Source organism: Xenopus tropicalis, chromosome 7 (assembly GCF_000004195.4).
Source record: "Xenopus tropicalis strain Nigerian chromosome 7, UCB_Xtro_10.0, whole genome shotgun sequence".
Taxonomy (NCBI): domain Eukaryota; kingdom Metazoa; phylum Chordata; class Amphibia; order Anura; family Pipidae; genus Xenopus; species Xenopus tropicalis.
Window position 1 is genome coordinate 89,744,640 of NC_030683.2, and position 72,089 is coordinate 89,816,728.

Below are 72,089 nucleotides of genomic sequence, written 5' to 3' on the forward strand. Positions count from 1 at the left end.
GAAAATTATCTCATGGTTTATCACGTAAAAACACATGGACGTGATTCAATTTAAGGAGAGAAAACTTTTCTCCTAATTCAGTTCCACTTTTTTCCTATAGACCTTAATAGAGTGCATGAGCGATGCATTCTGGGAACCTTCTTTACACAACTCAGCGTTTTTTCTTCCTGTTTGGCTTCTGATCATCTGAACGATTGAAATATGGGGAGACTTAAAGGCACTATTGAGACAACTGAAGGTATGCCTGCAGCTTGAGATTAACTCTTTCTAGCCTTTCCTTCTCCTTTAAGTACTTTTAAATACAAGGCAATGAAACAATTAGTCTGAATAGTAGGGGTGGATTCATTAAAAAGATACAAAAATGAGTTTTTTGGATCGTCCCTGTGAACACAAGAATACCTACAGGAATAAACTCTAAATTTGATGTTTTATGTTACTGTTAACTTGATGTGTGGTTTTAGACCCAAGGGGGAATTAATTGAATACTATTCATTTCTGCTCTTAAGTTGGTGAACATTTGCAGATACTTGTTTATATTTACTGTATATTTACAACTCAGATACATTATCTACATGCTCGTGTCTTCACATATGAGCTTTGAATTTTTTTTGTTTTTCATTTGTTATAATATCATTTGGACATGTTTATATATATAGTTAGTTACAAAGGGTTGAAAAAAGACCATCAAGTTCAATCCCTTCCAAGTAAACCCAGCACACACAAACCGATACTGACTTATCTATACACTCACATACATAAACCATATATACCAATATCAATACTAACTGCAGATTTTAGTGTCACAATAGACCTGGATAGACTCTGTACTTGTACAGAGTAATCATGACCCCTTGCAAGCCCCTTTTTTTCCAGAGAAACCCCCAACCATGACAGTCTAACCTCATAGTTAAAATCTTCCATCCCCTTTACCAGTTTAGTTGCACATTTCTGCACTCTCTCTATCTCATAAATATCCTTCTTAAGAACTGGAGCCCAAAATTGCACTGCATACTCAAGGTGAGGCCTTACCAGAGACCTATAAAGAGGCAAAATTATGTCTTCATCCCTTGAGTCAATGCCCTTTTTTATACAAGACAGCACTTTATTTGCTTTAGTAGCCACAGAATGACACTGCCTGGAATTAGACAACTTGTTAGCTACAAAAATCCCCAGATCCTTCTCAAATAATTATACCCCCAGCACACTACCATTTATTGTATAACTCGCATTTATGTTATTTCTACCAAAGTGCATAACTTTGTACTTTTCAACATTGGATCTCATTTTCCATTTTGCTGCTCAGTTTTCCAATTTTGTTAAATTGTTCTTCAAAGTGGCAGCATCCTATCGAATTTATAATTCATATTATGTGTGAGGGACACTGTCTCTTTAAGACCTGGTCCCACATATTTTTCTGAAGTTGTTTTCTATTGGCTGTGCAATACCAACCTCTTGTTGTATAGGGTTAGATCCATAATTTAGGGTCTGTAGGGCACGAAACATAAAGGGACAATGGAGATGCTGACTATTTTAAAATATTTTATAAAAGCTTTTTTATATTTTACTTTTGTGACCCTTTCTGGAATCCTTTAAGTGCCTGAATGTCCATGTTGTTACTGCCTACAGTTTGCCGCTCCCTGTGCTGAGGGTCTGGGGCTCGTGCACCTGGAACACTTTTTCTGCTTGGTGAGTATATTTACAATTTGGTCCTTAAGTGTCCCTATTTTATTTGGTTATCATTACAAAAGTGCCCAAGCATGTCATTTCAATTCTTCAGGTTATGATTTACTTGTCAGAATGTATAATTGGTGTTCAGTTGGTAGGGTCTGGGTCTTGCAAAGTATTCATGCCACACCCTGTTTGTGGTGTTGAGGAGAGAACATATAAGAACTCTTGTCTTTATTCAAACAGAAAAATATAATCATTATATGCTTTAATGAATAAGCTATTGATGAAGCAGAACGAGATAATCCAAACCACACAGATCACAAATGTTTGTCATCATACAGTATAAGCCACACATTCTTCAGTTACCAAATTATCCATGACATATATCAAGAAGTATTTAGAATTATATTACATAGCTAATTTGGCAACTATAAATAGAGAATAAAGCTTTGGGATACCAAATTGCTTAGTCATTTTAATGTAATTGACCAAGTACCATTTATAGAACATCACAACATCTTAAAGGGATATTGAGAGCTTCTAATAAACTTTTATTGTAATGAATATTTCCTTGCAAGCATAAAAAGTGACAATAACTCAGAAGTAGATTAAATATTTTGATCATAACTACTTTACGAAATGTTATACATTTTCAGTCAAAAACAATTTTTCGGGGGGCAAAGTTCATAGGGAGTAAATGCCTCTTTGATCATTGAGCCTGTTTATCCGTTAGGGCTCTGGCACACGGGGAGATTAGTCCCCCGCGACAAATCTCCCTTGTCACGGGCGACTAATCTCAACGAACTACCATCCCACCGGCGAAAATGTAAGTCGCCGGTGGGATGGCACACGCTGCACAGACGATTTCGGCAAACTTGGAGATTTGGAGACTATGGGAGATAGTGGGAGATGGAGACTATGGGAGATAGTTATCCAAACCACTCTTACAGGCAATAACAATATCTGCCATCACAACATCACCTGGCATTGCATTTCACAACCTCATTGCCCTCTCACTGTGAAGAACCATTTTTGCTATTTAAAGTGAAAGTTCAGATTCTCAAAGTCTAAGGGGTTTTGATTTGTTATTTGTTGCTGTTCTTCTGTTCTTCCAATACAGGAGTACATTAGATTGTACAGTCAAATGTTTGTGAGCTGCCCAGCTTTATGCAACATCACTGCCTGAGTCTGCATGGCAGCTTTGTTGGGGGAAGGGGGGTCACTGTTTTGACTCCTTCAGTCCATCGCTCCAAACTGGATGGCACTGAATGGAACAGCAATATCCAGTTTTTGTACCTATGGCCAGATCAGCAGTTAACTGCTGTCACGTAAAAAAGTTGCACAGGATTCATTGTGGCCTTGCAATGGAGATTCTTTAGGTCACTTAAATATAACATTACATGGCTTCTAACTTGGCCTTAAATAATGATTTGCATCTGTTTATTGGTATGGAAGTGTAGGGATCCCAAGATTTGGGCCCCTTTAGTTTGGGTTCCCCTTTAGACAGGCACCAGAGGGTGGCCTTTTGGGATATGGACGCCTAAGGGTAGTTCTAGCTGTTTGTGTGTGAAAAGGGAGTTTCCCTGTTAATCAGCAGCAACCACTAGGTGGCAGTTCATTAGTTACTAGGTCATTAATTAATGTTGAAAAAGAGGTGAGCTGTACCTTTTAAATTATTTAAAGTAATATCTTTTTCTTTAAAGTGCCTAAGAAGCACTGTAAGTTGGGTTGCTGCTTGCTGTTTCATGTGGGAGTGTACAGCAACCCGATTGACCGAAGTTCTCCTTCAGTCGTGTCTGTATTTTTGGTTTGCTGTGGCACTGCAACAAATAGCTTTTTGTCCTATCATTTAAGTCCTATCTCAAAAGTATTGGTTCTTGACAATTGCACTGCTGAATTATTTAACAGTTGCACTTTCAAGCTTTCCATTTAGGATCCTACTTACCTTAGCAACTAGATGCTGGTTTGTATGCCACAGTAGAAGACATAAAGAGTGTGGATTCGGCATAATACTATTGCCTTCATTTTAGTAATGATTATTTCAGAATGAATATCCCCTTTAATTAAATATATTATTTAAACACTGTTCTATTTCAACCCCACACAACTAAGTTTTCACAAAATAATTACCCCAGAATGTTCCTGCCATATACAGTACAGTAGATGTACAAATACTTAATAAAAGGACTAGTTTTAGCTTCCATCTGTCTTGTCAGTAACATGAAGACTTAATTTAGTCACAGAATACTTGTGACTTTTTTAATATCTAAGGGTTGTGGTTGAGTTTCAGTGCCACACCCACACTGTCTAGCTTCTGGATTGAGTACATGACATACACAACACTACCTTTAAGCTAATGCCACACTGGGTGGATCTCAACCTGAGGCTCAGAATTAGCCCCAATGCTGACATGAGCCTTCTTCCTTGACTTCACCCAGAACTATTGAGTCAGCCCGGATGCAGACCCACAGCAAATATCAACTGCTGACGCAATGGTTCCGGGTGCAGGCAAGGAATAAGGCTGATGCTCATGGCTTACTCATCAGGCTATAGGGTTACTGTTTAAATTAGCTTTATAGATTCCTGTGGTAGTCGCCTTGACCCTGTCAGTGCATATGTAGGTCAGGTGATTACAGCTCAGAAATTTGTCAGTAAGCATTTCCAAGTGGTAATCACCAGTGCGCTGCCAGGTTCAGGGACTACTACCTACAGTATTGTCTATGAAGAGCCACATTCAAATCACCTCTAGGCTGGTTAAATAGGATGTCACTTTTAGTGACCTATTTATCATGCTGTGTAAAACAATGCCAATTAAATACACAAGACATCATCAGTTGATCGCCAGATATCAAAGTTGAAAGAATGGTGTATTTATCACACTTGTGTATACAGGGCCGCCATCAGGGGGACACGGGGTACAGTTGTCTCGGGCCCAGACGATTTTAACTTTAAAAGGGGGCCTGGCTGTGCTACAGTTTTCTTAGTAGCTCGGGCCCCCTTAAATCAATTCCGGGCCCTGTCATTGGTGGTCAGCGGGTGATCCTATTGGTTGCGCCCCGTGCGTACATGCACGTCAGTACGCACGGGGCGCAACCTTATAAAAGGGCCTGGCTTCTTTCGGCACTCAGAAGTGCAGAGGTGTCGTCAAGGAAGTACCTCGCCGGAGGAGCGCGAAGCCGCCGCTGAAGACGCCAAGACGCGGGGGGCTGTGCTGTGCTGTGCTGGCTACCAATGTACTGGGGGGGGGGGGCCCTGCTGGCTACCAATGTACTAGGTGGAGCACTGCTGGCTACCAATGTGCTGGGGGGGGGGGCCTGCTGGCTACCAATGTACTAGGGGGGCACAGCTGGCTACCAATGTACTAGGGGGGCACACCTGGCTACCAATGTACTAGGTGGAGCACTGCTGGCTACCAATGTACTGGGGGGGGGGGCCTGCTGGCTACCAATTTACTAGGGGGGCACTGCTGGCTACCAATGTACTAGGGGGGGCCCTGCTGGCTACCAATTTACTAGGGGGGCACTGCTGGCTACCAATGTACTAGGGGGGGCACTGCTGGCTACCAATGTACTAGGGGGGGCACAGCTGGCTACCAATGTACTAGGGGGGGCACTGCTGGCTACCAATGTACAAGGGGGGGGCACTTCTGGCTACCAATGTACTAGGGGGGCCCTGCTGGCTACCAATACTAGGGGGGCCCTGCTGGCTACCAGTGTACAAGGGGGGGCCCTGCTGGCTACCAATTTACTAGGGGGGCCCTGCTGGCTACCAGTGTACAAGGGGGGCCCTGCTGGCTACCAATGTACAAGGGGGCCCTGCTGGCTACCAATGTACTAGGGGGGACACTGCTGGCTACCAATGTACTGGGGGGGAGCTGCTGGCTACCAATGTACTAGGGGGGGCACTGCTGGCTACCAATGTACAAGGGGGGACCTTGCTGTCTACCAATGTACTAGGGGGGCCCTGCTGGCTACCAATGTACTAGGGGGGCCCTGCTGGCTACCAGTGTACAAGGGGGGCACTGCTGGCTACCAGTGTACAAGGGGGGCCCTGCTGGCTACCAATGTACTAGGGGGGCCCTGCTGGCTACCAATGTACTAGGGGGGCCCTGCTGGCTACCAATGTACTAGGGGGGACACTGCTGGCTACCAATGTACTGGGGGGGGCTGCTGGCTACCAATGTACTAGGGGGGGCACTGCTGGCTACCAATGTACAAGGGGGGACCTTGCTGTCTACCAATGTACTAGGGGGCCCTGCTGGCTACCAATGTACTAGGGGGGCCCTGCTGGCTACCAGTGTACAAGGGGGGCACTGCTGGCTACCAGTGTACAAGGGGGGCCCTGCTGGCTACCAATGTACTAGGGGGGCCCTGCTGGCTACCAATGTACTAGGGGGGCCCTGCTGGCTACCAATGTCCTGCTGGCTACTAGTGTTTAAACTCTGAAAGCAAGTAACTGACTGGCTGTAATGGATACTACATAGTAAGAGCAAATGATTGATCATATTGTTACTGCTCTGTACAACTATCGCCCCATAGGGCATAATGGTGTTTAACTGTTCGGTGCAGTTAAACAACTTCTGATGAATTTGGTAAATATGTCATTATATCAAAAAAAATATTCTGACTGTCAGGAAAATGTTTCTTACAGACATGAAAATTTAATTTAAAAAAATTCAACTGCTGGAAATCCTTCATGGTTTCCCAGTTCAGTATTTGATAAATTTGCCCCTAAACCTGCTAAGAGCAATTGCAGCTCTTAAAATAATGCCAGTGCTTTTGCTTTAATTGACGAATAAGTCAAAAGGGTTGAGGAGACCGCTTCATCTGTATGCAAATAAGTCAAAGGGATTCTGGGAACAAATTCCTTAAAGTGAACCTGTCACCCAGACATAAAAAGCTGTATAATAAAAGTCCTTTTCAAATTAAACATGAAATCCAAATTCATTTTTATATTAACACATCCAAACCCATTATAAAGGCATTTAAAAATCCCAGCTGTCAATCATATATTGCTTGCCCCACCTCAATGCCTTAGGCATAGAGGCTGGGCAGACAATAACTTTAGCTTTCCCGTTCAGCACTACCTAGATATCACTGCACATCTCACTTTCCCCCTCCCTCCTCCTTATCTAATTGTGTAGCCAGTGCATGGGCATCAGGTCCCCCATTCTGGCACATACGCAAGATTTTGGGGTGATACAAAGTTTGCCTTCATAACAATGACCACAAAATGGTGCCTGCCTGCTTACTTTGATTGAGTAATTCCAAGACGGAAGGAAACAAGATTTATATTATTTATATAGCGTAAGTAAAGTTTATTTTGCTTAACTAACAATATAGAAAATAATTCAGAGTTATGTCTTAGCATGACAGGTCTCTTTTAAGGCTCCTAGAAAAATCGAATTTACATGGGTTTATCCTATAGGTTAAAGCTCACCCACTGGGTTTTCAAGCAGAAGCCAGGATAATAGCTGATCAGATTCCCAACTACAGACCGGTTTCGCCCTTCTTGGGGCCCATCAGTGTAGTGCAGGGTTTTCTGACCAGCTTAGGTAGAGCCAGGAGTGAGGATTCATGGATAAGTTAAAATTTCCTGGTAGTCATGTGTGGCTTATTGTAATGTTGTTTCATCCATTTCTGTAAAAATGCAAAATTTTTATTTTAATATGCATTATCTGCTTAACAACTGGCAAATGGAAGTAAGAAGGAGGAGCAGGGACAGAGAGAACAGCAAATAATAGTGTCCAGTTATACCTTGCAGTTTGGTATCCATGGGTCAATTTCTCTAATTCTGCTACACCCTGCACTAGGTCATCCCACCTATCTGGCAAATAATATAATTACTATCATGTAATTCTCTAATTCTGCTACACCCTGCACTAGGTGCAGGGTACTATCATGTATCATGGCAGGGATTCTAAATATACACTAAGAGGCAGATTCGTCAAATTACAAGTTCGAATCCCGAAATGGGTAAAATTCGGATTAGATACGATAATTTCTGATGATCGGAAATGTCACGAAAAAATGTACAAAATAATCATAATAGTCACAATAATATTCGTATTCGTACGATCGTAAAGGCGGGAAAACCTTTCTGACTTTGATCCTTCTGTTCATGATTTTGGAAGCCTCCCATAGGACTCAATGGCACTCTGCAGCTCTAACCTGGCCCAAGGAAAGACACTCTAACGAAGCTTTAATTAATCCAAAACTTGCGTACTCGACGCAACAAATACGATTTTGTTGCGTAAATTTTTTTCACAAAGTGTGAAAAAGTTGCACAAATTAAGGGAAAAAACGCAGAAATTACGCACAGTACAAGAACTTGAAAAAATACAAATTTTTTGTATTCGGAAACAATCGTACTTTGTCAGAGGGTAGATGGCAAAGGGCTAACCACTTTTTATTCCCCGGTCTGGCTGTGGTGCAGACCACAGAGTGTCAGGGGGTGCATGCTAGCTCTGTCCTAGCCACCTGCCATACAGCAGGCAGTTGGGACCTGCGGCCTGAGCTGTTCTCTAACTTGTGTGTCTGTTAGGGGGTGGGAGTATCAAATCACCTTGTGTCTAGCACCACTTGTGGTTCTTTAATTACCTAGAGCAAAATTTTGTATGAGTTGTTGGAGGTTGCAGTTAGGTTGGAATCTGGAAAACATTTGCTTTGTGGGAAAACTACATGATGGACTGAGCATTTATTTTGAACATTTCCTCTAGTATTGATAAGTCTATAGCAGTGGTTCCCAAACCATGGGGCAACTGTATGTCTCTTCAGGGATAGGGTTTACACCAAGGCAGGGAAGGTTCCCCCTTATTGCCAGTTAGGGTCAGGGTAAAATTTGAGGTGAATGGCTAATATCTATGGTAAAATCTTGCTGCCCTATCAAGTAAAGTAGCAGTGATTGTCAATTGCTTCTCAAAAATGTGAAAACATAGTGGATTTATTAGGTATGTTACACACAGTAAGATTAAATTGTGATTACACGTCAACATTGTTTGTATTACTGTTGCTTTTTATTGTGCTTTTGGTGTAAAAATTGATTATTATTGTTCTAGATTTTATGTTTAGTGTATATTTTTTTACAGATTTTTTTTTACAGAATGTACTGATGTCCATCATCATAGACATTTAGTCATGGACTTGAACAGAAGCTTTGTTAGAGTCAGATATTATAATGCTACTAAAATGACAGAATTTCCATACATAAATATAGCACACAGGCACTGTATTATTAGCATTTTGGACTTTTTGCATTAATTATTGAAGACACTTATGCAGATACATAGCTACAAGGATGTTTTGGGGGCTGTATTCTATCGGAAACATATGATTTTACAGATGGGAATCTTCTCCCTTCCACACAAAAGATTTTTTTATTAAAGTTTGTCTGTACAAAAAAGCAATAGAAAATTTTAACTTAATTACAGTCAAAGGAAAACTCTCCAACATACTTCTGGACAAGATTTGGGAACCATAGTATACCTATTCATTTCTGAGCATGGGAGATCTGTCTATGCTGTTATCCTAATTTTAATTTTACAGATGGTGAGTTTCTCTCAGTGAAAGTCAGTTTTTTTTATTTGGCTTCTATAATATGGTCTTATGGAGCCTAGTGACTCAACTACAATATAGCAGAACCAGCAGCTGCCAGCTGAGAGTGTGTGCCAGGCCCCCCCAAGATTTTTTTACAGGGGGTCCGGTCATCTGTAGTTATACCACTGCTCAACCTTGCCCACTTATTGCATGTACTATCTTCGTGTTTCCTTCGGACTACTTTGGGATGGGATAACTTCTGGGATGTTGTCTGGATCTGTGCCCCCTTTCCCATTTTAATTCTCTATGCTCACTGAATCAATGCTTTTCTTTGTTATGATGGCATTATTGTAGCCCTTGGGTTGCCATTTACTTACTGCCAACTTACTGTTTCTTGATTTTCACACTTTTTTTCCCGTTTTCTTCCTTCAAGTGGATTGCTAAAAATGTTAATATTTATACTCTTCTCAATATCCATTCTGTACTATTGAAAATGTTAATAAAAACTATTAAAAAGAAAAAAGCTATAGAAAAATCTGTGTTGGTTACTTACAGAGTCCCAAGGAAAGCAATATATGTATAATAAAAAAAAAGTAAAAAATGAAAAAATATGGAGGCAGGCTGTCTTGCATGTGCACAGTTTGGTAAGGGGGCGACACAAGATCTAAATACAGCCCTGTACCACATGGAATATCAACACTGCCACACTGCCCTCAGGCCCTCTCCTGCCCAAAAGCTTCACAGAGGCTGTTGTATGATGTTTGTTTTTATAATAAGCAAACTATATTAAAAAATGACATACACTACATAGTTTCATAGGGTTGAAAAAAGACCATAAAGTTCAACCCTTCCAAGTAAACCCAGCACACACAAACCTATACTGACCTATCTATACTAGGGATTTTAGTGTCAGGCAAATTAGTTTTTTTCAAATATTCAGTGCATTTTTGTCACATATTTTGCATATTCTTTACTAAGCAAACGAGGCATATGTTCCAGCCTGAACTCTAAAGCTGGTTGTTCCCTTTTCAATCCCATACTTCCCTGTACAGAACAAAAAATCACTCTACATTTTTTAATGTTTAGGCTTATGGCACATAAGACAGAGTCTGGGTGTTTTATCCACTTTGTTGTTAGTGTGGTGTCAAAGTACCTGAACTAGCACCTTGTGCATTGATTATCTAGTATAAATAAATTTAAAGCAACTGGACTTGTTTGGTAATCATTGAAGACTTTTTACTACTCATCCGAGCAGCTTCTTCAGTTCAACTGAAGCTGCTCGGATGAGTAGTAAAAAGTCTTCAATGATTACCAAACAAGTCCAGTTGCTTTAAATTTATTTATACTAGATATACCATGACCTGGATGAATGAAATCTTCATAGACATACTTGTGCATTGATTCTGTCACATTTGATTGCTCCTCTATACAAACTCTTCATCTTGACATTAGCCCTTGAGAAGCTGATTAAAGGACATGGAAAGGCTAAGTCACTTGGGGTGCCAAAATGTTAGGCACCCCCAAGTGACTTAAATCTCTTACCTTCTACCCCGGGCTGGTGCCCCTGTACAGAGAGAACAGCACCAGCCCGGGGTAGCTGCAGCGCTTCCTCCTTCTGTCTTTGCGCACGCATGCGCAGTAGAGTGAAAAGCCGAACTTTAACAGAGAAGTCAGCTTTTCACTCTACTGTGCATGCGATTGTCCGGGACATTCGGCAGCAGCGCGAGTAGGAAGGAGGAAGCGCTCTCTACAGGTACCCCGGGCTGGTGCTGTTTTCTCCTAACAGGGGCACCAGCCCGGGGTACAAGGTAGGCGATTTAAGTCACTTGGGGGTGCCTAACATTTTGGCGCCCTCAAGTGACTTAGCCTTTCCTTCTCCTTTAACAGACCAGTTGAAAGCTGGCATCAATAAGAAGTTCTGTCGCCAGTTTCCACTAGTAGATCAACAGGCTCACCAGCTCTGAAGCGCAGAAGACCACTGTATAGTGACCTTTTAAAAGATTTAACTGTGAAAACATAATGTCACATAGCAGTGCTCCTATATTACAGGGCTGTCCAACTGGTGGCCCCCGAGTACTGCTGAGAGTTGGACTGCCTGCCCTACCCTGCCTGTGTGTGCCATAATCTGCCTTCCCTATGCTGCCTGTGTCTGCCATACTCTACCTTCACTATGCTGCCTGTGTGTGCCATACTCTGCCTGACCTATGCTGCCTGTAGTAGGTTAACCTGGCAGGGGTTTGTTCTGGAAGTTTTCTAGCATTTGGAAATAGTCATTATATGGTCCCTAATGTGTGTAATTACAGTATATGCTGGGGTTGCTGTGCTATCCACAGAGGAGGAGGCATATGAATTTAAGGGTTTGTCTTAATATGACATAATTCTTTCACATATGAATGAAGATGGATATCCCTACAGTTAGCACCAACCATTGGGTTTTTGTTGTGTTGCCACCATTAATGTGGATGTGGTCTTAAAAGCTCTTGTTATAACATGGGTGTAGTTTGAAGTGGGTACAGTTTAAAAAAGGGGAGTGGTCAAAACTGGCTTCCATTATCGGCCCTCCACCATGTAGGCCAGAAAAAATCCGGCCCTCAGTACCACAGAAGTTGGACAGCACTACTATATTAAATAGAAACAATGGTTATGAAGAGGTGCAATTAGCAACTATTGCTAATATTTAGTTGTCTTTGTTTTTGCAAATAGAACACCAAAATAGACACAAAAAGAAAACACCAAATATAAAAATACACAGAGGTTGAAGATTTTATTGACTTCTAGCCAACTTTAATTTACAGACCAAAATGAACATAAAGCTGTGCACATTAGCATAACATTTCCTGTGTAGATAAGTCTTTAGCTGGTATGTTTTGTTTGTCTTGAAGTCCACATCTGGCATATCCCGGGCCACACAATGTGCAGAACTTCTAGGGCAGTATATTTGCTGATTGCTACTTCTATAACGTGCCACAACAACCAGCTAAGACACTGCCAAAGAAACACTCACAGACAGCACACATCATCTACTTCTTCCTTCCTTGTGTCTCCTCTTCCGCTGAATCTAAAACAGAGAAATGACCAATGCCCTCTCCTTCTATCTGGCAGCCAGAAAGTGAGTCATATCCATTCGTGGTTAACCAGGGTTGACTCTAATAACAGATCATTGTTCAATTTTGTACAAAGGGGAAACAAATACAATGAGTATGCAACAAAATATGCCCTATAAAATCCGAAAGGTATCTTAAAGCCAAAGAAAAACTAAATGAGTAGATAAGGGTGATGAAACTGGATTCGCTCTGCCTATTCAACGTGCCATTTAACTGTATTATTGTAGCCATAAAACTTACAGAGACATTGGATTTCCAATTCTAAGTTCTTAGGCATGAGGCTAAAATGGTCAATTCTCTTATTATTATTATTATTATAACTGATTATAATGACAGATGCAGCACCTTAGTAAATTACTAAGTGCAATTCACTCATTTGGCAAGGTCACCAAACAACAATCTTCTCCTGAGATACCCACCTAAGATGAGCAATATTGGCTAATTTGATCATTTGGCCCTATAGCCAAAAGACTGAATTAAAACGGCAGGCATAGGCGCCGTCAGGCCGAGGGCCAAGTTACCGAGCGTATGCAATCCCCGATCCAACGACAAAACAAACCTGCCTGATTGAGATCTGCCCTATTTTAGGTCAGATGTTGGTCGGGTTTGGCCTGTCAGGGGGCCCTATACATGGGCAGGAAAGGTCCCAAATCAGTCTGATGGACCCAAATCGGCAGCTGAAATATGCCCATGTTTGGCCACCTAAAGTGCTCCCAGAGATACTTACCTGCTGAACTACTATTCCTAGTGTCCTTAACTGTAGTTAAAATGACAGCAGGCCTTACAATTAGCCAGTGTGTGGTCCATTTAAGCATTTATAGGTGAATATTTCCGTACCATCTTGCAAACTCAAACACTCTTGGAGTGCTAGCATAACATCAGTCTCAACCTGCTGAGAGTATCTCAACGACTGCTAATAGCAGCATTTCTTAACATCCTTTTTGTGTCTGTAAGTTGCCCACCAATTAGACTATAAGCTATACATGGCAGGAAACTCCTTTCTCTCAGTACTTAACCTTAAATGGAATTGCATATACTATACTGTATGTTTATATTATTATATTATTTGTGTTCTATTAATGTATTGATTTAACAAACAATGTTGCATATAAAAGTAGTCCTATATAAAAATATGCATAATATATTTCAAAATGTAAATATTTCTTCATGTCTTTATAAATTCACTAAAAACAAAATATATTATCAGACAAATCAACAAAGTGCATGTCACATAATTACACTACTGTATGCTGCCATTTTCTGACCAAGTGTCAGGGACCAACAGAAATAAAGTCTTTTCGGGCTGCACGGTTTGGCTCCCAGGTTGTGGAACATATTGGAGGTTTGCTTCACCAATCAGCCTTCACCATTTCCTAAAAGGAGAGCAACAGAATACAATGTCAGCTTAGATTTAACAAGACAGATAAGCAGGAAAATAAAGGCTTTTATTTTAAGTTCATTTTGTTGTGGCTAGCTATTGCCAGCTTACTAAAAGAGACTACTTTTGCTAGTGTCCCTCCATGACCAATTAAAAGTATTTGAAAAGTATTTTAATTCATAAGGGATCATTTACAATGCTAAATGCATTCAGGTTGCAGGCCTCTGCGCTACATTTCAAACGTGCGATCTTGCCATTTTCAATGTGGCATTGTGTATTGTCCTCTTGAAAAAAAATCCCACATTATTGAATGTTATTGCCACTCTGATATTGTGGACCATTTTCACATATTAGTACACAGTCCTCCAATGGACAGACCTATGATAAAGGGAAAGTTGAATTTACCAACACAAAGCAAATTGGAGCGGACTGTAGGAAAACAGTGTTTGTAACAGTATCAGTCCTTAGTTCTGTTCTATAGGTTAATAATCACAGTGATACACCAGCTTTATAGCTGGCATAAAGAGCAATTTTTGCTCTGTATTTAGCTAAGACAAATTGAAGCTTCAATTCTCCCATAAGCCATAAACCGCTGGAACAATAGCCCCATTAGTATAGTGATGATGTTCCTTTAAAAGACCTTTAAACTTCATTTTTTCTTTGTTTATACAGTATGTATAAACAAGTAAAGTTAGTAAAGTAAGTGTAACATACAACCTCCCAGGCAGCCAAATGGGCCACTTGGAAGTGACTGAAGGTGGTCGTGTGGGGCTGTTACAAGTCTAACCTGTTGCATTTTTCAGCAAAGAGGAATACTTGAGGTTCCTGGAAAACAAGTAGCTCCCAGTGATTTTCACTTGTCTTTTCCTTTAAAGGAACAGTAACACCAAAAATTAAACAATATCAAAGTAATTCATATATTATGTACTACTGCCCTATACTGGTAAAAGTTGTGTGTTACTATGTGCTACTATAGTTTATATAAACAAAGCTGCTGTGTAGCCATAGGGGCAGCATAAAGTATTTTAAAGGAACAGTAACACCAAAAAATTAAAGTGTATAAAAGTAACTAAAATATAATGTGCTGCTGCCCTGCACTGGTAAAAGTTGTGTGTTTACTTCAGAAACCGTACAATAATTTATATAAATAAGCTGCTATGTAGCCATGGAGGCAGCCATTCAAAGGAGAAAAGGCACAGGCACATAGCAGATAACAGATAAAACACTATTGTATTCTACAGAACTTGTCTGTTATCTGCTATGTAACCTGTGCCTTTTCTCCTTTTTTCCAGCTTGAATGGCTGCCCCCATGGCTACACAGCAGCTTATTATATAAATTAAAGTAGTGTTACTGTAGCAAACACACCAGTTTTACCAGTGCAGGGCAACAGTGCATTATATTTTTATTAATTTAAAGCTCTTTCATTTTTTGGTGTTACTGTTCCTTTAATAGTTGGTGTTACTGTTCCTTAATGTAGAGTGAGTTCAAACTAGGGTAAGAGTAAGATTAATTCTGGTTAAAAAAGGCCTCACTGACTTTGTGAACAATTTATTTTGTATGTTTTGGCATTCTATTGTGACTATAAATGCCACATTAATTGATTTGGCGTACCATTTAAGAATCACAAAAGCCTTTCTGAAAAACATGCAACTATCTATAGTTTGTATTGGGTTATATTTGGTGTTATTTGTTTTATTTTACTTGCATTAATAAAGTCACATTCAGAAGGGGGTCAGGCTTTAGCATGTGTTCCCCACATGGTACAGGTATAGGACCTGTTATCCAGAATTCTCAGGGCCAAGGGTATTCCGGATAAGGGGTCTTTCTGTAATTTGTATCTCCTAAAAAAATAATAAAACATTGAATAAACCCAATAGGATAGTTTTGCATCCAATAAGGATGAATTATATCTTAGTTGGGATCAATTACAAGGGACTGTTTTATTATTACAGAGAAAAAGGAAATCAGTTTTAAAATTCTGAATTATTTGATTAAAATGGAGTCTATGGGAGACGGAATTTCTGTAATTCAGAGCTTTCTGGATAATGGGTTTCCGGATAAGGGATCCCATACCTGTATTACCACATCATTACTGTTTTCTGGCAGACTTTGTGGCAGACACGGACTTATGGCTTTGGTACACAGACATTTGACCTCTAATGCCCTCCAGCAGCACTGTAAAAGTCCCTGACCACCTGTCACTACTCCTGGTAGAAATGAATAAAAATCAATTTACATAACACACACACTGAGTAGTGACAGGCAGATCTTTATGAACAAAATACTTGCTTGAGGTCTGCCACACATGTGCATCCAATATGGAACTTTTCATTCATTTCTATTAGGAGTGGTGACAGGACAGGGATGTTTTGTCTGCCACTGTTTTCCTCAACAATACAACTCATATGCCATAGACCTTACTTACACAGAAAAGGAAAGTAGAAACAAGGACCTGATATTGTTTAACCCAGCTTGTGGATGTGCATATGAAGCTAAAGGGGAAGGTCTGCTGTTAAGGCTGAGAATCAGCAAACAACACTCCGATTAGCTTTTCGGATGTGCTACAGAGCGGATTTTAGCACCAAAACACATTGCTCTGGGTCCAGACATAAAGAAAGTCTTTTTGAAGTGTAAGGGCTGATTCCTGGCCTTTCTAGGCCCGCATTTATCCGCAGCCTTACGTGTACGGCATGCAGGCTATTAAAAGTAACAGTAAGACATATGCTTTTATTATGTGGGCTAAGGTAAATGTGAATTTAAATTCTGAGCTGTAACACTCAAGAAGAATGAGGCTGCAAAAAGGTGTTTTTGCTTTGGGAGCACAAAGAAAAATATTTCAGAAAAATGTTGAAAAGTTTGTTTTAAACAGAGTTCAAGCTGGTTTTCTGGTACAAACGGGTTGGTGTGTCCTAAAACTGGTACAAATGGTGTGCTGTGGTAACAGTTAGCCTTACAGATTCCATTACTGCAGATTATAGGGTTTATTTACTAAAATGTGAAATATCATCCATGACATTACAAAATACAATTACAAAGATACCACAGGTACTTTAGCATCTCATTATGTATAACATATCCTCCATGCTAATATCCCACACGTCGTTGCCTTATGGTGTTGTCACCAGTGACATTACCCATTACAATGCAGAAATTTTTTGCATCTATATGCTTCACTAGTTACTCTGAATTATATTGCTCCCTGGCTGATACAGCAGTTTCCTATTGCTCAAACTATTTTAGCTACTGAAAGTATTTTTGCAGCAATAGGTCAGCACATTACACTTGCAAAGGCATAATATTTAGTAAATACAAGATATGGCCCCAAAAATATGCCTTACATGTTGACACAAACTCTAGCATAGTTAGACAACGTGAACATTTTGTCCATAACTGTGTGTGTGCCTGGAAATAAAAAAAAACATTGCCAGTGGCAAGCAGCTGCCTACCCCTTTTACTGGTCAGAAATAAAAATGACTTATTTTTTATTGTTTGAGACCAGACAAGACTTTAGTGTTCTATACATGGTCTTATGCCTTTAACTGGGCCACTGAGTAGGAACTGAGGAATTCAGATATAACCAGTTTGTGTGCTACTGAGAGCTTGGAAGAGTAAAGGTGGTTATACACAATCTAATCCATAAGGTCGACAAACGAGCACATGATCACCTGATATGCCCACCTCCAGTGTGTGATATCTTTTCCCTGCAGTGAGTAACGCCTAAAACCACTTTCATTAAAGGTACTTGTGTCAAACTGCACTCCTTGCACTTCTGTATAGTTGCACTCTGCGCCACTAAGTCCTTCTTGCCTTTTGTTCTGAATTGAACTTTGCTGCGCTTATTAATGAAGGGAAACCCTGGACCCCAGCTACTGTTACCTTCTGACCAGACGGTAGCTCCAGTACCCATGCTCAGTGCCCTGTTTCAATAACAGTTCATTAGTGCCAAAAGGCACATGAATTATACTTCCACATAGAAAAACATGTTGATGATTGTTCTCAAAATTGCACTTTGCTCACTGCGCCTTGGTAAGTTAATGTGCCCTAATTTGTTCACCCTTTAGTTAAAGGAACAGAACATAGGCCAGTGTTATCACAGATGAAAATTCAGGTTTACAGAATGTAAGAAAGTATTTGCTACAAGGTGCTCTAAGGCTGAGGCCACAAGGGAAAAATTTCAGCCAGAAGAGTAGCACCTGAAACAGACACTCTCACCTCTCATTTACTTAAATAGGAAACACATCACTGGTGCAGGTACTGGCGCTTTTCAATTCAATTTCAGGCTGAAATATCCCACTACCAATGTTATTATGTATTTCCTATTTAAATGAATGGAAGGTGACAGTAACCATTTCCTGCTGACTGGAATAAACTGGCAGAAAGAACAGTTGTGGATTTAGTTGCTTCTGCTCTGGTGTTTTTTAGCATACCATAGCCTTTAATGGCACCTATGGCGTCTATCAAAGTAAATTTTTTCCCACACCAGAGGTGTGATCTAAAAAAAGCTGCAGTTAGAGCCGCTGCAGGGGTCCTTGAGGCAGCCAAGTTTGTATCACTAGTGCAGAGAACACAATGGAGCTCTCTGCACTAGAAGAGCCAAAATTCTGATTGAAAAATTGAAATTTCGGCTTATAAAGTTCTCAGGAGCAGCTTTTTTCCAGTTTCTCAACTTGCCTCATGGCAGCAGTGCCCCTGCCCGCACTTTGGGGAAACAATACTAATTTGCTTACAAAGCATTTTCTTGCAAAACTATTATTGTTTACTCAACTGGAATGAGGGCTCTATCAGCCCGCATCTCTGGTGGGGGAAACATTTTTGCAATGATAGGTGCCCATTAAGAGTAAATGAAAGTCTGTGGCACGTGTGCAATATAAGTTTAACTAATGTCAGCAGATAATGTGGCCAACTTGTACTTAGACCTCCATACAAGGGAGAAGCACAGCAACATACCAGGAAATGCCTTTAACACATATATTGCAGAAGATGCGGCTCGAGCTTTTTGGCAATACACACATGTGAACACATTACTCATTAAATACCAACTAAAAGCCAACTTGTACTTAAGCATTGCTGGAGAAATTCCTTTTTGCAATTCACATTTTGAGGTCAAGCCCCCCTTTAACCTGGGACCCCAGATAATAAAGACTATTGTATTGGCCATTCAGTCACAGTTCCAAAAATATGTATAAAATAAGTGTTCACCCCTAAATCTCACTCTACTTGACCTTCAAGCTGGGCTTTAAGGAGAATATAAAAGGCAAAATGCACAATTTTTCTAAATCTTTACTAACTGGACTCTACTCTGCCGGCCCAACCATGACACTGGGCCTTCCAAGCAGGCCAACCCCACAGTTTGGGAAACATCGCTGTAAGTAAAAGATTCTATTTCATGTGAGCTACAACATGTCCCTTGCAGGGCTGGTTTAATAAATGATCAAAAAAAGGCATTTGTCCATGGCCTATCACCACCAGACCTTTCATCTGCTATAACTTTTGACTGAGGCATCCCACTGAAATGCCAGACCCCTCATTTTAGCCCACTGGAAGTGCATTACAACACAGAAGGTAAAATTGTAATTGGGTTTCATTAGCTACCATGACTGTTGGTCAAGGAGGTGCATACTTCTACTTTGATAAACACATCATTACTTTATTGCTTGTGTTATACTCAAATTTATCTGCCAGAGGGTAGTCTTGTTACAAATTTATTGTGGAGGTGACTGGGGGCCCACAAATGAGATCTTTGCCCTGGGCTCACTGGCTCATTAAATTAGCCTTGGCCCCATGTGCCAGTACCTTAGACCAAAGTAAGCCAGAATTAAATTGTCTTCAAAGTCTGTAAAAGGATTCTGATGATGGCAAGTGAAGTACAGACATATTGAAAATGTATATTGCATGTAGTAGCTTTGGGTTGTAAAGGTTTTGCCCCTTGGGTGGAAACGAAATGATGGGGGAAGAAATGATATGTGATGGTGAAAACGGAAAATCAATTGCAGTTACATTTTCTTGGCAGTGAAAGGGTGGCCTTTGATTCTGAGCCAGCTGCTTAGGCTGCAGTGCAGTGCCCTGAAAAGAGCTGTGATTGCAAACCTAGCCAGGTAGTTAATTCAGGGGGTCCACCATGAGGCATAGATAGGGTTAACTAATGTTATTGTAGGAAAAAGGTGACATCCCTAGGCTTTGTTTGATTCCTGCCCAACCTAACGTTTGCTCTTGTGACTGAAGAAGGGCAAATCCCAAAAGCAAGTTCTTAACATCTATTAGAGCAGTGCTGTCCAACTTGAGGGCCGATAATGGAAGCCAGTTTTGACCACTCCCCTTTTTGAAACCACACCCGTGTTATCACATGACCATACCCATATTAATGGTGGTAGTACAGCAAAAAACCTGCCATACTCTGCCTTCCCTACCCTGCCTGCGTGTGCCATACTTTGACTGTGTGTGCCATTCTTGGCTGGTTTGTGCCATACTTGGCCTGTGTGTGCCATACTCTGCCTGCCTTACCCTGCCTGTGTGTACCATACTCTGCCTGCCCTACAATGCCTGTGTGTACCATACTCTGCCTGCCCTACCCTGCCTGTGTGTGCCATACTCTGCCTGCCCTACCCTGCCTGTGTGTGCTATACTCTGCCTGCCCTACCCTGCCTGTTGTGCTATACTCTGCTTGCCCTATGCTGTATGGCACACACAGGCAGCATACAGTGACACAATGCTGGCACTGCTCCTACAGTCTGCACAATAACTATATATTAAAAAAATTTTAACTGCAGTACCACCTCAGTATATGTTTTTGTAGTGTGCAGGGATTATTTGTGGGTTTCTACTGCTCCTACAGTCTGTCTGAGGTGTGAACAGGGAAACAATGTGGGTGCCTGAGCCTGAGGTGTGAACACTTCAGGGGGTGAACAATGCAGAGATTAAAAGGTGTGAACAACACAGGGGATTACATATTTAAACAATACAGAGGGTTTACAGTCTGAATCTGAGGTGTGAGCAATGCAGGGGGCCAGTTAATCTCAGTACTGATACCATTTAAAGCTTACACAAGAGTAAGCCATCAAAGCAGCCAGACAGGTGAGGGACCACACAGAGGGGGGTCGTGGGCCGCCAGTTGGACAGCACTGTATTAGAGTAAAGGCTGGTATAGCAATAACAGAGAACCATATAACACCCTATATTTCAGAATAAGATGCTGGACAGGCAGGTGCCACTTACAGTGGATATAAAAAGTCTACACACCCCTGGTAAAATGTCAGGTTCCTGTCCTGTACAAAAATGAGACAAAGAAATCATTTCAGAACTTTTTCCACCTTTAATGTGACCTATAAACTGTACCACTCAATTGAAAAGCAAACTGAAATCTTTTAGGTGGAGGGAAGAAAACCAAAAAAACTAAAATAATGTGGTTGCATAAGTGTGCACACCCTCTTCTAACTGGGGATGTAGCTGTGTTCAGAATTAAGCAATCACATTCAAAATCATGTTAAATAGGCAGCATACACCTGCCATCATTTAAAGTGCCTCTGATTAACCCCAAATAAAGTTCAGCTGCTCTAGTTGGTCTTTCCTCATGTTTTTTTAGTCGCATCCCACAGGGATCTCATTGTTAAAAGATTTCAGTCAGGAGAAAGGTACAAAAGAATTTCCAAGGCATTAGATATACCATGGAACCAAGTGAAGACAGTCATCATCAAGTGGAGAAAATATGGCACAACAGTGACATTACCAAGAACTGGACGTCCCTCCAGAATTGATGAAAAGACGAAAAGAAAACTGGTCAGGGAGGCTACCAAGAGGCCTACAGCAACATTAAAGGAGACATGTGACAACAATCTCCCGTATTCTTTATGTGTCTGGGCTATGGGGTAGAGTGGCAAGACGAAAGCCTTTTCTTACAAAGAAAAACATCCAAGCCAGGCTACATTTTGCAAAAACACATCTGAAGTCTCCCAAAAGCATGTGGGAAAAGGTGTTATGGTCTGATGTAACCAAGGTTGAACTTTTTGGCCATAATTCCAAAAAATATGTTTGGCGCTAAAACAATATTTCACATCACCAAAAGAAAACCATACCCACAGTGAAGCATGGTGGTGAGAGCATCATGCTTTGGGGCTGTTTTTCTTCAGCTGGAACTGGGGCCGTAGTTAAGATAGAGGGAATTATGAACAGTTCCAAATACCAGTCAATATTGGCACAAAACCTTCAGGCTTCTGCTAGAAAGCTGAACATGAGGAGGAACTTCATCTTTTCAGCATGACAGTGACCAAAAGCATACATCCAAATCAGCAAAGGAATGGCTTCACCGGAAGAAGATTAAAGTTTTGGAATGGCCCAGCCAGAGCCCAGACCTGAATCCGATTGAAAATCTATGGGGTGATCTGAAGAGGGCTGTGCACAGGAGATGCCCTCACAATCTGACAGATTTGGAGTGTTTCTGCAAAGAAGAGTGGGCAAATCTTGCAAAGTCAAAATGTGCCATGCTGATAGACTCATACCCAAAAAGACTGAGTGCTGTAATAAAATCAAAAGGTGCTTCAACAAAGTATTAGTTTAAGGGTGTGCACACTTATGCAACCACATTATTTTAGTTTTTTTGGTTTTCTTCCCTCCACCTAAAAGATTTCAGTTTGTTTTTCAATTGAGTGGTACAGTTTATAGGTCACATTAAAGGTGGAAAAAGTTCTGAAATGATTTATCTTTGTCTCATTTTTGTACAGCACAGGAACCTGACATTTTATCAGGGGTGTGTAGACTTTTTATATCCACTGTATATATGGCATATGTCTATGAAGATTCTCATTCATCCAGGTCATGATATACAGTATCTAGTAGAATTAAAACTAAAACAACTGGACTTTTTGTTGGTGTTGGGGAAACTGACAGGTTTAAGAAGGTATGATCCAGTCACAATGGTACCATGATTCCCATTGATGCAGGTGTAAATCCTTCAAAGTACATGACTTCCAGTCATGGAACCATTATGACTGGATACCTGTGTCTGTACTACCCTCAAGGGTTTAAATGCCAGGGAATTCCCTACCGGTCATTTGAACTGAAGAAGCCACACGGATGAGTGGTGAAAAAACCCCCCAGAAAAAGGCCAGCTGTTTTAGACTTAATTCTACTAGATACTATATATGGCATAGTTTCAAAGACAACACTCTGTGAGCTAGAGACCTGCGGAAGTCTAATCGGGCAGACCCACACACAACCAGCTCACCCTCTTCTATAAACAATCTTTTTAGTCCCCAAACTTGTCTTTGGTGTGATATTGTGGTAAAAAAATTGCAGGCAATCCTAATAATTTGATTTTACATTTAGGAACAAAAGTAAAAAGTGACAAAAAAAGTTTTAGATATAAATTCAACGTATCCAACTGCTTTGCACTTATTCCAGCCCTCTGTACCCGGACTGCAGCGTGATGATGTTGGTACAGATCAGCTGATCCAAACACATTGTGACACCAAACGAAATGACCTCATGGCTGAGTCATAAATCCTTCCGTTTCAGCTGGAATATAACTGCTTGTAAAATGCTTAATTACACTGACTGTTTCTATGTTTCTCATTGTCATAAAATGTCATAACTGGGGAAAAAAATGCTGGCCAGCTTTTGTGCTAGTATAAAACAGCACCAAGGCTGGTGAAATATGGTCATGGCAGAGGAAAATTAAATGGAAGGAAAAATAATTACTTTTAATAAGCATTTTACCTGTATGGTGTCAAGGCTGATGTACCAAAAAAGACTCAGTTTGCAAACAAGTGTGGCCAGTTTAGACCTATGGAAAAAAAGGCCTACTCCCTCAGCCATCAATTGGTGCATTCCCATGTGCTAAATGCGAATGTTCAGATACCCCCCAGCTCCACCCCTGGATTAATCTAATTAACAAATTGCTGTTTACCATATAGACACCCAAGGGCTACCTTCCTTCCAAAAGCTGCTGCCCTAGGCAGCCAATTTGAGCCACATTAATAATGGCATTAGTATGCATTAGTTGCAACCCTTTAAAAGGAGAAGGAAAGGTAAAAACTAAGTAAGCTTTATCAGAAAGGTCTATGTAAATACAGCCATAAGCACCCACAGAAAAGCTGCACTGAGTCCTCTATCTAAAGAATCACAGGATTTCTTGTCACATGATCTTCAGTATCAGACTTCCTCTCCCAGAGTCTGCACAGCTTTCTCCTGCTCCCCCCTCTCATAAGAATTCATAAAACGCACTCCCCCCTCCCTTAGAGTCAAACATAGGGAGCTTCTAGGGCTCTTTACTCAGGTATGGTAAAACTTTCTGCAGAATAAATATAGCAAGTGGCACTAATGTGGCTAATCTATTGGCAGTAAAATGCCAAAATTACTTTCCTTCTCCTTTAAAATGAAAGAGAACTCCTGCCAGTGCCATGGATTGCTTAGGAATTGCTTTGCCATATTTACAATATGATAACATGACACAGGGCATAGGGCCCGCTCCCTCAGACCTCAATTGGCACATGTGCAGAACAGCATGCTGTTTTCAAAAAACATTCAGATACCACCCCCCCTCTCCCCCCGCAGCTCTCCTGCTGAATAAGCTGGGACGTATCCAGAGACTGAATTTTTCCCCTCAAATTTGCCGTTTTCCATATAGGCACCCAGGGGCAGCCTTCCTAAAGCTGCAGCCCTAGCCATGGCCCTTTAAGTGCTTACAATGTACATATGGTGCCAATTTGAGCCTAATTGTGTATTTCTCTTTGAGCTAGTCGGTTGTGGATATCAATGCCACCTTCCAGGGGGATTATCACTTTATTCAGAGTGGCAGTAATTCCAGGGTTCCTAGGAGCATGTCCGGGCACAACTACCTGTTACATGCAATTTCAACACAACTTTGCATCTATTTTTAGATTCAGCAAAAAAGTGTAGTTAATAAAATATTAACTGCATTGTATACAGCGTATTCACACTTAGTTGTACAGGATTACCATTACTTGCTGCAACCAATATTGCCCTTGTGATACTGCCCTAAACCTGCATGGTGTTTCTAGTAATATACTGTATCCAGTGTCAGACTGGGAACCCAGGGGCCCACCTGAAAACCTTAGACCCTAGGCCGGCTTCCCAAACTATTTTTCCTCCTTTAGTCACCCAACCTCTTTATTCTCTTTTATTTACATGCTATTCTTCCTAGGGATGCACCGAACCCAGTTTTTTTCACCGAACCGAATCCAAATCCTAATTAGCATAAGGTAATTAGGATCCGGAAGTGGTAAAAGTCACCAGCAAAAAATTTTTCACGTCCATGTTCACACTGACATTTAACCCTTCCAAATCCTAATTAGTACATGCAAATTTATGCTAATTAGGATTCGGATCAGCCAAGACAGTGGATTTGGTCGATTCCAAACTCTATCTATTTCTCCTCCTCTATCTCCATCTATTTCTCCTCTTTCTTTCCATTTAGAAATAGGGAATGATCATGAAACAGGCCAAATGTTCAGGAGCAGGGGGCCCATTTACACCTGGGCCCACCGGGAGTTTTCCTGGTATCCTGATGGGCCAGTCCAACACTGACTGTATCTAGTCATCAGAAACAACCAGTCATTTAACATTTTAATACTGTCAGTGTCTTGATCTGAGCAAATAAATGTATTCTACTCTAAAAGTAAACCGGAAACCTTCTATCCAGAAAGTTCTGAATTAGGGGAAGGCCATCTCCCATAGATTCCATTTCAATCAAATAGTTCAAATTTTTAAAAATGATTCACTTTTTTCTTTATAACAATAAAACAGTACCTTGAACTTAATCCTAACTAAGATATAATTAATCATTATTGTATAATATTGGGTTTATTTAATTATTAAATGATTTTTTTTAGTAGACTTAAGGTGCAAAGGTAAAAAATACAGAAAGAACCCTTATCCAGAAAACCCCAAGTCCCAAGCATTCTGAATAATAGGTCCCATACCTGTATAACTACAAAAACTACATACAAGGAAAAATTCAGCTTTTAGCGGCAATTAACCCGGTTTAAATAATGGTACCTACCCAAGCTGTAACATAAATCCATAAAGGGGTAGAGCACATTACCTGCTACCAAGAGACTTCACACAATTATTATTCAGTCCTTCCTGCCAGTCGTTATCCCTGAGAAGGAAATATATGTCACTTCAGCTGAGTGAACTTATATATAACCTGGTTGTGCATATCCAGTTGTGTTTGTCACTGCCACCTAGCTCTAACCACACCTAGGAAGCAAGCCGTACACCCACAGGTAAATGGGAACAGAGAATTAACCCAGTGAGTCACATGCAAACTGAAAGGGAAGAACAAATGTTTATCAGTAGGTGCAGAGAGATATCTCATCATAAATGGAATGATAAACAAGTTGCGGTCAGGTGGGAAGTGAGTTTTAATCAGCATTCCTAAGCTGCCATGTTAGCAGAGCCCTCAGCATGACCTGTAGGGATAAATTCATCACTTCGGTGCCAGGCCACCCAAATTATATACTAATTTTCCAATGTTTATTGTAATAAGAGATGTTCAAATTGAAACAATAATAAAAACAACTTAATTTAGTAAACAAGACAAGCTTTCTGCAAGGTAGAGTCTAAAAGAACAAGTTTAATTAGTGTTACCAAAACATGGACAAAAAAAAAGAATTAAGTCCTGAGAACACACAAGAGAAACAATTTCTAGGAAAAAAGGAAAAGTCTGCATGGGCAAGTATAAAGGCTTACGGAAGGTGACGGAGCAGAGCGTACAGAATAGTTGGTCACCTAAGGTAAAGTAAAAAGACAAGCAGAATATGTTATTCTAAGTAAAGACAGACATGGAGTGATAAAATAATTTATACTAAGGATGGCTTGTAAAAAAATAATATAAATGAAAGAACCAGGGAAGGATAACTGGGGTCAGATTCCAGTCACTGTCACATGACATCCCCTCCCTTATGGCTATTTTCAGCTGTGTAGCTCATTAAAAGGCACAAACAGAGAGGTATGAGGAAGCATTCCACTGTCCCAGCACGGCAGAGAGGGTGTGTGCCTGAGTTTCAGCAGGTGCCTTTTCCTGTAGGGTAGCACCCTGATCATTTATATATCAAATGAGTACAGATTAACCCTCTACTTTATTTTATTCAGATAAATATTCTCTGCTGTTTATAATACAAGCAAAAGGTATGCATTGTAAGGCATCTAATCTATGTTTGATAGAATCTCTTGTTGGAATATCAGTTGTTTCATATGAAAGAACAACCCTCTTGTCAGATGGAATAAAGAGTGGAAATACTCTAAATTCCAGCTTTGAATGCGTCTCATTCTTCATGTAAAAATGTACATACTAAAAACATATTGTTTGTATAAATTCTTCAGCCTATTAATTTTTGGTCAGTTTGTTTATGGCAATTAAGCAAAAAAAGAAAAATCAGCTTCCCTAACTGTCAATCTGTGGTATATTATTCCAAAAAAATATATTTATCTTTGACTGGTCCTACTCATTTTTTATCATTCTAAATTGACATTCAAAATTGAAAACTTGAAACGTGTCCAGAAAAGTAGTCCAAAAGAATAACCTGTGGGATTATTGGTTGGTCTGTTTAGCTGTCCCCCCTCAGCTTGAGTCATACATAGTTACATAGGGTTGAAAAAAGACCAGAGTCCATCAAGTTCAACCCTTCCAAGTAAACCCAGCACACACAATCTATACTTACCAATCTATACTATCACATACATAAACCATATATACAACTATTAATACTAACTGTTTATATTAGTATCACTAATACCTCAGACCAATAAGAAATCAACACATAGTTTATTGTATTCTTTTAAATATTGAACTTTAGTTCCCTTTGTTAAGGGCTGTGACACACGGGAGATTAGTCGCCGCGCGACCAATCTCCCTTGTCGCGGGCGACTAATCTCCCCGAAATGCCATCCCACCGGCTAGAATGTAAATGTAAATTTGTCACACGCCGACTAATCTCCCTGTGTGTCACAGCCCTAAGGGCTGGTCACACTAAAGAGCTATAAGTCCAATGCCACACATATTCAGAATTCCGCTTGGTGTGCCTGACCCTGGCTGACCAATAGCTCCAGGAACAGACTCAACAATAAGATTTTTTTAAGCATAGGGGCAGATTCTGGGCCTGCGTTTATCCACAGGCTGTGAATCTGCCCCCTGTGGCATCAGCCTAAGGGTCAAGGTTTCATGTTTGTCATAGGCAGCAAATATGGTGGCAGGTGATGTTGGGTAAGGGTGGGGAAAATTTTGTATCACCACCACCCCAGTTTCGGGGCTCCTAGGCCCCCTACATAAAGAAATGGCCCAAAATAAGGATGGCACTGTTATTCATTTATAAGGACCTTCACCAATGGGGTATAATACAGGTTTGTCAAAAGGGTTCATTTGAATTAATTTTCTTCATTTTTATTTCACCATTGGATTTGGAGACAATGGAATGAGATCCGTCAAGTCACAATATAAAAGTAATAAAAAGTAATGTGGACTTGAATTAAAGCTCCCTTCTGAAAGTATATCGCAAAAGGTACATTATCCCTACATGACTACAGCCACTAGGTTCTCTACTATGCCACTCAAGTTAATATCACAACACTCCAATTGCCACTGGTGACTAAAGACTGAGGGATTATACTCACAATGTAAAGGTGGCCATACACTGTGAGATCCGCTTGTTTGGTGAGTTTGCCAAATGAGCGGATCTTCTCCCGATATGCCCACCTAAGGTGGGCAATATGGAGCAAACAATCAAATTAAACTGGCGGGCATAGACGCTGTTGGACCAAGAACCGCATCAACGATCCAATGCGGTCCCCGCTCCTACAGAAAATTAAACCCGCCACGATCGAGATCTGTCCAATTTTAGGCTCTTGGTAGGTAGGGGTGCCTATACATGGGCAGATAATCTGCAGAATCAGTCTGAAGGACCCGAATCAGCAGCTAAAATCTGCCTGTGTATGGCCATCTTAACTATTTCACACCACTGAAATACAGCGTATGAATGCCCTGGAAGAATTGAAACACTTGAACCACCTGAATGATAACTGCTTGTAGAACAGCTACCCTCTGCGGGCCTGCTGATACTTGATGATAGTTGTAGGTTTGAAAAACTGCCTCTTTTCTAAATTAAGACTACCCAGTGGCTTCCATCTCATTGGCTTCAAGCAAGTGCTGGATTGGGATTGTCTCTATCTAAAGAAAAAACAATAAATTATAGTTTTCACAGCTTTTTTAAACAAATGTTTCATTTTTTAGATTCTCAAAGTATTTTTTCTGGTAACAGTACACTTATGAAAGTAGTTGATATGATACTAAAATAAGTACCAATGAGAATGCCTGGTAGATAAAAGATATTATTATGTTAAGACAAGCAAATTTCTTTGTACAAAATCTACCCACCCCAACAGTTCCCATTGCCTTTAGAGTATATTCTATGAGCCACGGCTAATATAGTTGATAGTGGTTTCCACAATGTGACTACCTAGGGGTTCTTTAAATGCTGGTGGTAGGGGGTTCAGCCTACTATTTAGGAAAAGAGAGAGCATATTTGCTTAATAAACCTGAAAACCGAGCTTGGAGGTCAAACAGACTGAGATTTGAGATAAAATATTATTTGTTGTCTTAGATATTCTTGGAACTATGGTTAAATGATACACCCTTATTATCCGAAATCTGTAACCTTGTTATGAACAAACTAGGGCCCTGATCCATAACTGAACCTCTCTGGTGGGCTAAAACTGAAAAAGGATGGGATGCTCATCTCCAGCCAAATATCTTGGTCCAATCTTGGTCTGATCTTAAAGGAAGAGAGCACTGTATATGCTCTATGTTGGCAATGGTGTTTAAAGGAGAAAGAAAGGCAAAGTAACTTGGGGGTGCCAAAATGTTAGGCACCCCCAAGAGACTTAAATCGCCTACCCTTTACCCTGGGCTGGTGCTCCTGTTTGGAGCACCAGCCCGGGGTAGCTGCGATCGCTTCCTCCTTCCTGGTTGCGTGCGTGCGCATGCGCAGTAGAGTGAAAAGCCGAACTTTAACAGAAAAGTCGGCTTTTCACTGGCATTTTAGGAAAAGGAAGCCGGAAAGAGGAAGCACTCCGCTGCAGCTACCCCGGGCTGGTGCTGTTTTCTACGAACAGGGGCACCAGCCCGGGGTACAAGGTAAGTGGTTTAAGTCACTTGGGGGTGCCTAACATTTTGGCACCCCCAAGTGACTTTGCCTTTCCTTCTCCTTTAACGATTTATTTTTTTCAAAGGCTTTTGGTCCATTGTGGTCATAGCCTCATTGTACCCCTGCCTAATGATTTGAATTTTACTGGTGAGCACAGATTTTCTTTTGTTGCTATTGTTTATACAGGAGCAGTGGCCAGCTCCATGCAGTAGTTCCCCACCACTATCAGGTGATCCCATTGGTGGCCATTAGAAAGGGCAACCATTTGAGAGTTTCAACCTTTAGGGCTCTGGCACACGGGGAGATTAGTCGCCCGCGACAAGTCTCCCTGTTCGTTGGTGACTAATTTCCCCGGATTGCCATCCCACCGGCGAAAATGTAAGTTGCCGGTGGGATGGCACACGCTGTGCAGGCGATTTCGGAAATCGCCGAAGTTGCCTCGCAAGGCATTTTCGGTGATTTGGCGAAATCGCCGGTGGGATGGCATTCCGGGGAGATTAGTCGCCCACGAACAGGGAGATTTGTCGCGAGCGACTAATCTCCCCGTGTGCTAGAGCCTTAAAAGCAAGCAAATTACAGATAAAACTCAGACCCTGTGTAAAATGTATAATGAAGCAGTAGAATTCTTAATAAATCATTTAAAAGTGGGTGCAGGACTGGCCGGACTAGGGATGACATTGACATAGTTGGCTAGCTTAAATATATTGCAATATATAGACAAACAATCCCTGTTTTGTTTAAAGGGAAGGGCAGTGCAGAACTTCTTGTCTCAGTTTTGGTCCAGTTTGCACTGCAACTTATAAGAAAAATAAGCCCTGTCAACTGCTTCTCTGTATATTTTATGAACACCTTCCAATTTGTGCCTGTATGTTACCCAACCACCCTCTATGGGGCAGGGACCTCCTTCCTACTGTGTCTCTTACCACATGGCATTTATTCCCTGTGTATTTATACTTATTAATTGTATTTATTATAACACTTGTCCTCCCAGTGTGTAATTCTGTATATTGTAAGATTGTACATCGCTGCGTACCCTTGTGGTGCTTTATAAATAAAGTTATACATACATACATACATAAAAACACACAAATATAATTACAGAGGGCTAAAGCAGGAGCCACTGAGGATCATTTCTAATGTGTATGTGTGAGGGGTAAGTTTCAGTGCAGGTTGCTGCCTTCTAAAAATGTAGAATGATGGGGGGGGGGATCTGATGCTTATGGTCTAAAAAGAAATTAATCAGAATTAATGAATTAATCAGTATGCACTTAGCCCTTGAAGCAGGAAAAAAGAAAAGGAATAATGTCTGTTGCAAAAGTGGAATGTGGATGAGTTCTAGTACAAAATCATTACAGCAAATACCTCCACTGAGTGATATTAATATATTGTCTTTTTTAAATATGAAAAGCGATCACTCTGTGCGCCACTTTCTCCAATTGCACTTTATACTTCTCTTGAAATGTTTAGCAGAACTGGAACAATTCTGCTTGTACTGTATTTACTGTCAATAAACAATGAATATAAATATCTTCTTCATATATATGCACAGTTTCATCCTGATAAGTATGGGCCAAATGAGTGTTTGTATGTAGGAATGCAGCAGAGCTTCATTCAAGAGGCGAAACAGGAACTAAATCATGCATTTAAAATGGTTATATTACAGTGTAAGCACTCACAAACTTCCCCCAGAGACAGACTAAAGTGTAATAACGCCATTATGGTGCCTACCTGCAGTAATGCTAAGTTGCATGGCAATAAGCAGGTATATTAGACCACTGGTAAAGCCGAGAGGGATTTCTGTGTTGCACTGGCAAGGGCCAGTCAGTGAAAGAAATACAACAAACATATAGGGCCTTCCCATATCTGTTATCTTTCTTCTATATTATAACATTGGACCAAGCATCATATCGGCAGGGATCGTAAAATAAAGGCCAGGTGGCAACCCCTAAAGTTTCCATGCTATTGTAAATGTAGTATTCCTTAAATACTAATTACTTATATAAAGTAATTCCTACTGTGTCTCATACCACATGGCACTTATATATATATATGTATACATATATGTATTTATTGTATTTATTTATTATATCATTTGTCCTCCCTGTGTGTAATTTTGTATTCTGTAAGACTGTACAGCGCTGCGTACCCTTGTGGCGCTTTATAAATAAAGTTATACATACATACATACATAAAATGTAATCAATATAATATACCAGTAAGCTTGGAACTCTGTACAGTTGCACTGCTGCATTGCTGCAATGTGGTGCATTGAGTGACCGGAGGGTGTGCAGTGGGAGGAGCCAGTCACATGTCATACCTTAATAAGGCCCCTTACTTAGCAAATCAGTACTGCATTATATCAGATTTATGTGTCTGATCAGAAAAAGGAAGGGTCCATGCAAGAGCAGCAAAACAAAAGTATGTGGTGCAGTGAGCAGCAAAATGTGTGATTAATGGGATGTATGAGAAAGGTATTTTCATGAATATATATAGGAAATAGTTACAGCGTGAAGGCATCTTCATTAGTGTTCTAAGCTGGTGAGCAATGGGAAAATCCTACAATATGAGACTCCAGATGTCTCCCTTCCCCCTTGACAGGCAGGGCAGGCAAGCCTAGACAAGCCCAGGCATATCAAGGAAATCCCCATTGCTACATTTTAGGAGTCCAGACAGGAGGTGATTTCTGCAGTGACCAGCACACAGAGTCACCTTGTCCTGTTTCCTTACTCCATGCCCTATGATAAAGCAGAAACTGAGCAGAGCATTGCAGATAATTTATATGCATCCCAAGCAAGGGACTGCAATCTGCTCTATGTGTGCAGAGTTCTCTCTGTTGTTATTGGCAGCTGTGGTAGCTATGGAAAGGTACCCGGAAGCAAGTAAGTGTGTGTGTGTGTGTGTGTGTGTGGGAACGCTCTAACGCTAACGGACAGCAAGCCATTAATCCTGGGAACTCAAATGCAGATCAATTGAATTTTGATCTATACTGACAGTGATAGAAATGTGACAGGAAAATAAATACTTAACATCACTTGTGAAAAAAACAAATCAAAATACAAAAGCACACATAAGGCAGCACCAAGTGATTCTGCATATGAGCAGCATTCTGCAGTTTAATTGGCCAGTCATTTTTCAGCCTGATGAATGATCTGCTATCAGTATCACTTATGCTTGCACCATTGGGTTAGTAACAGCTCAGGTATTGTTGTAATAAATTGGGATCCATCTCATACCCCAGTACTCCGTACTCAGTACTGAGTTTCCTACCATTCTAACCTGGCCCTCATGTTCATATATTGCTGTGTGCACCATGTGACGTGGTTACTTCTAAAACATGGTCGAGAATATTTAGCACTTCAATTAAAGCAGTTTGTATTCTTTTTATGTATTTCAGTAAATAACACAGTATTAGTTTAAAAATAATTAAACATATCTGAGTAAGATTTCAGTAAAAATGCTATTCTTTAACATAACAAAATATTTACATTTATCTGGCAGATCATCCTTGCTTTGCAGAGTGCCAGGCAAGAAGGGCACAGAGTACAACTAACTCCATGACTTGCCGTACTTACAACACTGCAGCAGGAAATAGTGTGAGGGATGTGAATCTTGTTGTTCCTTAGCTTTTGGGACTACATCTCCCAGCACTTTCCTGTAACCAGGACCGCTGGACATCATTGTTCACATCCTCTGGAGAGCCATAAATTTCCTTATAATTATTACATTATACAAAGCAGCAGGTCAGAAAATATTTTCTAGATGTTTTCCTTTATTGCTAGAAGTAATATCTTACATGTTATTTATACCAGCTACACACCTACACCTTAAAATGCTCCTAGAATCTCCAACAGGAAAATTTGAAAAGACAGGCCCTGTGGTATTTTGGAAAATTCTGTTCTGTGACTAGTAAGGGTAGTTTAACCTTTTCTTACCAGTAAGCCATACACTGACTGGTCCCCAATGCTGTACTGACCCTATCTTCCATTTAAGATTTAAGCTTGCTCTTTGTATGTTATTTATAATATTTATTATTTATAATAATTATTTGTTTTAGAAAGAAATGTTAAGTGCCATGAGAATATGCGATGACATATCCTGGCAAACACCTAATGGAATATAAACATTAACATATACCCCAAGCAATACAGAATATATAGCAATCTCTGCAAGATCTTTAACTTTAAATTAATAATGTAAAAGAAACCATGACATGACTTAGTTTGCCTGTAAATCTATTTAGTGAAGATGGAGAGAAAGAAGAAAAGGACCACTGCATTGTGGGCTGTAGCAAAAGACACCCCCTCTGTTTAGAACAGTTACTTTTATAGCTGGTGCTCCTTTCGTACTTTGATTTTTCCAATAATAAATTACATTAAAATAAGAAAGAGAAAACATTATAGAAGGCTATCCATACCTCCTCCAGAGATACATGCACATCTGAAAACCAGTAAAAGAAATGCAGCTCTGTGCCCACTGCAGTATGACACACAGAGGTTAAGCAGTGCTGCTGCAGCCCAAAAGGCTAAAATGATTTTACAGGAAGCCGGGCATCAAGCATGCATGAGGTCAGACTGCAAGAGAGAGCAGGGCTATTACTTACGTGCAGTCTGTGGGCACAGGCCAGAGAGATAAGCATGAGAGAAGCTGAGTTGCCTTCCAAGCATTGAAAGTTGAGTGCTGCAGTGCCTTGTCAGAGCAGAATGACATTGTTAAAAGGGATCTCTGGCAGCTTAAACTGCACAGCTCAGCAGCCTCTCCTGTTGTCGCAAGCCGAGCCTGCAGCAGATCTGCATGCTAGCATGTGTTGGGACTTTTAAAGGGGGAAGCCAACCTCCAGTGGGAGGGCAGCAAAGTAAGGGGAAAAAAGATGCTAGGCTTTGTCCTAAAGTCCCCCTACAGTAGCTGAAGGGCAAAGGGTGAGCAGGAGGATGACTAGAAAGCATTACCTGGACCTCCAGGACTATAAAGTCAAAGAAACAGAAATGTTTACACATTGTTTCAATTATTAAAATCCCTCTTACTGAAGATGCAGCATCTCAGAATAAAATATTCTTTGCTTTAGCTCATTTTCCTTTAACTGTCTGTATTACTGTAAACAGAGCATACGCCTTCAGAAGTGAAATAGTTAATCCAGCTTAGAATACATACCTCAAGCCTAGCAGCCATTCTATCAGTGGTCATTCATCTGCCAAAAACCTGCAGACCCATGCCCAATTTACTGGATATAATATTAGAGAAGGTCAGCGCACAGAAGAGCAGAAGAAACTGTATATTGTACCAGGCAGAAAAAGAACGCAGAATTATTTAACTCTTTCCCTGCTGGCTAACATCTAGGCAGTCAGTGTGTCTTTAGATAAAAGTGCAATAGTGCTGCTGGTGCTGACTGCTGCAATATGTTAGTAAAAGGGAGGGGGATTCACTTGCTAAGCAAAAGGCCATAGGTACTGCACACTGCTGAAAATCAAGCTTTTAGAAAGGATGAAGGTCACATGATTTATACTAAATTTGCTTTGTTTTTCAGCTGTAATCCAAGCTGAGCTCTCCCTGAGAAAATGACAGCTATGTTGATATTTGATTTTTAACCACTAAATGATCCTAATAAATTGCCCCAGAGAATGCTGACATCCACTGGCAAAAAGGTCGGCCAATCTACTGCATCACCTTTATACAATCTGGTGTTTCTGCCCAGCTAGTAGCTAGAAGAGTTTATGTGATTATTTTTTCCCATATGGAAAACTACTGCTGGGTATACTGATTGAGTTTTTAAGGTTTTAGATAATGTATGTACATTTGTAGAAAAAGTTCACCCACAGCCCTCCAAATAAAAATGAACTACAACTCCTACAATCCTCCAATGGTTAGTTGTTGGTTAACAATGCATTCTAATAGTTGTAGATAAAATCAGTTAAAATTAAGGGTAAAAAGAAGACATTGAGTGTTGTGGTTTACAACAAAATCTGACTGAAAAGCCATACTACAGATAACAAAAGTCAAATTCCAATTGTCAGTGGCTACGTTTCTTGTATTTTCTTGCAATCCATGTCTTAGACCTCTTACTTGAATTTTCAGCCCATTACATTTTCTGGACAGATTCAGAGGAAGCACTTTTTTGCCTGTGGAGATTGCCTCTCCCGTATGTGACAAAGTGTCCAAAAATACTTTACAAACCAGAAAGTGCCTTTTTTCTTTTCCAATCAAGGTAAATTGAGGCAAGTGTTTTACAAGCAGCGATCCCCATTATTCTGTATTATACAGGTATTTTTAGACACTTTGTCAACACAGGAAAGGCAATCTCCCATGGGTGACAATGATTTATGTCTGACATTGCCCAGAAACCAGTGAAAAACATTTAAGCACTACAGCACTACTTGTACTATTGCTTCACTGTATTGGTCATTAGCTTTACTCCAGCCAAGACACCAATTCCAACAACACCTTGAATTCCCACAATGCCTTACAATGTAAGTTTTCTGGATAATAAATCTGTGAAGGAGAATAAGTGGCCATACACGGGATGATAAAAGCTTACTGGCCAGTGTATGGGGCCCTCCTACGGATCTGGCCAAGCAATAGTTAACTTAAGTGTGCAAAGCATTGCAGGAACTGGTGTCTGACTGGAGGAGAGTTGATTGGCAAATATAAGACAATCTATGAATGTGTAGCCACCGCGGTGTGCAGTTTCAACATGTCAAGTGCTGCAATCCATTGGTCTTTCTATACAGTAAATGTCCCCTGCTTAGGCCTCTTTTGAGCCAGTAAACTGAATATCAGCTGAGGTGAAAGTTAGATTGTCCCAGTTCCAAAATTACTAAATTATACCATAAAATCTACTGGACAGAAATATATTGTGTATGCAATATTTGAAGTACAGGTATGGGACCTGTTATCCAGAATGCTCGGGACCTGGGGTTTTCCGGATAAGGGATCTTTCCGTAATTTGGATCTCCATAACTTAAGTCTGCTAAAAATCATGTTAACATTGAATAAACCCAGTAGGATTGTTTTGCCTCCAGTAAGGATTCATTATATCTTAGTTGGGATCAAGTACAAGGTACTGTTACAGAGAAAAAGGAAATAATTTTTTGAAATGATTTGCTTATAATGGAGTCTATGGGAGATGGCCTTTCCGTAATTCGGAACTTTCTGGATAACGGGTTTCCGGATAAGAGATCCCATACCCGTACAACAATGTCAACAAAGAAAAGGTTTTAACTCATTTTATTAAATTCTGCAGCATGTAAAGGCTCTGGGTGCTCTAGTAAACCTACACAAGGCCAGAGGTCTGCCAGACTTTTCTGCCAAACAATGCTTTTCAAGGGATATGTGGCAATGCACTGCAGTGTTATTGATGGAGATGGTCCAAATATAGTACATTTGCATAGAAACCAGCACAGATAGTAAAACTGAGTAACAGCTAGCAATTTTTTTTAACAATGCAATTTTACTAGACTACCGAGGTAAACAAAAGGCAATTTGACATATTTTGGACCTGCCTCCTAAGCTACTAAATTTTGCCAAAAATATTTAAAATCAACCCTGTGCTCTTAAAATTAGACATCCCATATAACTAAACCTATGAGCAGCCTTACCCCTAACCGTGTGACAATACTATCAGGTCATGCACAGCCTCTGTTCATTTAGTTTTAATACCAACTAAAGCAGGGAATACATGTGCTGACAATGTCGTACAAAACCTAGTTTCGTACAGTTTTCGTGTGTGGGCTCTAAATTATCGCCCCGATAATTTTCATACCATGCCGATCGGTCCTTTAGTAAATTGGCCAGGTTAGAAAATTTCTGTCGAAAAAATATTCCCTTGTATTGTGCATCAGACAATATCCTAAGGGGACCTACAATGGAAGTCACTTTCAAACGGTTGGTATCTGCCAACTATCTCATGTTCAGAACATCCTCTGATTTATATTTTAAGGGCTTTATCCTACAATTTCAGTCTGAATATTAGTTTCAGATCTTTTAAACACATTTAAACGTATGACCTAAATCCAAACGTTCATCGGAAGACTAAAATCTGAGAGTGTATGGCCACTTTAACACATAGATCTAGAGTGCATTCAGATACAGTTGATGACAGGTATCACACAGCCACTAGATCTGCAAGTAGTAACTGCATATCATTTTGTATATAATGTATATGCATATCACATACATTAACAATATCTGAAACAAGAAATCAATTTGGTATAAAATGCATTAAAGAACAAAATATTCCATGTACCCCAATTAAGTGCAACAGTCCTGCATGATAAACCCTAAAAGGTGTTTGCCTTATCAAAAATAGCAGGAAATGTGGGTGTCACAGGTTGTAACTGGGCATGACCTGGGTGGATAGGGGGTGTGGTACAAATGTAGCAATTTTAAAATCAGGAATATCCAGAGGTCCAGGTATGGACTTTATTACTTGAGAACCTGTAATCCAAAAAACCTCTGAAATACTGCAATACCATTTCCTACGGTGTCCTATTTAAATAAACAAATTGGAATTTTTAACTGATTAGCTTTTTCTCTCTAATAAGACAGTAGCATAGACAGTCGAGTTACAATTACAGCTTTAAGTCCATTTGTGCTGAAATGGACAATTGTTACGCTTATTGATGCTATTTGGTACTTGGAACTTGTGTCAAAACATTTACTGGCATAACTATCACGGCGACTGAGGTGTATGTCTGCACCTGGGTCCACTATATATGAAGGGGAGATTAGTTCCAGGGGGAGGGGAAGTAAGGGGGGCTGTGTTTGTCTAATTGTGCAACTGAACTCGCTCCTTGCACTCAGGGCAGCTGCTCCCTATAAGCGGAGTATGCAGCTGCTCAAAAAAATAATTTTTATATATTATAACATACCTCATTCATGCAACTCATTCATTTCAATTGCAATCACAGCATCCTATAAGTGCACACTTGGAAAATGCAGTAGTCAAGTGTTTTTGATCTACAATCACCTAACCAGTGGTTTCATAAGTAGGTGCAAATACTATACTGAATGGTTTTAACTGGCATAGTTCAGCACCGATATTGCCACATCCCTCTGCACCTTGCAACCACCCTGACTTACTCCAGAATGCAGCTGGATTAGACACTCTGGGTTCTATACTGACAGTTTCTCATATATGTAAAGACCTTTCAGCATTTGGAACATAAAACAATAATCCAAGTACAGTGTCTGCATGAAGGCTATGATTTCTGTTGTACTAAGTCTGGCATAAATGAAAATATGATTTCCCTGCTGCTTACATAGTAGAAAAAAATAAATTCATAATGAGTCACCAATATTCATATCATAGATATTAAAAATAGAAATATGCGGTTTGTCTGCTATTTCAAAAAGAGACCCTTGTATTAAACTGTCAGCTGAAAACTTTATCCTCAGGTAACCTTGGGGTCTTGGCATTTGGAAAAGCTTTTGTGCTGAAGGGAAAATCTAGAGGGGAAATTCTGTATTACCTGCCCTTACAAACATGCTTACCTCAGTAACACCTGTTCCACAATAGTTCCATTACTTTTAAGGAACATATTACTGGGCTTTATCTATGGTACTGTAAGGTAGGACTTTGAGTACAGGTATGAGACCTGGGGTTTTCTGGATAATGGATCTTTCTGTAATTTGAATCTCCATACCTTAAGTCTACTAAAAAATAATTTAAATATTAAATAAACCCAATAGTATTGTTTTGCTTCCAATAAGGATTAATCATATCTTAGCTGGTATCGAGTCCAAGGTACAGTTTTATTAACAGAGAAAAAGGAAATCATTGTTAAAACCAAAAATGATTTGCTTATAATGGAGTCTATGGAAGATGGCCTTTCCGTAATTTGGAACGATAACAGGTTTCCAGATAATGGATCCAATACCTGTACAATAAAATTCTAGATTTCCACTTAATAATGATCAAGCATGGAATCACTGAATTGGCAATTCTGTCATGCAGGTATGTCTAACAGATGAAAAATAACCTAAGCAGGTTTCATATTGCTGTGAATATTAATAGTGATGAGCAAATTTTTTCACCAGGCATGGATTTGCTCTGAAATTTCGCATTACACCATTGGCAAATTTTTTCATGAAACTGCCACAAAAATTTGGCGCCAAAAAAAAATTTGCAGAGTGAGGAAAAAGTTGCGTTTGCGTAAAAAATGTCAGTTTGCTGTTTTGCGAATTTTTCAGAGGTTTCACAAATTTTTTGCCAAATTTTTTCCCTCATTACTAAATATTAACATATTTAACGAGAACACTGTCTTAGCTCTGCAGTCAGATTTCATCATTATCATCACCATTAATTTATAAAAGCGCCAGGAAGTTATGCAGCACTGTATAATAATTTGTAACAATTAGGGGGTTTTACAATAATTTGGCATTACTTTTTAGAATCATTCCCCCCACAACAGTGCTAGCAAAGCAATTACAACTACTGTATATACTCGAGTATAAGCCTAGTTTTTCAGCACCCAAAATGTGCTCAAAAAATCACCCTCGGCTTATACTCGAGTCAGGTCCCCCCAAACTAACACCCTCTGTCCTTTGCGTGCAAATTAGGCCACTTGCAACCAGACCCTCCAGTGCCCTGGCCCGCTCCCAAATTCATCTTAATCTACTATTCTCACCTGTCCCATTCTGCACTAGACATTTCACTTTATATTCTATATAAACTATATATAGTTTTGAAGGATTTTAATTCTTTGTGTTTTAGCTTGGTTGCTGATTAAGTACTCTTAAGGTATCATTGTTGATAAAACAATTGTTTTTGTTGACCCTCCACTTACAGAGCTAGTTTACAGTTTTTATTTGAAATAAATATTTAAAAACATATACCCCACTGTTGCCTCATTTAATGTAATTTTATTGGTATTTATTTTGATGAAACTTAGGAGTAGCTGCTGCATTTCCCACCCTAGGCTTATACTCGAGTCAATAAGTTTTTCCAGTTTTCTTAGGTAAAATTAGGTACCTTGGCTTATATTCCGATCGGCTTATACTCGAGTATATTCGGTAATACTTGATAACATTTTGGACTCATCCCTGGCTGGTTTCATTCTGACCATGCATTCCATCATTCTCATCAGATAAGAAAAAGGAGCACTGTTGGCACCCAGTGGTCCATATTTAAATCAATGAGAAAAAATGTATTTTATGTTTTATCACATTAAAACCTATTGGCGAGATGTAGAGATGAGGAGAAAAAACATTTCTCCTAATTGAGTTCCAGTCTTCTCCCAGGGACTTCAATAGCGTTTTGTGTGAATAACAATGAGATAAGTTTTCTCACTGAATTGCTTCTGGCCCTATAGGAAAATCTGCATTTGAATTAGGAGATACAGTTGACGCATATGGATGATGAAAGCTAGTTTTGCAGCAAGTATCCATCAGCAGGCTGGGTGATTTAAAAACAAAAAAAAAAAACAATTGGGCTACACGGTATGGTCACTCACCAGTGGGTTGATGAGTTGCATACTGAACAGTATTCACCAGTGTATGGTAATTTTGTATCCATTGCTAAATTATATATAAAAGCAGTGATTGACCTTGCCTTTTTGTAGATCCCCAAGGCCTGTGATACATAAAATAATGCTCACATATATATAAGTTAATACAGGTCTTTGCAATATTTACTGTTAAAGAAAAAAAACATTAACAATGTTCTCCTTTTAGATTGTGAGTTCTGTTGCACAATGCCCTCTTCCCATACTGAAACAAGAAAGTAAGAAAACAAAATCTAGCTAATAGAAAATCACAGGACCGGATGGGGTACATGTTAAACGTTACTATTTTTAGTCCTATTCATGTGTAATGTCATCATTCACCAACATTCACCAGGGCCAGCCACCACCCAAAGATTCTAGCACAATAAAATAATACTCCTCCCCAAATAAATGCCAACTCTTCCAGTCGAGAATCATTCCTCCCAAACTCCCTGCTAAATCAGGAGTTTAAATTGTTCACAACAGTGTTAGCTAAACGCTTACAACTAATACTCAACCAAATTTTGGACCCAGCCCAGACTGGTTTCATTCAGACCAGGCATTCCATCATTAACATCAGATAAGCAATAGCAGCATTGTTGGCACCCAATGTCAGCAACAGACAAGTTATTTACACAAATCATAGACTGCAAAAAGCTTTTATGTAACAATTCTATTTATTATTGCTTGCCAACAATTTCTTATCTGATGGTCTTTATGTTGCTCCATCTTCATGTCTTTGCAGTCGCATCTTAATTGCACCCTGCAGCTTCCAAAAGTCATATAAAAATTTGAAGGGGATACTGGGATCACTATACAATAGCACAAATTATTGAGTCAAATGCCTCTATATATTTTTATATTCAGTCATTATATTCATTTATTTCAGCCACAATCCCATGCTTTAGCTTTTACTCAAGTCTCCAAGAGCATGTTTTCTTAAGCTTGCACAAACCATATAGGTCTTTTATCGTTTTTAAAAATGTGGTTAAAATCATATCCAGTACAAAATAGAATATGTAAATAGAATATATGGTCACCTGATCAAGGTAGGACTGGCCCAGGGCCAGGAAAAATCCCACTGGCCTCCTGCCCTGGCATGCCCCAGCAACTTGTTACCAGTTCTTTTGACCTGCTGTGCTGTAGGCTGAGGGGGGTATAGGCCAGGGTGTGCGGCAGTGGCAGGGGGAAACAGTGGTTATTGTTGAGCTTGGGGATAATTGGTGACCGGGGGAGCCCCTGGATGTTTGGTTGTCCTGTTGGTCCCAGGTACATTAGTCTGATTGTAACTAATTACTTCAACTGGTGTTTCTCTAAGACTTACAATTTTACCTTGAAGTGCAAGTAAACTTTGGCTTTGGCTCATGTGTGGCTATATTTAGTCCTTTTACTGTCTTCATCTCAATATTTGGACCGCACTGCAATAAATGTAGGCACTATATGTATAAACTATAATTACAATAATTGTAGAGGTGGAGTTTGGGTGGATCAGAGAATGGCTTGGAAAATTAACTGATCAGGGAAGTGCCCAAAAATGTCCCAAATTTTAAACTAGGAGTGTTGGAAACTGTGTGTGGTTGGAGGATACTTCACAAATCCCTATTCATTACTGTGGTCCTCCATTCATCCGTAAGGTAGTACTTGAAATTGAGTGGCAAACTGTGTCAGAGTTGCTGTAATTGCTGTAAGGAAAGTTTGCATTTTATAGTGAAATTAACCCTAATAGATTGTAATCTGCACTGCATGGAAACGTCACCTGGGGAATTTTCAGCAGGAAAGCAGAAACTACCTACATTGTATATTTACCTTAGCATAGGCAGAGTTTCCTATACTATCACCCTGATAACGAAGGCAAGCAGTTCACATATAAATTCAGCTTATTTAAAATACAAAATAATTGAAAATAAGTAATAATCTAAAATCTACATTGTAAAAAGGATTTCAAAAGAAAACATTTATCTTGGCTAAAGAATAACTAATAATATAAGTATAAAAAGGTAACAGGGACCAAAATGCTGACAGCTGCTAAACGAAATTAAAGTGATTATTAATTACGGTCTTGGTGTGTGTGATTATACTGTGAGAGTATATATGTTTTAATTTTTATTCATTGTATTTAACCAAACTGCCTGACCGTGTGTGGGACTCTTGCACGACTATTTGGAGGGACCACATACATGGTAAAAGAGGTCAGAGAAGGAGGTAGACAATGGCAAGTGTTTGGGCTAGGGTTGCCACCTTTCGAATTGTAAATGTCCAGGCAGGGAGCAGGGTCATTATATTTTGTGAGTGGTTCAGTGAATCAGGAGGTGGGCAGCAGTTCAGGGGTGGGTCAGTGATGCCAGGGACATGGTTATAACATGCTTATCAATGCTTGGTTGATTACCGTGCCATTTTTTTCAGAGTCTGGATTTCTCCATTTGGAACTGGAGAGGTTCAGCAGGCAAGAGGTCAGGAAATGCTGCAGACAATGAAAAGTCTGTTAGGCAGACAAGAGGTCAGGGCAGGCAACATAGAGTTGGCACCTCTGCCGGCTTAGAAAGCAGGGCAGGGGGTGGGGTGACGTTATGGGGGGAGGTGTGGCCATGACATTGCAGGTAGGGCAATTTGCTGATCGCCGCGTCAATGTTACTGAGTCCTGCCCGGTTTCCTAATCAGGGAAACCAGGCAGGAGGTTTTGACATGGGCAGCCCTTCGGAAAACCGGGCTGTCCGGGTCAAAACCGAACAGGTGGCAACCCTAAGGCAACATAAAATGACAAATTGGGTAGGCAGACAAGACATCAGAGAAGGCAGTAGACAATAACAAGTCTAGTAAGCAGACAAAGTCATGGCAGGCGGTAGACAATGAAATGTCCAATAGGCAGACTAGAAGTTAGGGAAGACGTCAGACAATGAAAAGTTTAGACAAGAGGGCAGGGCAGGTAGCACAGTATATACCAGTGCGGCCTTTTGGTAAGTAAATGGATATCCTCTGAAAATATGATTGCATTAATTGAGACATAAACCTAAATTTTTCCTTTTTTTCTTTGTTTTAGTCCAAAAAGTTTCCTATCTTTTTCTTCTGTGCTCAATGAGCTAAGAGCTGTTGGTGGCCTGCCCTCCACATCTCTTTGTATGAGCATAGGCGAAGGGCAATTTTTTTGTTTAATAGTATCCCTTTATGAATGCTGTGTGTAGCATACAACACATGGTTGTTTATTAAATAAATGAGATAAACCCTACTTTGATGTAGCACCAGGTAGAATTAATACAATCCCAGTTTGTTATCCAGTTCAAGGCCAGCTTGATGTAGAATACCCCAGATCCAATGAATAAATGCAGTGCCAGCTACTACTTATACTGCATAATAACTTCAGTTTCAATTTAATGTATAATACCCCCAGAACACAGGATATTCATTGCAGAGTCTGTTCCGTGTATAATAGCGCCCAAAACACATAACAGGAATAATAACTAAAATAAATGGTGAATATATAAATATGAATATCCTTTTATGCCACATGATTACTATATTTTATGTTGTTATTTTATCCATTATATTTATAGTGTAACCCAGTGCTGTCCAACTGGCGGCCCGCGGGCCGAATGCGGCCTGCGACCCCCCTCTGTGTGGCCCCCCACCTGTCTGGCTGCTTTGATGGCTTATCTTTGTGTAAGCTTTAAATGGTATCAGTACTGAGATTAACTGCCCCCCTGCATGGTTCTCACCTCAGATTCAGGCTGTAATCCCCCTGTATTGTTTAAATATGTAATCCCCTGTGTTGTTCACACCTTTTAATCTCTGCATTGTTCACCCCCTGCAGTGTTCACACCTCAGACTCAGGCTGTAATCACCCCCATTGTTCCCTTGTTCACACCTCAGACATAGGTACTGTAGGTACCTATGTAGGTACTGCCTGGAATATGCTGCCTGTGTGGCACACACAGGGAGCATAGGGTAGGCAGAGCATGGCACACACAGGCAGCTAAGGGCAGGCAGAGTATGGCACACACAGGCAGCTAAGGGCAGGCAGAGTATGGCACACACAGGCAGCTAAGGGCAGGCAGAGTATGGCACACAGCCAGCATAGGGCAGGTAAAGTATGGCACACACAGGCAGCATAGGGCAGGTAGAGTATGGCACACACAGGCAGCATAGGGCAGGGAGGGTATGGCACACACAGGAAGGGTAGGGCAGGCAGAGCATGGCACACACAGGCAGCTATGGGCAGGTAGAGTATGGCACACACAGGCAGCAGCCTGTCAGAGGTTTGTTGTGGGAGTTAGCAGTTGGAAATAGCCATTAAATGGTCCCTAAGGTGTACTTAGGTGTACTGGGGGTTGCTGTGCTATCCACATGGGAGGAGGAGGCATATGGAATTTAAGGGTATATCTTAATATGACATAACATAATTCTTTCACATATGAATGATGGTTGATATCCCCACAGTAAGGACCAAGCATTTGGGATTTTGCTGTGCTACCACCATTGTGATAAAATAGGTGTGGTTTGAAGTGGGTGTGGTTTCAAAAAGGGGAGTGGTCAAAACTGGCTTCCATTAGTGGCCCTCCACCATGTATGCTAGAGAAATCCCGGCCCTCGGCACCGCAGAAGTTGGACAGCACTGGTGTAACCCATTCAAGTCAATGGAAAATATACAGATGGCAAGTAAATTCTGGCTTTTTTTTCAATACAACATTAAGTGGCCCAAGGCCACCACAGCCCAAAAGAAACACAAGATTTCTTGTCTCCTTTTTGTAAACATGTTCTTTGGTATCTGACTTCCTCTCTTCCTGGGGCCAGTGTCTGCTCAGCTCTCTCCTCTCACCCTTGGCCTGCTCCCCCTCCCCTTAAGAATTCATAAAACCCACTCCCCCCCTTAGGAATGTGCTGCAATCTTAAACAAATGGAGGGAGCTTCTAGGGCTCTTTACTAAAGTATAGTGAATCTTTCTTCAGAATAAATATAGTGTTCTAGGTGGCACTAATGTGGCGAATGTATTGGTAGTGAAATGCCAAAATGACTTTCCTTCTCCGTTAAGCACAAAAGATGGCCTATCCAAGATGGGGAGCTGTTGGGGGCAACTTTAAAGGTCTGGATCATTACTGTAATAGGGCTGATGAACCTCTGAGCTGGTGCAGTATATAAAATACAGCATTTCTAGCCATGTTATTTTTTGACTTTAGTTCTCCTTTAAAGGAGAACTATACCCCCGAACGATAAAAGCCCAATTAACTATCACTGCCTTGACCCCCCTAACCTCTCCCTTATCGCATTGTTTCTAAGCTTAACAACTGTCCCTATCGCTAACCCCTAGCTAAAACAGCAGAGTAGCGGAGCAGCGTACCTGTCCAACATCTTCTTAGCAACTGAAGACAATTTGGGTCTCTCCGCCGATACAAACCCTGCTTGCGCATGCACAGTTGAAGCAGATTTCCTGCTACCACCAACTCTGCATACGCAAGCAAGGTTTGTATCCCGAAATCTTATGCATTTGCCATCTGGGTGATATATAGGAAGTGCTGAATGGGAATAATATTTAAAAATCTGAGCTGCCAATAATATATTGCCTGCCCCGCCTCTATGCCTCAGATTTTTAAATACATTTATAACAGGTATTAATTAAAAAAATAATTTGGGTTTCATGTTAAGTCTTTAAAGGACTTTTATTATACAGCTTATTATGTGTGGGTGACAGGTCCCCTTTAAGTGGCTTTTTAAGTTTACAAGGAAAAATTTTACATAGAAAATTACACAGTTTGATAACATTATACAATTTGATAAATATGCCATTTTTTCAGATAGCAATGTGTGCTTTTAGTGAAAATGGAAAAATGCATGTTAACACTACCCATTTTTCCACATGTGACATTTTGCACACTACCACATACACAGAAGCTTCCACAATGCAGTTTATTCCCTGAAGAGATCATTCCTAACTACAAAATGCTGTGTGCCTGAAACTGGAGCATCCCAAGTGACTGACTTGCAAAATACTGAAAGAAGTATGCATCTGTGCTTATTACATTAAAAGAAAAAACTGACAAGCATTTTTATCTGTGCCCCCTGCATTGCCATTCTCCTGCGTTTCACCTCAGGGGAGAGCAGCTAAAAATGCATCCCATTCTTCTTAATGGGGCTGTACTCAGAACGCAGCATGTTGCGTTCCACCTGCGTGCTGCACTTCTCTGTGGCAGAATGAGTAGAATGTGGCAGTTCCTTATGTAAACTAAGCACTAAGCATGTCAAGCTTTGGAGTCTGAAGCCAAGAACACTGCAACTTTAATGATCAATTGGTAGGACCACAAAAAAATGTGTAAAATTGAAGTATCACTGTATTGCAATATATATAAGCTGGTCAACTGTGGCAAAGTCATCCCTGGTTTGGACAGTCCTGCACTCACTTTTATCTTATTCATTCTACCACTATTTTATTGATTACTAAGTAATAAAAAGTAGTGTTTGTGAACCTTCCAAAATTACAATGGTTTTGTTTAGGGTGACAAGCACAGAGATGATAGGACTAGTGTAATAAGGATAGTGTGGTGCTGCTGGAATTGAGCTAGTGTAATGAGGATGGAGTAAGTGGATAGCTACTGCAATGAGCATATTGTAGTTTGGATGTGTAAGGGTGCAGAAAGTGGAAAAGAGGAATAGTCCATTACTGTTTGGAACAGGTGCAGTACGGCAATGCAAACCTCTGGCAGCATATCCACTGCAAGACAGCTCACATGATCCTGTAACTGCAGATGTACTGCAATAAGTATAGTGTGATGTTATTAGTGTAGAGATGCTGCAATATGCTATGAGAGTATAGCTAGTATAATAACGAGAGTGGGATGCTGTAAAATTACAGTCAGTGAATCTGGCAGTGCAGTAATGTGAGGGCAGGACAAGTGTAATAAGAATATAGTGTGATGATCTTGGGGTAGATCTATTACAACACAGTAAAGACATTAAAATGCTGCTAGGGTCAAGACAGGCAATAAAAATAGAGCATATAGAGCTGTAAGGATTGTAACATGGTGTGAGGGAAGAAGAACTGGTTCTGTGATGAGTATACTAGTGCAATAAGTGTAATGTGATGCTGTGAGGGTACAACTAATACCATTAAACACAGTGGTGCTGTGAGAGTTGATCCAGTATAAATAACAGCGCAATGCTGTGAGGATACTGCTAATGCAGCAAGACTTGTGTGATTCTGTGCAGCGTGCGGAGGCTTTAGATTCTCTGCTCTCAACTCCCCATCCTTCTTTCTCCGGCAGGTTTTGCTGCTCTGCAGATCTCGTGAAGGAGAAAGATTTCGCACTACGACACTCTTAAAGCTGTATTACTCCCCCCTTCTTTTCTGGCACCACTAGGGGAGCAGACAATTACTTTAAGTATGACTTTGCAATGAGCTTTAATTAGCTCCTAGCACAGTTAAACGGATAAACCACCCAGCGGAAAACGTAATTGATTTACCACACACAGGCAAAAGCAGATTTGAATGAAAGGCTGTGTGCTTGGAGCCCTAACCATTTAACTGTGCATTTAACAAAAAATAAAAAAGAATAGTGCTGCACTCACACAGACATATATGTGATCTTTTATCACATAAGTTTATACCAGCAGTGTGCATTGACCCATTATATACACTGATTTCTATACAACAGAGGTTACACTCAGGGAAGGAATTCCCCTTCAGCTGACCTCAGAGCTTTACCACCTTAGTGGCATAGAGCTATTTTGATTGCTTTATAAACAAACTATGCATTAATAAAGCCCACTGTGATCTGCAAAATGTACTGTGTTTTTAGGTAGGTGATAACCCTAATTGAAAATGAAATTATCACCAGTCAGCAAGTGACAGCATTTCTGCATCCCACAGGATCGCCTCCTCCTCTGTGAACTCATTGCTCAGCAAAGTATATATTGATCCATGACAACCCAAGAAATATATACATGAGTATAGAGTGTCCCGAGGGACGAGGGCCAGAGTATATAGTCCAAGCTACTGATGCTGAACAGATAATATCTTCTAATCCGCATGCACACAAACTATTATGCACAAACTGGGGAAAGGAAATGTAGGAACAATAACCTTTTCTAAAAACATAAAGGATTGTGTGGTTTGTTTAGTGTAGGGTGATGCAGGCCAAATGTATTTCTACAAATTTATTTTATTTATTTTTTTAAACAAAAAAATAAAAATAAACAAATTTATCAGCTCAAACATAGGAATAGGCCTCATTTAAACCACAGACTATAAGGTGATTTTAAATGAGGGCTTTCAGTCAAATTATGGTACTTGGATATTAAGATATATAGCCACAACTGGCCATGTTAGCTATCGATCAGATACCTCAAGCAAAATGTATGGAAATGTAAGTAAAACTGGTCACTAAATTCCCAGCAATCATGCAGTTCATCCAGCTGATAAACACAGGAAACTGGGCTGGCAAAAATAATTTACCAAGGTATCCAAACAGATGCTGAGTGCAGTCAGCTAATCTAGAGCTTCCGTATAGGCATGTACTTGGCCAGTTTTAACGAAAATTGTATCGTTAATTATATAGGATCAGATCCAATCTGATTTGGAAGGTGCAACAGAATGACAAAATGCTGCAAATCGGGGCAATCAGTATATCTTCAGTTTACTCTATGAAGTATATTTATATAATGCAAATATTATGTGCTTTACAGAATATCATTCACATCAGTTCCTGTAACAGTCAAGTTTACCAAGGTCCCTATCCACACACACTATGGTCTAATTTATTAAGAAGCAAATAAGCTGAGTAGAAAGAAACTGAAACATCTGGAAGGGTTCCATCCAAGCACAGAGGACCCTAGTGCTGTCTGCAAGGGAGAAGTGCTAACCATTGCACCACATTCTGTGTATGAGTCCATCATGGTCAGACTGGGGGGTGCAGGGCCCACTGGGGCTGCCACTGCAGGGGTCCCACACCCCCCCAAGGGACCCCTACTGTGGTCCCCACACACCCCCACCACCCACAAAACCCCCTCCCCCAAGTGTGCATACTTAGACGCATCAGGAGAGGGTGAGTTTCAGGCCGCCATCAGGTTTTTTTCAGGTGTCCCGCCGGCCCAGTCCGACCCTGGTGTCCATATACACAGCACCCAGTGATGTCATCAGTTATAATTGGTGTTTAGTCACATGACTCACTGAATCTTTTGTATTATCAAAAATGATATACCCTGTTTGACCTAATTCCTTCATATGGTAGTGTAACTCCTCTGTGATTAAGAAGTTCCTTATATTTTGCAATGGGGATATTTTATTCCCTAGATAATAAAATATTATTTTTTTGTAATTATATGACACTGACTTGCATGCAAAGCCAGACACATTTAAAGGAGAAATATTGGATAAATGGGAAAACCCCTAACCCTGTAGGCAATTATGAATAATATATGGTGCTGGTTTCCCTTTGGGCTAAACATTAACCCTATCTGTAACAATGGCCCCTTTATTGGAGCTCCCTATAGATCCTATCACTTCTCTGCCCGAGTTTGAAATGGAGAGTGGGCGTGTCCTAACGCTCCCTGCCAGAAGCACAGTAGGAGGGGGAGAGCCAATCACAGCCCTGCACTCACACAAGCAAAGACAAGCTTCAGTTCCCTATCAGGTCAGCCTAGCTGCTGATTGGTTCCTATCCTACAGTGCAGTGTACGGAGGGCCGCCGGCTCCCCAGCTCATCCAGAGAATTCAGCCAGCAGGAAGTGGAACAGATGGGCGGGGCTAGTGGGGTTTTGGGGGAATTTCTCAATAAATCAGTCTGAAACACAACTTTTTTAAGCACAATCCTTCTATATCTGGAGGAGTATAATTCATTGGTACATTCATAATTTTTATAGGATATGTCTCCTTTAAGATGATTATGACTATTTTATTTACTGCATAGTCACTACCACTTATGGTTCTGCTGTTATCCAAAATACAGGCTTATATTTATTTCCAGGGACACTCAGGGCCAACCCATCACACTATGTGCCTCACCTGCAACTGGGTATAGGCGTCCCTTTTAAGTAGGCAGAGGATATACACAGGGGACAGTCTCCTGAACTGCCTCCAGTGGGGGCCATACTAAGTTGTAATGATAGTCAGCTAAACTGCCCATCCATATTTGCAACTGCATAGCTCCCTGAGATCCAGTTTCTGCCTTGCAAGAACCAGACAGCATGTCTATAGCAAGAGAGTGGTTTAAAGCACTATAATTAATAGATGGAAATGCTTCTGGAGAAAGCCCCATGTATTAATTGGAAACAGAATCTCGTATTTTTTTTAAGTAAAAGCACGGTATGACCATAATGCAGATTTATTAAGTGTATTTATAAACGTTAAAAAGCATGAGAAAATAATATGACTAGAACAGGAATATAAATCCAAACTGAACAGCATTTTATGGATTGTTCTCATAAAACTATTAAAATAAAACCCAAGAAAATTTTCTTTGCTGCATTTAATGTTGATTGTAAGCTTCTCGGGTTATTCCACACTTTCTCGAAGTGTCAGACAATAAGATCCTTGTTATATAATGAGGATTCACACAGCACTATATAGACCAGATTAAACATTATTGTAGTATTATGAAGTTACAGGAACTTCTAGCAGCTCCTCCAAAGCACATTAAAAAAGCTTCCGCCAGGAGTCACAGACATACTGTACATAAGCAGTATTTCATTTACCTGACCTGCGGCTCTCTCCTCTGCTGCTGATGCTGCGCCGATCGGCTCCAAGCGACTAATCGTGCTTGGCCCTGGGAAAGCCTGCGCCTCCTTCGCTTCTCCACAGACACAGACTTGTCCCCTAACGCTGCTGCAGCGATGCAGAGATCTTGCTGGCTCCGTCCCCTCGGCCAGACAGCCCTGCAGACTGAGCGACTATCCACACTGCCCTGCAGCAGCCTCTATGCGGGCAAGTTGGAACATGTTCAAAGTTACCTCAGATAGTGTAGGGCATGGGGAAACAGTTATCAAACAGTGGCAGTAGAGTTCACCGGAGAGGAATTCCCCAGTTATCTATTAAATTGTGTAATATTTTAAAGGGAATATGTAAAAGAAAATGTTTAGTTTTTTTAACTTTGCGCCTTGCCGACGCTGCTACCAAAACGGCCAAATATACCTTGCCCTTTGCATTGGGATCTATAGAAATCGACTGAGGTAAAATAGTTCAACAGTGTAATTGCGTGATAATGTATTAGGAGGCATTTTATGTCATTAAAATGTGTTTTACCTTGCGGTCCATCACAATGGAAATGTATGTCCCATGTGAGTGTATCCCTTAGTACTGGCACACAAGGCATTTTCTCCACTGGTGTATCTATTCCAGGCTTAAAAACACCAATCTGCCTTTATCTGTGCTTTTGAAGCAAAGGTTTCTGCAGAGATTTATCATTTCTCTTTGATTTCCTACACTGAACACCAGAAAAGATACAAAGTTTCTCAAACTTAAATAAGTATTTAAATTTGAGAAACATTGTATCTTTTCTGGTGTTCATTGCAGGAAATCAAAGAGAAATGAGGGACTTTTCAGTAAGATTTCAGGACTGCAGGGTGAGCTGTTAAAATTGGGACTGTCTTGTGAAAATCAGGACAGTTGGGAGGCATGCTATACTGACCTGTCTATACACTCACATACATAAACCATATATACTAACATCAATACTAACTGGAAATATTAGCACAGGTATAGGACCTGTTATCCAGAATGCTCCGGACCAAGGGTATTCCGGATAAGTGGTCTTTCTGTAATTTGGATCTCCATACCTTAAAGCTGGCCATACACGTGGCGATCTCACGATGTTTCGTACGACCGTCGGTCGCACGAAACATCGTCAGATCCGCCACACACCATTCAGGGCTGAATCGGCAGGTAAGGAGGTAGAAACAATAGGATTTCTACCTCCTTCTGCCGATTCAGCTCTGAAGGGAGAATTTTGGTCAGGCGCCTTCTATGGCGCCCGATCAAAATTTTCTAACTTGGCCGATCGGCGAGCCGACCGATTTCAGCAGCTTCCTGCGATATCGGTCGGCTCGCTGACATGCCATACACGCACCGATTATCGTACAAAACGAGGTTTCGTACGATAATATCGGTGCGTGTATGGCCACCTTGTGTCTACCCAATAAGAATTATTTTTATCTTAGTTGGGATCAATTACAAGGTACTGTTTTATTACTACAGAGAAAAAGGATATCAGTTTTAAAATTCTGAATGGGAGACAGGCTGTCCGTAATTCATAGCTTTCTGGATAATGGGTTTCCGGATAAGAGATCCCATACCTGTATCACAATAGCCTTGTATAGTATGCTTGTTCAAGAACTCATCCAGGCCCCTCTTAAAGGCATTAACAGAATCTGCCATTACAACCTCACTGCCCTCATTGTGAAAAACCCCCTACGCTGCTTCAAATGAAAGCTCCGTTCCTCTAATCTAGATGGGTGGCCTCTGGTTCCTTTCCCCTTTTCCTTCTATTCTGTCCCTTTATCTCACCCTTCATATACAAAATGTTTAAAGAATTATTAAAAAAAAAAAAAGGTATGGCCTCTGGAGCGCTTTTCATTATTATTGGAAAAAGACCACCCCTTATAATAATCCCCTTTACCAGTTTAGTTGCAGTCTCTGCACTCTCTCCAGCTCATTAATATCCTTCTTAAGGACTGGAGCCCAAAACTGCACTGCATACTCAAGGTGAGGCCTTACCAGGGACCTATAAAGGGGCAAAATTATGTTCTCATCCCTTGAGTCAATGCCCTTTTTTATACAAGACAGCACTTTATTTGCTTTAGTAGCCACTGAATGACACTGCCTGGAATTAGACAACTTGTTATCTACAAAAATCCCCAGACTTTGCGCTTTTCAACATTGAACTTCATTTTCTATTTTGCTGCCCAGATTTCCAAATCTGTCAAATCTTTCTGCAAAATGGCAGCATCCTGCATTGAACTAATAGTTTTGTACAGTTTTGTATAGGGTTGCCACCTGTCCGGTTTTGACCCAGACAGCCCGGAATTAGGAAAACCAGGCAGGACTCAGTAACATTGATGCCACGGTCGACCAATCACTGCATCACTGCCCCTCCTCTTCCCTGCCCCACCTCTTCCCCACCCCCTGACCGGCTAAGAAAGCTGGCAGAGGCGGCAACCCTAATTTTGTATCATCAGCAAAAATAGAAAAAGTACTTTGTATGCCCACCTCTAGGTCATTAATAAACAAGTTAAAAAGCATAGGACCAAGGACTGACCCCTGCGGTACTCCACTGACAACACTGGCCCAGTTAGAAAATGTTCCAATTACCACCATTCTTTGCAATCTATCCTTCAGCCAGTTCTCTACCCAAGTACACATACAGTATGTTCCAGGGTAAAATTAATAATTTTATTATTTATTGAGGTTACTGTATCAAATGTTTTGGTAAAGTCCAAGTAGATGACATCCACTACCATTCCAGCATCAAGGTTTCTGCTCACCTCCTCCTAAAAGGCAATTAAATTAGTCTGGCAAGATCTGTTTTGCATAAAACCATGCTGGCACAAACTTATAGTATTGCTAGCCAAAGACACTTGCCAACTTGGATCTAACAAACAGTAGATCTTCAGCTAGAATAGAAAATGAGTGCTAGAGAGTTTCAGTTACTAGTTTATATTTTTTGCATTTTCTCCCATTTTAAAAAGGTTTTTATGTGGTTAAGTAGAAACGATTACTTCAGTCCATTAGATCAAAAGTTCAGTTGGCCTAACACAGTATATAGAAGTATATAGAAGCAGTCTGACAGGGTCAGTTTTATGGTTGCAGTGAGGGAGGTGTGTGCTGGGTAACTGGTTGCAGCCATTTATGGATCTTTTTACATTGTGCTGGCCATGCAGCAAAGGAGAGTGAATTACATTGGCTCGTATTACTGCAGTAACATCTGCAATGACCAAGACTATATGAACATGGCTCCCTATGATATATAAATCCTAACAGGAAAAATGACAGGAAGCATGGCTTAAAGGAAATATTAGATATAAAATTAGTATTTTGCAGACAGCTAAATCCCTGCTTAAGAACCAGTTATACTTCATATTATTTCCAGGTTCAGTAGATAAAAAACAGATCATGTCTCTAACACTGGGTGGGGGTGGGACCTGACCATCTGTCTGCACTCAATTTGATCACTATTTATTTGGTGCAAGAGTGAGTGCCTAAGGTAGGTGTAAGTGCAAGGTTCTCTTACGCCAGTGCATTGTTTGTCTTAAGTTTCATCATCACAACAGTGAAGCACCATCTTGTACCCAGGCACAAACAATTTCACACATGGTAAGGGTAATAATGGGTACTGTTATTGCTCCTAAGGCTGCCCTAATTTTAATAAAATAATTTTAATAAATGTCAACGATTCCTATGCAACTCCCCAGTTACCCCCCTGGTCTCTGAAAATAAGTTTAGGTAAATTGCATATATTGTGTTTTGATTTATGAAAAGTTCTAAGGGAGATTTGTGGAATTAAATACACCCTTTCTTGCTTACAGCCTCTCACTTGAACAGTCTAAGCCTTTATTGATCTATTCCTACCTTACTGTACTTTAATGGCTTGTTTGCTGAGTGTCAAATTTTGTCAAAGTTGAGATTTTATAAGTAGGTTTATCTGGAAAAACTGGAGATATGTTCAAACTCTGACCACTTTTGCAAGTTTATTGCCTTATAAAAAGACCCCTCAGTGTCTAAGGCAGGGGTCCTCAAACAGGGGATCAGTTCATGGTCCCTCAGACTGTTGAGAACTATAGTCCTCAAACTATGCCCCCCCCCCGTGTCCTCAAACCACTGTTTGCCCCCCCCCCCGTTATTCTCAAACCACGTGCCACCACCTCGCCCGCCCCCTCAAGCTACGGCCTGCCCCCCCCAATTCCTTAAACTACGGCCCGCTCCCTCTCCCTGCTGCATCTTCCCACCACTCCCCGCTGTGCCCTTCTTCTCCCAGCTTTGTCCTTGTGTCATGTCACTGCGATGAGGCAGACAACTAGTAGCCAGGGGTAAGGACGCAGCGGGGGCCAGGTAGATTACCTTGGGGGGCCAGATCTGGCCTGTAGGCTGTAGTTTGAGGATCCCTGGTCTAAGGACTTTAAGGATTTATCGGCAATCACACAAAACTGTGGCGAAAACAGCAACTGAGAGAATATTTTTTACCACAATTTGTCATGATTTATTTCCAGAAAATCTACGAAGATGAAAAATCTAAACTGCCAAGTAAAAACTGTCAAGAAGTAGGGAGCGGGGAGAGAATACTCCCTGCGATCCCATGGGGTTAGTGCTAGCCGGGGGGGGTTAAGTAGACTCCGGTGGGGGTCCTATTGGGCACCGGGTTCGCGCCACTGGCAGGGGTAGCGCTCCCATTGGTAGGGCAGCAGGGCCTCGGGATGCGAGGGGTTAAATAGTTTGCACATTCGCAGGGCTCACCTCTTCGTTCGGCGAGCCGTGTGGAGGAACTGCAGCCTGAACTTGCCCCACCCACCCACCCTATTTTGATATATAAATATATATATATATCTATATAATTAAAAAAAAAAATTTGGATTCATTCTGGTTTGTCGCAGCTTGCATGGAGGAAAATTTGTTAAAAAGATTATACAAAGATGCTGGCCGGGTTAATGGCAGGATTTTTATTTGATAATTTTGGTATGACGGCCTGCTGAGGTTAGCAGAGGCTGGTCAGTCAGATAAAAATGTACAAGTTATTATTTACTGAACCTTAAGTTGTACTTTGACATGTTTAATAAAGCAAGCTGCGGCCTTACACCACCTCACTCATGGTCTCTGTGTAGTTATTGTGCATCAAAGTTCAATATGTTAATGCGAGTTACTAACCCCATGCCATAGAATCAATGCAAAGGGCATCATTGGTATTTAAGCAAGTTTGAAGTTTTTGCTGTGACCTAATGGAGAGGGAAAGGTACAATCATTGGAAGGTTCCAAAATATTAGGCGCCCCCCAGTGTTTGTAATCACTTACCTTATACCCTGGGCTGGTGCTCCTGTTAAAGAAAACCGCACCAGCCCAGGGTAGCAGCAAAGGAATACAAACTAATGTAAGCAATTACAATCACTTAGGGGTGCCTAACATTTTGGCACCCGCCAGTGATTTTACCTTTCCTTCTCCTTTAACACAATCGTGATTACCCTATTCAAAAAAATAGCTTCCTTCTGGCTATGTTTTTGCAAAAGTATTGAAACAACAAATGCTACACTGAAATATTGTTCTCTGTTGTATTCTAATGTCAAATCACTGGAACTCAAAATTAGTTTTTTTTTGTTTTTTTCAACATGACATTGGTAGAAAAAATATTGATATAATCTGAAATAATATATCTGAAAACTTTCTGTTTGTATGTATGTAAGTATGCAATCCCCACAATTTATTTTGTATAGTCACCTTCTGTAGCAAAAACAGCTTCAAATCTTTTGGATTAAGCAACTTTTGTAGTGTTGGGGCGTAATTTTCTCCCATTCTTCCAAGTAAAGTTGCTTCAGGTTATTCAAATAATGGTTGAATGATACTTGTGTGCACATCAGTTATCAAATATATTGGCTGGCCCGTTGTAGGTCCTTAGATTACTTTCAGCACAGCTTTTGTTGCTGATACCTGTGCGTTAGGTAGCAGTCAGAAATGCTTTTCCAGTATCATGTGCTAAAAGTCCCTCTGCTGGGGATTAAAATGTACTGCACTACTAGAATGTAAAAGACAAATACAGCATTAGCCTTGCAATTGGCATACTTTGACGAAAGAAGACAAAAAGACAAATATTTATACATGTACAGATAACTGCCAATGTTGGACTCTTTGGCAATATACTCTGGAAGTGTAAAACTTGTAATGGTTTGTATAAAACACTGGAATCAACGCTTGTGTGGCGAAAGCCATTCCTTGGATCTTTCACACTGAAAGGTACTGTGTGCAGTACTCTTATTGAACTTGGTTTTCTTGTTCAAAACCATGGAAGGAGGTAGTCAAGATGGAGGAAAGTGTGCTCGCAAAAGAATTTTATTTATTAAAAGGGTTGTTCACCTTTGAGTCAACTTTTAGTATGATGTAGAGCAGGGGTCCCTAAACTTTCTTACTCGTAAGCCACAGTCAAATGTAAAAAGGCTTGGGGGGCAACACAAGCATCATAAAAGTTAGTGTGAGTGCCAAATAAGAGCTAAGATTGGCTATTAGGCAACCCCTATCAAGACTATCAGCTTACAGGAGGCTTTATTTGGTAGTAGATCTTGTTTTTATGCAACTAAAACTTGCCACCAAGCAAGGAATTGAAAAATAAGCACCTGCTTTGAGGCCACTGTGAAAAATGTGTTGCTCACAAGCCACTGGTTGGGAATCACTGATGTAGAGAGTACTATTCTGGGAACAATTTGCAATTGGTCTTCATTTTTTATTTGTAGTTTTTTATATATTTCAGTTTTTGTTCAGCTGCTCTCCAGCTTGGACTTTCAGCAGTTATTTGGTTGCTAGGATACAAATTACCTTAGCAACTGTGGTGTGGTAAGGGATGAAAGACTGATATATGAATGGGAGAGGACCTGATATATACAAGTAATATAAAGTAAAAAATAACAATTAATCTGTAGCCTCGCAGTGCGATAGTTTTTTCACTGAGGGGGTCAGTGACCCCTGTTTGAAAGCTGCAAAGGGTTAGAAAAAGACAATTAATTAAAAAACTATATAAAAAAAAATGAAGACTAATTGAAAAGTCATTTGAATGTAAATCGCCGGTGGGATGGCATACGCATACCTCCCAACATTTGAAAAATGAAAAGAGGGACAAAAAGATTTTGCGTGCAGCACGGCAAATTTTTTGATCACGCCCACTTTTGTGGCCATGACCCAATTACCACACCCCATTTTCCCCCCAAAAATACTCCTTTTATATAGTTGAAATGGCGGGAAAAGACGCAAAATGTGCTATACTCTCATACTGTACTACCTAAGGAAAACAATATAGCAACTCCTACATATAAAATACAAATATAGAGAGAAGGCATAAACAGTACCCCCCATACACATTGCCCCCATAGAAAGTGCCCCCAAAGACAGTACCCCCCATACACAATGCCCCCATAGATGCTCCTTCTTCTGCGGCTCTGCTCCATATGCGGCTTCTTGTGCGGCGGTGACAGGCCCTTTTATAAGGTTCCGCTCCGTGCGTAGTGAGAGCCGCAGAAGAAGCCTGAGCACCCGGCTACAGCCAGCGCATCCCGCTGTGTTGGATAGTTCAATGAATGTCCCGCATTTCCGTAATCTATTACAGAAATGTGGGACATTCATTGAACTATCCGGGACAGTGGGATGCGCTATAGAAACCGGGACTGTCCCGCGGACAGTTGGGGGGAATGCATAAGTCGCCTTGAGAGGAAACCGGCAAATCATGGTGCCACTATGCCATCCCACTGCTGATTTACATTCTTGACGGTAGGATGGCATTGCGGGGAGATTAGTCGCCCGCAACAACAGAGATGTGTAGCGGCACCACTTATCTCCCCGTGTGTCAGGGCCCTTAAGAAGTTCTTGAAAAAGAATTGCTTGAGACCAATGCACTTTAAAAACAAAGAGCTGAATATCCAAGGACTGTGTATGGTATAGTATTACTGCCATTTTGATTTTAAAATGTTGCTGTTAGTTTTGTGCCTCAGTTAAGGAGTATATTTTCTTTTCTGTTTGCCAAGGATTTTACATTTCAGGCCGGAAAGAGGTTAGATGACAGATAATAGATAGGCAAGCATCCACCAGTCAGGCATCTTTCCTTTGAAGAGCAGGTTTCTTAACCTACAACTCCCAAAATCCCTACACCTTCAGCACCCAAAGCCAAAATTTGTAGTGTATGTGTGAGTTGTAGTTTCGTAACAGCTGAAAAAATCACCACCACCGGGTTGAATTATTAACATTGGGGTCCCGCCACCACTGAATATAGTACAGGTGTGAACAGGGAGAAAATGTCCTGTGGGCCGCCACCAACGGGCTCGATTTTATCTACTCCCGTCGCTTCATTCTACCATTCAAGCTTTGCAGTTCTGTACCCATGTACACCCATGCACCACCACAACAAGGAAGCTACACTTCCGCATCCCTGTGCGCCTCAAGGTAAAGAGAATATCCGCATCACGTGACGAGGAAGCGGCGGCGAACACACAATACAAGCGAACAGTGACAGTGAGTTCTGTCGGCTCTTTTGTTCAAGTGAAGTACTAATTGTAGCCTAAATAGTACTACAGGGGGCGCTGTGGGAAAGGTATATAGGTAGCGCTCATTTTTGGCCGCCTACATGCTTCTCTGCGTTTTAATAAGACAGATACGTGCGATAAGTATTTTGATCACTGGCATAAGTAGAGGTCAGTGGAAGGATTCAATATGGTGAAGATTTGTATGGCTGGATATTTAACACGCATTAAACCGCTGTTTATAGCGCGCTACTCTGTGCTTAGTTCTGAGCATATAGCGGCATAACGTCCATTAATGGCCTGTGTTTCAAACTTGGTTCCCTTTTATTATTGCTTTGCTTTTTTCATTCGGCTGCGCTGCGTTACACTCAAGGAGGCACCACGGTGCCCAGAAAATACTTGTATAGTTATTATGCCCCTGTAGTCATGTAGCACAAGCACAGTACCAGCCAGAAGCACAGCACCCTAGCTTTAAAGCTGTTATAGGTTGGCTTATTCTAAGCAACTTTGCCATTGGTTATCATTTATTTAGTATAGTTCTGAATTGTTAGCCCTCCTATTGTCCCCCTGCAACTGAAAATGCTGCCTGGGTAGACTGGCCCTCTCCCATTCATCTTTCATTTTGGCTTCCAAACTGCTACCTTGTTGCTAGCAGCCAGAAGATAGCAGTTGGAATTCCAGAGTTTCTGAAAAATGTAAATAATAATTTAAAAACTATACAAAATGAAGACTAAAAGTTTTAAGACAAACTACCCTATTAACACATTACATGTTAGTCACAGTACCAGCTTACTTTGTACTCTTATATGTACTAGGAAGCAGTTAACAGGCAACCACCAACATCTTCTGGCAGCAGAGCAATGTGTATAAAATGATTATCGTCCTGAAGGTTTTGGGGGAACCTAAAAAAGTTTGAGCAAACATCAAGGTAAGGTCAAACAAGCAAAAATGTATGATCTTCGTTATTTCTTCTTTCTCTAATTATCTCAACATTCTGTGTAGCAATTATTAGAAATTATATAAGAACCATTGGTGATGCATAATATTCTTATTTACAGCTAGGTTGGAGTCGTATGACTGTAAGGAACAAGAATGAAACACATCCCCTTTATGTAAGTGGAAAAAAATATTTTTTTTCATAAGATTAATGGTTTCATTAATAATATAAATTCATATTTAAAGGGGCAGTAATTGTAATCAAATTGTCTACCCTGCAAGGACCAAATCGGAAGTAGTTTCAGTTTAAAGAAACAACAATAGCCATATATATATATATTTTGATTAAAAACACTAAACAAAAAGTATGTATAGTGCAAGCCCTATTTATTGAACTCACGTTGAACAAGGGGGTATTACTGGCTGATCACAAACAAAAGGTGAATCTTACCACTTCAGTTTCATGTGAATGGGAAGCAATCTGTGGGAAAAATCAGTATTTTGATTACTGGCATAATTAAGGACCAGAACCAGAGTAAGGTATCAAATAAGATGATCCATCAAAATGTATTTGAATTTGCTGGACTTTCTTTCTCTCTTTATTCTTGCAATGGTGTTGAATTATTTATTTGCTCTTGTGTGTAAGTACTGGCCCTTTATTATTTAAGCCTATGGCAAACAAAGGTTTGATCAGCTTGGTCATCTCAGGGAGAACCATTGCGAAAAAGCACCCTTTAACCTTCAGCTTGTGATGAGCAAACATTTTCGGCTGGTTGACTGAAACAGATTCTGTCATCACTACTGACAGCAGTCACTTCTCCTTCCCTAGAATGAGAGGCACACTGTCATATTGTGTGAAAAACGAGAACTTGCCAGTGTATTTTAAATATAGAAGGAATGTGCTTTTAAAAAGTAGTGATTTAGGTTGATTTATATTAAACCATACTCCCACTCTCCCACTGTTCCACTTCCTGCTGCTTCCTTTCCCAGGCTGTGCAGGAGAGCTGACAGCACACTGTACTGTATGATAGAAACCAATCAGTAGCTAGGCTGACCTGATTGGAAACTAAGAAATGTCTGCTTGTGTGACTGCAGGGCGGTGAGTGGCTATCCCCCTACTGAGCTTCTGGCATGGACCGTTAGGACATGCCCAGAAACAAGGACAGGGACCTGAAAGGATCTATAGGGAGCTCCAATAAAGTGGTATTATTTCAAGGAAATAATTTTTAGCCCAAAGTAAAACCAGCACTATATATTCATTATTGCCTACAACAGTGCTGTCCAACTTCTGTGGCACCGAGGGCCGAAATTTTTCTGGCCTCCGTGGTGGAGGGCCGATAAAGGAAGCTAGTTTTGACCACTCCCCCTTTTAAAACCACACCCACTTGAAACCACACCCATGTTATCGCATGACCATAGCCATATTAATGGTGGTAGTACAGCAAAAACCTGCCATACTCTGCCTTCCCTACCCTGCCTGTGTGTGCCATACTCTGCCTTCCCTACCCTGCCTGTGTGTGCCATACTCTGCCTTCCCTACCCTGCCTGTGTGTGCCATACTCTGCCTTCCCTACCCTGCCTGTGTGTGCCATACTCTGCCTTCCCTACCCTGCCTGTGTGTGCCATACTCTGCCTTCCCTACCCTGCCTGTGTGTGCCATACTCTGCCTTCCCTACCCTGCCTGTGTGTGCCATACTCTGCCTTCCCCACCCTGCCTGTGTGTGCCATACTCTGCCTTCCCCACCCTGCCTGTGTGTGCCATACTCTGCCTTCCCCACCCTGCCTGTGTGTGCCATACTCTGCCTTCCCCACCCTGCCTGTGTGTGCCATACTCTGCCTTCCCCACCCTGCCTGTGTGTGCCATACTCTGCCTTCCCCACCCTGCCTGTGTGTGCCATACTCTGCCTTCCCTACCCTGCCTGTGTGTATGGCACACACAGGCAGCATAGGGCAGACAGAGTATGGCACACACAGCAGCCTACAGTGACACAATGCTGCCACTGCTCCTACAGTCTGCACAATAACTATATATTAAAAAACTTTTTAATTGCAGTACCACCTCAGTATATGTTCTTTTTATAGTGTGCAGGGTTTATTTTTGGGTTTCTACTGCTCCTACAGACTGAGGTGTGAACAATGTGGGTGATTACAGCCTGAGTCTGAGGTGTGAACAATGCAGGGGATGAACAATGTAGGGATTAAAAGGTGTGAACAACACAGGGGATTACATTTTTAAACAATACAGGGGGTTTACAGCCTGAATCTGAGGTGTTAACCATGAAGGGGGCCAGTACTGATACCATTTAAAGCTTACATAAAGGTAAGTTATCAAAGCAGCCAGACAGGTGGGGGGCCACACAGAGGGGGGTCCGGCCTGCGGGCCGCCAGTTGGACAGCACTGGCCTACAAGATTGGATGGCTTTTTAGTTATAACATAGGTCCTTTAAATGCCCCGTATACCATCAGTCTTAGGACAATTAAAGCCATCTGCAGATGTTAGGAGGGCTTTTTAAACATATTTTTAAGTGACTGCTAATGATCAGTTATTTTTAGGGTGTATTTTATTTTTTATATATAACATTAAACAACACATCAGTTAAAATAATGGTGTAAAGCATAAGTACTTTGATTCTCGGTCGAGTAACACAACTGCAAGAAAAGTTGTCTCTGAGACACTTTGCAGGCAACAACATTGCAGGTTTTAGTTCTCGTGGTAGTTCATGCATAAGTTACATTACTAGTTAGCGTAGGTACATAAGAAATTTCAAGTGGGGGCAGTTCCAGTGTATACTGGTGTAGGGCTCTTAAAGGAGAAGGAAAGGCTAACAAAGAGTTCATCTGAAGCTGCAGGCATACCTTCTGTTGTCTCAATAGTGCCCTTAAGTCTCCCCATATTTCACCTGTTCATATGATCAGAAGCCAAACAGGAAGAAAAAAGGCTGAGCTGTGTAAAGAAAGTTCCCATAATGCCCCGCTCCTACACGGAGACCCAGACCAAGTGTACATGCTCAGTTAGTAAGACTATGAGTCAGCTTCCTGCTGATTGGCTCAGATCCACATTCCTAAGGGGGAAGGAGTGAATTCTTAGCATTCTTGAGGGAGGGGGAGCAGGAGAGGGGAGAGAGCAGAGAGGTGCGTGTCTCTGGCAGAGAAAAACCGACACACTTAGTGTGGGGGTCCCTCAGGGCTCTGTGCTTGGTCCTTTGCTGTTCTCCCTGTACACTCTCTCTTTAGGTGACCTTATTTCTTCTTTTGGTCTTAAATATCACTTATATGCAGATGACATCCAGATATATTTAGACACCCCTGCACTAACCACTGATGTTCAAACCCAGATTGCTAACTGCCTCCTGGCTATCTCCTCCTGGATGAACCGACGCCAGCTCAAACTTAACCTAGCTAAAACAGAGCTCATGGTCTTCCCACCCAAACCTGGCCCTCCTCCTCCTTTCACCGTTACTATTGATGGCATGACCATCAACCCTGTAAATTCTGCACGCTGCCTTGGGGTTATCTTTGACCAGTCACTCTCCTTCTCTAACCATATTAATAACACTATTATTTAAAAATTATGTTAAATCTGTACTACCCCATGTTTTTTTTTTTGGGGGGGGGGGCGCTTTGTGTATATGAGTATTTTTTTGCAGCTAAACGCTCTTTTTTAGCTTTCTGTAATACAACATATATTTTTGAAAGTTTCTTTTTACAACCATGGCTAAAATATTCTAATTTAAAGGAGAAGGAAAGGCTAAGTCACTTTGGGGTGTCAAAATGTTAGGCACCCCTAAGTGACTTTAATCGCTTACCTTGTACCCCGGGCTGGTGCCTTTGTTAGGAGAAAACAGCACCAGCCCGGGGTAGCTGTAGCGAGCGCTTCCTACTTCCGCAATTCTTCTGCCGGCAGCCAACTTTGTTGTTAAAGTTCGGCCTTTCCATCTAATGTGTATGCGCAATGCGCCAACACAGAAGAAGGAAGCGCTCGCTCCAGGTACCCCGGGCTGGTGCGGTTCTCTCTTAACAAGGTAAGTGATTAAAGTCACTTGGGGGTGCCTAACATTTTGGCACCCCAAAGTGACTTAGGCTTTCCTTCTCCTTTAAGCTGACAAGGCAGCTTCTGGACAGACAATCTGATCTGTAATTGGGGTGGTAGGGTTGAGTTTTGTTTTAGAAAAAAAAATTAGAGGGAGGTAGTAGCTATAGATACTAGTGATTTCCTGTGGGTTACAAGAACTTGAGAAAACTTTGCTTCTGTTTCATTTTACCTGACAGCATTCTGATTCAGTTGAGCAACTAGCAGTGTGGGAGATTCCTGTATGTGAAATGTTACGTTAGAAATATTTGAGGAATGGCCTGTGATTTGGGGCAGTAAATGAGCCTGGTAGTGCTTGGTAACCAACCACAGCTGTGTTCTAATTGATTTAAATATCCATATAAAATTCAGCCAGTTCTTTTACTATTAAATAAATATTTTGGGGGCACATTTGCACTACGGCAGTAACTCATAGCAACCAAAATCTTTTTGCTTTAATTTTTCTCTGTTTTAACCTAATGACTAACTGGTTGCTATTCACTACTGCACAGGTTTCCATGGATACATAAGATGAAGGTACAGTTTATAAAGGTAGACTTTTTTTCCACAGCTACTGAAACAGTAACCCATCATTTACTAAAACTGCAAATTTGCAAGGAATAATGTCCCCCCCTTTAAAGGATATTGGGAGTTTCATGACCATATAAAGGCATGTAGGTGCTTTTATCCAAGGTTTTTTTAATATTTTGATTACATTAGGAGTTTAAGCTTTCCTTTGATTACATTAGGGCAGGGCTGTCCAACTGGCGGCCCGCGACCCCCCTCTTTGTGGCCCCCCACCTGTCTAGCTGCTTTGATGATTTACCTTTGTGGAAGGTTTAAATGGTATCAGTACTGAGATTAAATGGCCCCCTGCATGGTTCTCACCTCAGATTCAGGCTGTAATCCCCCTGTATTGTTTAAATATGTAATCTCCTGTACTGTTCACACCTTTTAATCCTTGCATTGTTCACCCCCTGCAGTGTTCACACCTCAGGCTCAGGCTGTAATCACCCACATTGTTCCCCTGTTCACACCTCAGACTGTAGGATCAGTGCCAGCATTATGTCAGTGTATGCTGTCTGTGTGTGCCAAACACACATGGTGACTTCTGCAAATCGTGGCGCCACGTATGTCATTTCACCGCGATTTACATTCTAGCCAGTGGGATGGCATTGCGGGGAGTTTAGTAGCCCGTGACAACGGAGATTTGTCGTGGCACGACTAATCTACCCATGTACCCCTGCCCTAAGTGGGCAACAGAGACACCAGTCTACCATTTCTAGTACAATTCATATTGCTGTTTGATTACCTTCGTCCAATTAAACTAACATAGTAAATTAGGTTGACATACTTCCATCAACCTTTTGTGTACTGGTTACAGCTGTGCAAATACATACCCCCCAACTGTCCCGCTTTCTGCGGGACTGTCTCGTATTTTATAGCGCATCCTGCTGTCCCGGATAGTTCAATGAATGTCACGCTTTTCCGGGTCATTCATTGAACTATCAGGGACAGCGGGATGCGCTGTCTGGAGCTGGGCGCTCCTCCTCCTCCTTGTGCGGCTCCTTCTTCTGTGGCTCCTTGTGAGGCAGCGACAGGCCCTTTTATAAGGTTGTGCCCCGTGCGTACTGACGTCATACGTACGCACGGGGCGCAACCTTATAAAAGGGCATGTTGCCACCGCACAAGGAGCCAGAGAAGAAGAAGAAGAAGCATCTATTGGGGGCACTGTGTATGGGGCTACTGTCTATGGGGGCAATTGGGGGCACTGTCTGTGGGGGTACTGTGTATCGAGGGTACTGTCAATAGGGGCAATTGGGGGCACTTTCTATGGGGGCATTGTGTATGGGGGTACTTTATATGGGGGCTACTGTCTGTGGGACAATTGGGGGCACCGTCTATGGGGTCAATTGGGGGTACTTTCTATGGGGGGGTACTGTCTATGGGGGCAATTGGGGGCACTGTCTATTTGGCCATTGGGGGCACTGTGTATGGGGGGAAAAACTAGTACATAGTTATAACTCACTTATAACTGACTGCCTTCTCTCTATATTTGTATTTTATATGTAGGAGTTGCTATATTGTTTTCCTTAGGTAGTACAGTATGAGGGTATAGCACATATTAAAAAATTTGCCGCGCTGCGCGCGTCAAATCTTTTTGTCCCTCTTTTCATTTTTCAAATGTTGGAAGGTATGCAAATAGCAAAGTGCATGTAGGGGCTTAGCTAGTCAGCAAGATGGCATATTGAACTTATATTTTATACTTTACATATGGCATATTTATATACCTTTATCTCCTGCCTTGGGTTGTCTTTATAGAGAACACTGGGGGATTTTATGTGTCCTTTTATACAGAATGTACCCGTCATTGTACTGTTAAGCTTATAAAATTTCTTTGGGTTTAAATTCAGATTTCAGTGTTTTATTTAAACAGTAGTACTGGGAATGCATGAAATCCCATTGCCGGGAAAGAATTGCGCAAGGTTTTCTTGTGTAATGATTAATTCTGAAGATCTTTGAACTGCCTCTTCCTGTTGGGATGTTACACTGACAGATTCCCGGTACACTAGGTTTATACACGCATGTGGTATTGTCAGGAGTTCTGCAGGGTTGCATACTCTTGTATAGGTGAGTGTATTTTATGCTATTTTACTTAAAAAATAATGTCTGATACCATTACATATGCAACTGTATATTATACATGTCAGCAGTTCTTACTGCTTGTACTGTTCAATCAATAAAATACTATACGTAGATTCTGCTATATTTGTTAATTCAAGCAGCGAAAGCAAAAAGATTTCACACTAAAGATTAAAATGGTCCTGGAAAATATTAGAAATCTGCTCTTTAATACAGAAAGCAGTAAGGCTAGACAGTATTTTTTTTTTTAATGCTATCCAGTTTCATCCGTAAAACAGCATTTACAATCTTTGTACTACATAGTGCTCTGCAGGGAAGTCACCTGCCACCATAGAGGTGCTGAAACTGATTTACTGTGCATTAGAGTTTTTAGGCACACTTTCTGTAAACTCTGGCACAGATGTCCATACTCCCATTGTCTGTTTTTCCTTGTATTGGTCAACTGTAGGGAAAATTAATACTTAAATACTAACTATTGACACTTGAAAAAAACTTGAAAGAACGGTTCTCTTCATTTTGTGCCACTTCCTGGATTTATTGGATTTATAATATTTTTTTAAAATTAAATTGTATAAGAACTCACACTACGAAAGGGAGGGTAGCCATGGGTGGATTTTCCTTAAGTCTTGAGGTGGCTTAACCTCCCCAAACCTGCACCTGACCAAAAAAAAAAAAAAAAAAAAAATGAAAAGGATTATTAAAAAAAACCCCAATCATTTACTGACCAACTCATTCCATTGAGGCTGAGCTAAAGGTAGAGGTATCGGACCCTTATCCGGAAACCCATTATCCAAAAAGTTCCAAATTACGGAATGGCCATCTCCCATAGATTCCATTTTAATCAAATAATTCACATTTTTCTCTGTAATAATAAAACAGTACCTTGTAATTGATCCAAACTAAGATGCAATTAATCCTTATTGTAGGCAAAACACTCCTATTGGGATTAATTGATGTTTAAATCATTTTTTTAGGAGATCTGAATTAAGCAAAGACCCCTTATCTGGAAAACCCCAGGTCCCATTCTGGATAACAGGTCTCATACCTGTACACATAACCATACCTTCTAACTGTCCCGATTTTTCGCCAGTCCCTCTTTTGACAGCCCAACCCGCAGTCCCTCATTTCCCTTTGATCCCTTTGTACTGAAGCTAAAAAAGATACAAATGTAATTAAAACTAGCTTTTGGTAGAGAGCCCAGAAATCTTAACGAGAATCACCTGCACCTGAAACATTATTTCTCCCTTTTAATTAAATAAGTGGGCTTTTGGCAGAGAGCCCAGAAAAATAAAAAAGCCCCACTGCACTGGGAGAACACCCCCCCCCATGCAAATACCTCTCTCCTGTCTCTTGCCATCAGCATTCTCAAGGAAACCGGAAAAACAAAGGCATAGACTCTGTAGTAGATTTTTGACGGGAGGGCCGGTTGCACATAGAAAGTGTAATGGTTTGCCTTAAAAAAGTTTCATTTGTTTGTGGCATATTTCAACTTTTAAAAGATTTAATGATGGTGACTGTAATTACTTTTAAAGCATCAAAGGGGCTTATTTGGTGTTGCAAGGCATAAATGTGCTGAATAATTAGTGTCTGCCATGAGTTAATGGAGAACAAGGCACTTTAAAAGTTGGTGAAGGGGTTAATTTAAAGGCTCAGTGCCCACAAATCTGCAGTGAACCAAAACACATTACATTTTTTCCTGTGATTCTCCTAGGAAAGTCACTTCAAAAATGTACTTCAAAAATGCATCCACTTTGTAATTATAATGTTATAAGTGATTTAATTAACTGTACCTGATCTCGCTGGCTTTTGCAGGCTTATTGCAATGCTCATTATCCATTTTCTGCAAAGATTTACTGGCATGCCTGGGGTTAATGCGGCACTCATTAACCATTTGGTGGAGTGCTTTTACTTTGATTATAGATCTCCACCCTGCATGTGTACTGACAAACTACAATTTATTCAATGCCACTTAATAAGAACACTAGGGGGCCAAGTCACCTATTTCTCCATGGTGAAAAAATTCTGGTGAAGAAACTGCTGTGCATGACATTGCTTTAGCCTCCCCAAACAAAAAATCACTCTCCGCCTATAAGGGCTGCTTATGCATAAAGTAACCCCACTAGAGTTACTCATGCAATCCATGCTTATTGCCTAGGCTTGCATGCTAAATGCCTACCTTTTACATGCTGTGTGGTTGGAGCTGCAAGGAAAAACCTATACATTCTTCTTGCTGAAAAAAATGTGCCCTATGTGACATTACCCTAAGCACATAAAATATGATATAAGAAGCCAGCATGCTATTTGCAGTATTCTGACACACCGGTCAAAGCTCCCCATGTGCCACAGCCCTTAGATAAGACTTGTAATTCAATAGCATCCAGTGAAACTGTTTGGTTTGTGTTTACCTGTAACATTCTGTCTTTGTTTGTCTTTTTATATATTGACTATGCACCTTTTTCTCCATGTTGTTTGCTTCACTTGTAATTAGAGGGTCCTTTTAGAAGGTCCATTTGAAACTTTTCCTTTTCCTTTTTCTGTTGAGTCAGTCCATACCAGCTCTTTGATATTGGCACATAACTGAGTACAGAAGTCAGTTTTGTCTTTTCTAGTGTTGTGTGTATATGTGTACAGTACTGTTCTTTATACCGTTTGATTTTTACACTTAAAAACTTTTTTGTTGATGTTCTAGATCAGGTTAATCAGCCCTTTGTTCTAAATCAGAACATAGCAGTTTACCCTCTAAACTGTAGGAACATTTTTCAGGTAGTACAGTGGTGTTCATGTGAGGAAACCCACCAACATCCAAGAGCTGAAGGTGTTCTGTATGGGGGAATGGGCTAAAATGACTCCAAGTCGATGTGCAGGACTGATCAACAGTTACAGTAAATGTTTACAAAAAAAAGAGGGGGATTGATCAATGCACATTCCCTGGTCCCATGCATTGTGCAATGTGCATTGATCAATCGCCCTCTATTTTTTGTATGCTTGTAGTTAATTTGACCAGATCACTTTCACTTCCATTGTATTTGTATATTCTATTTAGCCTTTGAGTGCTCCCACAACCCCCTTTTGTGTATCACAGCAAATGTTACTGAATACTGAGAGCACAATTCACTTAATTTTGCCACACGCAGATATGTTATCGGATATAATCACATTGTTTAACTAGGTTTTCTTCATCTACTTTTAGGAATCTAGAACCACTGTATATGGTTAATTAGTTTTGGTTAAGTACTAAGGCATAATTTTATGTATTTATGGCATTGATTTAATTGATATTTATGTTTTATTCCCCAAGACCTCTAGGAAACAACATGTTGCTGAAAGCCCTTCTTATCATGCTGCTGTTGGAAACAAATTTTGTTGACTGCAAAGAACACAAAGGGCACATATCGGTTATTCTTGTAGGGGCCACTGGAGACCTAGCAAAGAAGTACTTGTGGCAAGGACTCTTCCATCTCTACCTGAATGAAGCTGATAGAGGGCACAGCTTTATTTTTTATGGAGGTGCTCTTTCACCCCCAGAAAAAGGGGAGAGTATAATGTTTGATGTTCTGAAGTCTCTTAGCTGTCCTGTAGATGTCACACCAGACAGATGTGCTTTGCTGAAAGACCAGTTTCTCAGGCTCAGTCGTTACAGACAATTGAAAGTTGCTGAGAATTATACAGCACTGAACCAGGACATCCAGAATACAATGTCAGAAGAAGGACTACATGAAGCTGGAAGGTTATTCTATTTGTCTGTGCCACCATTTACCTACACTGATATTGCTCGCAACATAAATGCCACTTGCCGACCACTGCCTGGTGCTTGGCTGCGTGTTGTGTTAGAGAAGCCATTTGGACATGATTACGCATCTGCACAACAACTAGCCAGTGACCTACAGATGTTCTTCAAAGAGGAAGAGATCTACAGGATTGATCATTACTTGGGAAAGCAGGTAAACATTA

The 72,089-nt window shown here is 40.8% G+C and overlaps 1 protein-coding gene, 1 long non-coding RNA gene and 1 other non-coding gene across 7 annotated transcripts in view; 1 reads left to right on the forward strand and 2 right to left on the reverse strand.

Annotated features, from left to right (window-relative positions):
* Positions 1-11,942: 11,942 nt before the first annotated feature.
* LOC116412312 lies at positions 11,943-34,649 on the reverse strand. The gene is made up of 2 exons (XR_004223659.1): positions 34,441-34,649; positions 11,943-13,680 (listed from the first exon to the last, which is right to left on the reverse strand). It is a non-coding gene; the product is annotated as an uncharacterized LOC116412312 (long non-coding RNA).
* mir34a (microRNA mir-34a) lies at positions 12,114-12,209 on the reverse strand. The gene has a single exon (NR_049560.1). It is a non-coding gene; the product is annotated as a microRNA mir-34a (primary transcript).
* Positions 34,650-60,386: 25,737 nt separating the features above from the next.
* Positions 60,387-72,089, forward strand: part of h6pd (hexose-6-phosphate dehydrogenase (glucose 1-dehydrogenase)) — a 32,036-nt gene continuing 20,333 nt past the window's right edge. The window contains exons 1-4 of one of the 5 annotated variants that reach the window (XM_031904787.1): positions 60,387-60,482; positions 61,306-61,418; positions 61,549-61,602; positions 71,437-72,079. In XM_031904787.1, coding sequence (XP_031760647.1) covers positions 61,583-61,602; positions 71,437-72,079 — 663 coding nt within the window. In that variant the 5' untranslated portion in view covers positions 60,387-60,482; positions 61,306-61,418; positions 61,549-61,582. 5 annotated transcript variants of the gene reach the window in all.